The sequence below is a fragment of the Hakea prostrata genome, chromosome 6 (assembly GCF_041222555.1).
Source record: "Hakea prostrata isolate BN-2017 chromosome 6, UWA_Hpros_2, whole genome shotgun sequence".
In the NCBI taxonomy this organism is placed as follows: domain Eukaryota; kingdom Viridiplantae; phylum Streptophyta; class Magnoliopsida; order Proteales; family Proteaceae; genus Hakea; species Hakea prostrata.
In genome coordinates this window covers 26462942-26534706 of record NC_142605.1, presented here as the reverse complement: position 1 = coordinate 26534706, position 71765 = coordinate 26462942, and the positions used below count along the sequence as shown (strand labels likewise).

Genomic DNA, 71765 nt, shown 5'->3' with positions numbered 1-71765 from the left:
TTGGATATCAACCCCCTAGCAAAAGCACCCTTGTATGGCAAATTACATGGGGGCAGTTGCTAGTGGCGGTCAATCAAACCAAGCGTCCGCCTGGAACGACCCCCCTAACTTCTATAAAAGGTAACCCTCGTCCAAGTTACGAATATTTTATTCGTGGTTACTGTTTTTGGAGGTTAGACGGCTGCAATGAAGTGTCGAAAGTGGATCTGAAGTGCTGGCAGTGATCTGGAGATCAGTCCTTCCTTGTTTCTTGCTTTCTGAAGTGAGGTAATGGATTCACCCTTCATCCTTTATCTCTTTTGTCTTTCAATTTCGTGTTAACCCATCCCCTCATCATGGTGGTTACCCTTTTGATCAATTGTGACTCTCTTTCCAACCTACTTAAGGTGATTCATCGTAAAACAAAACCCTGCTTTCGTCAAAAGGATAATCCTGTCAAGGGGAGAGTTCTGGGTAATCCAATGATGGTGATTGTTAGGATTCCTTCAGCCTTTGGCTATAGGAGTGTTAGATTCGAGACTTAAGCCATGATCACTCGAAATCCGGATAGAAAACGGATGATCAGAAGCCTGAGTTTCAGATTGAAACTCTCTATTTTTTGGGCGGTCACTAGTGGTGGTCGCTCAACCTAAGCAACCAGCTGGTAAACAGTGACCAAATGACTTTTGGTTTCGATCCACTTTGATTCAATTAACTTATACATTATTGTAACCCTGTGTTTAGGTATTCTTTGTTTGAAAAAAAAGTCTTGTAATAGTTTACGGATTTCGTTTTACAGACAATTTACTTATATGCAGGTAAGAACATTCAAATCCTATCTTATGAATAGACTTAAACATGCTAGTCCAATGTCTGTTAGCATTAGTCTTTCATTATATATGCTGTTGTAGTCATGTTTTATATATTAATCTTGTTATATTATTGTTGTTTGCCTTGTTTACATATATACTTTGTTGGTTATGAATGAGATATACTGATGATGCATAGTATGAGGTTCTGATGGATGAGGTATTCCTTTGGGATATCTTAGCTTGGGATATCAGAAGGTTGTGGAATGGGACACATGCCTGCTGATGTCTCCAGCACTGTCATGACTATTGGATGACATTCTTAGGTAGAGTCTAGAATTGCATAGCTAGGTACCCCACATGCTACTACCCTTTCGGTAGGGGGATTGAAACCGAATGACCCATGATGACGGTGATGTGACGTTGGTCCGCTGTTAGTCATATAAATGGTAGGGTTGCATATGTTAGGGTTGGGCTCATGGACGTCCAAGGAACGGACCGGGAGTTGTGAGGAGTCATGAGAGCTTCCGCCCCAATAATATGTGGATGACCATAGGGTTATGGAGGGAGTCCAACAGCGGTAGTCAGTCCGTGAGGATTCTCATTCCTAGGTTGCGAAGGATACTGAACTGAGTTTGTTGGTGTGATAGGGGATGTATTTGGACTTCATGTAGACATGTTACCAGTATGACCTTGCATTGGATTAGAAACCCCGACATGCGCCAGTACTCATTACCAATGGTCGTGGTAAGAGAGTGTTGACTTAACCCCAACCATGGTTTGAGAGCCAGGTGTGGACCTTCCATTTTGCCCAGGATCCCTACAGAGGTAACCAGTCCTTGCCGGATCAGAGTGACTAGACTTACCCAAAGGAGGGCTGGTGTATATCTTAAAGCATGTCAGCTGTTAGAGACTTGCATAGTTAGAAATCATAGTATCATTCATACTTTGCACTCATTCATATCATTTATGCATTTCTGATTTGTTGGATAATTGGTGGGAATTGTAATTGTTCTTACTGAGTTCTTCAGAACTCACTCCTTTATTTTGTATATGTTTATTAGCCTGCACAAGTGGAGGAATTATGCCGGAAGATGGACTGGTTTCCTATGAAGGAACCATCCCGTATGAAGCGGATGTGTCACCGGCAGTGGGAAATGGAGATAGCTTGTGTGGGAGCTCCTACAAATGCATGGAGTGCACTTATCGCACCTATTGATGGTCAGAGACGAAAAGTGGTTAGACAGTTCGCTCAGCGAATGGAGAAGAACTGAAGGATGCCCTTTTTAGAGATTCATGAAAAACACTATTTAGCCTTAGAAAAGGAAACTGGAAAGAAGTTGATATAACTCTTTTCTTTGCTTCCGCTGAACTCGTATTCATTTTATTCATTTATTATTGTTATTGGAGTATTTGGACTCTTGTAATTCTTTAATTCATTTATTGAGCATTTATTGCTCTTGATTGTCTTTATTTGTATTTAATATTGTTGATAGACTAAAACCGTCGATCCTGTGACGGATCACTCCCACGGGTTGTCAAGCGGGTAACCGAGACCGGCGGGTGGGGTGTGACAGGTACATTGTTAGTTGCTTCTATACCTGCATTTGTCTTATTTGATACGGGTGCATCACATTCATTCATATCATCTGCATTCATTAAGAAGACGGACCTAACACCTGAGAATCTATCTAGTTGTTTAATGATTAGTACTCCTACTGGATATGTTGTGAAACTTGATAAAGTGTTAGGTAAATGTCCTGTTTTGATTGGTGAGAAGAACTTGGAAGCCAATTTAGTACTTCTCGATATGAAAGACTTTGATATCATTTTGGGAATCGATTGGTTGACAACCCATAAAGCTAAAATTTGTTGTTCTTCAAAGAGAATTCAGTTTCAGATTTGTGAAAGTTTAGTTTTTGAATTTCAAGGTGAAAGAGGATGAATTGGTAAGAAGACCTTGACTACATTGATGCAAGTCTATGCATTAGTGGAAGACGCTTCATCTGAAAGCAAGGTTAAGGAAGAGAAGAAGATAGAAGAAGTCAAGGTTGTCTATGAATTCGTTGATGTCTTTCCTGATGATCTGTCAGGGCTGCCCCCTGATAGGGATGTTGAATTTTCTATTGATCTAATCCCTGGAGCTGTTCCGGTAACTAAAGCTCCGTATAGAATGGCTCCTACCGAACTAAAAGAACTACAAAACCAGCTGAATGGGCTCTTAGATAGAAGTTTTATATAGCCTAGTGTATCACCTTGGGGAGCCCCGGTTTTGTTTGTTAAGAAGAAGGATGGTAGTATGCGTCTATGCATTGATTACCGTGAGTTGAACAAGTTGACCATCAAGAATAGATATCCGCTACCCAGGATTGATGACCTCTTCAATCAGTTGAAAGGTGCAGTCGTATTCTCAAAGATTGACTTGAGATATGCATATCACTAGTTAAAAGTTAAGTCAAGTGATATTTTCAAGACAGCTTTCAGAACAAGGTATGGACATTATGAGTTTAGAGTCATGCCTTTCGGTTTAACTAATGCTCCTGCTGTGTTCATGGACCTCATGAACCGAGTATTTCATGATGTGCTTGATAAGTTTGTGATAGTTTTCATCGATGACATCTTGATTTATTCGAAGAATGAAGAAGAGCATGTAAGGCATCTAAATTTCACTTTGCAAAGACTGCGAGAAAAGAAGCTTTATGCTAAGTTTAGCAAGTGTAATTATTGGCTCAAAATGGTAGTATTTCTCGACCATGTGGTTTCATCTGAAGGGATTCATGTTGATCCCGAAAAGGTACAAGCAGTTGCCGATTGGGAAAGACCGAAGATTGTTACGGAAATAAGAAGTTTTCTTGGATTGGCGGGATACTACAAAAGGTTTATTTTGAACTTTTCTAGGTTGGTTGCCCCTATGACTAAGCTAACTAGAAAAGAAGAGAAGTTTGTTTGGTCTGACGCTTGTGAGAAGAATTTTCAAGAGTTGAAAGATAGATTGACAAGTGCCCCGGTTTTGACTATACCTGATGACTTTGGCGGTTTGGCAGTCTATACCAATGCTTCAAAGATTGGTTTGGGTTGCGTGTTGATGCAATATGGTAAAGTCATAGCCTATGCTTCTCTAAAATTGAAGGATTATGAGCAGAATTACCTCACTCATGATTTGGACCTTGCCGCAGTTGTCTTTGCATTGAAGATTTGGAGACATTACCTCTATGGTGAGAAAATTGTTATTTTCACGAATCATAAAAGTTTGAAGTACTTCTTTACCCAAAAGGAGTTAAATATGAGACAAAGAAGATGGTTAGAATTGGTCTCTGATTATGACTGTGACATTCAGTATCACCCTGGTAAGGCGAATGTGGTTGTTGATGCTCTTAGTAGGAAAAGTAAAAGAAAAGAATTTGATTTGAATGCTTTTAGTCAACCATTGTTGTTTTCGATTTCGGATCTTGGGTTGGAAATTGTCCCTAAAGGTTCGGATCTTGTTCTTTCTGCTATATCGACAAGATCCACCATTAGAGACAGAATTGTTGCTCTACAAGCTTCTGATCAGGAATTGAAAGAGAAGATTAAGAAGATTTCTTCAAATCCTGATTCGGATCCTGACTTCAGTATATCTATGGATGGTGCCCTACTATTTAAAGGAAGACTTTTTGTGCCTTCGGATGTTGAAATCAAGAAGATTTTGAAGGAAGCGCACCAATCTATTTTCACAGTACACCCTGGAAGCACCAAGATGTACAAAGACTTAAGAGAACATTTTTGGTGGATTGGTTTGAAGGTTGATGTAGAAGATTTTGTGGCCAAGTGTGAGACTTGCCAGCGTATGAAAGCCGTTTATTAACCACCATCTAGATTACTTCAACCCCTTCCTATTCCTAGTTGGAAGTGGGAAGATATCTCTATGGACTTCGTGACTAGCTTGCCTCGGACAAGTAAATGCAATGACATTGTATCGATAATTGTTGATAGGTTGACCAAATCAGCCCATTTCATTCCTATGAAAATCACTCATACTTTGGATAAGCTAGCTAGGCTTTATGTGGACAATGTAGTTCGTCTGCACGGAGTTCCAATGAGTATTGTTTCTAATCGTGATCTCAGGTTCACCTCAAGGTTTTGGAACAATTTGCAACAGGCCTTGGGAACCCAATTGAATTTGAGTACTGCTCATCACCCACAATCTGAGCGAACAATTCAGATTTTAGAAGATATGCTTAGATCTTATGTTGTTGATATGGGTGGTAATTGGGATGAACACTTAGCTTTGGTTGAGTTTTCCTATAACAACAATTAACAAGCAACAATAGGCATGGCTCCATTCAAGGCTTTGTATGGTAACAATTGTAGAACACCCTTGTACTGGACTAAGATCGGTGAAAGAAAAGTCTTAGGTTCGAAAATGATTGAAGCTACAAGCGCGATGGTTGATATGATTAGAGAAAGGATTAATCTGCTCAGTCAAGACAGAAATCCTATGCTGATAAGAGAAGGACCGATTTAGAATTTCAAGTTGGGGAGAAAGTTTTCTTAAAGGTTTCACCTATGAAGGGTGTGATGAGATTCAATGTTAAGGGAAAGCTTAGCACTCGTTTCATCAGACCTTTCAAAATTCTTGAAAAGGTTGGACCTGTCGCATATCGTTTGGCCTTGCCTCCATCTCTTGCTGGAGTTCATAATGTGTTTTATGTTTCGATGCATCAAAAGTTCATAGAGAATCTGGAACACATATTACAGCAAGTGCCCGAAAGACTTAGTGTTGATCTTACCTACGATGAAGAGCCAGCCGAAATCCTAGATAAAAAGGACAAACAATTGCGGAATCGCCCCATCCCTTTGGTGAAGATTCGGTGGAAGAACCATACCCCTGAAGAAGCTTCTTGGGAGAAGGAAGAAGACATGAAGGAGAAGTTTCCTCATTTTTTTGGAAGTACAGGTACGCTTTCAATTTCAAGGACGAAATTTCTTTAAGGGTGGGAGGGAATGTGAAATCCAGCCCTATCCTAACCCTAACCTTGACCCGGAAACCCTGATGTTTGTAGGTCCAAAGACCCGAAGTAAAGGAAGAAGCCAACTATGGGCCATCTCAGTGGAAGGCATGGTGTTGGACCCAGAACCCATGGAAGTTGATGATGGTGTTCAATACTTGAAAGCTTGTTCAGAACTAGAAAGGAAACTACACCTTGTTGAAGATGAGTCGAGTTGATGGACTTGAAGTATAGTTAGACATGATTGGAAGGCATTTCTCTATACTAGGTAAGTCATATGTTGTGTTGGGAGAAGCTCATTAGGTTTGGACTTGAGTTGGGCCCTCAATTCCCTGTCTTGGCCTTGCTGACTGGCTTGGTCGACTGGGTGGTCGATTGGGCCAATCGACCAACAAGGTCGAATCTAGCAGAATCTGCTGTTTAGGTTTGTTGATGCTCTATTTAATAAGAATACGAGTTTCATAGCCTCCTTTGTTTCTAAAACCATCAGAGAACATGGGAAGACTCTCTCAAAGCCTCTCCTTGGAGTTTGTGAAGAACATTGCAAGACTTCAAGCTTCTCATCTCCGATTCTTCAATCAAAGGTTAGTAATCGCTCTTATGTTGAATTGATCTACTCCTACTGTATCTTATTCTTGTGATTGAGACTAAGAAGAAGATGTTGCATCCTTGCAACCATCTCTTCTACAATCTCTTTTCATTCTTAAGGTTTTATGACATTTACATTGATCTTTGCCGTGATCCTTGTGAAATCCTCATGAAACTATGATCACTCTCTAGATTTGATTTCTTAAGCATGATAGATATGTTTTGCATGATGTTTTCATGTGTAATCTCTTGCTTATCATCTACTAGAATGAGATCTGATCATCTCTAGTTTTCCTTTGGATTCATAGCATTTTTTCATCGAAAACTAGGGATTTTACCAAATTAGAAAGTCATGATTCCAAATTAGTAAGTAGTGTTTTTGATCATTGTTAGTAGCTAATCTATACTATTTTAGTGTTAGATTACTGTTCTAGAAGTTTCCTCCAAGTTTCGTAGAGTTTCGGATCTTGTAGATTGAGTTTCGGATCAAAAACCACAATTTTGCTTCGTACTATCTCAGGTGGTCAATTGCTTGGTCGACTAGACCAAGCTACCACCCAATCGACCAAGCAAGATAGTAGCTATGTTTTTTGCTCGATTTGATTCGTTTGATCTTCGATCTTTTAGGCCTCTTTCCTAATGATGTATCTATGATTGTTTAGGGTTTATTTGCTAAGTTTGAAACCACTCTCTTTGATCTTTGGATATTCATCGAAGCTATTTTAGGTAAGGACAATTACTTCCATAATTACATAGATTGCGTGAATCTTAGTTTCTATTTTGGGATTCTATTAGATTTACTACCATAAATGCATTTTCTTATTATTCTATTACTGATGCAAGTACTTTGACTACAGTAGTATCATGTTCATGTATTCTTTTGATTATGAATACTTATTCTTATCAGTTACAAATGTGACTGATCATGTTTATGTGTATCTTTCTATATGATGAGATATCGGTTGTGTATGTTGTGACTTATTTGAGAATGTAATTGACTAGGTATGATTTGGGATTGGGAAGTGTCCTTTCGACATTTCTGTCCTAGGACATCAGTGGGAATAGTATGGGATGTTTCCAATGGTGCCCTTTGACACTTTCCTGAATTATTGGTTGTCATACCTAGGGCTGGTCTAGCAATGTTTGGCTAGGAATACCCCTGTAATATCATACCCGATTCGGAAGGGTTTTGAGACCGAATGACCCGTGGTAGCAATGGGGATTCATGGGCGCTCAAGACAAGTAACCAACCCGTGAGAGGACATGAATCACATTGTGGGGGCCATTTGTTGGTAGGGTTGCAAATAGTAGACTTGGGCTCATGGACTCTCAAGACCGGTAACCAATCCGTGAAGGGACATGAGAGCTTCTTGTCTGTTATTTGTGAATGAACAGTAGGGTTGATGAGTCCGTAGTCAAGGACTATGCTGACTCTAGTGCGAAGGATACCGGAAAGGATCGCCAGGGGTGAGGAATGGACATATCTAGATTTGAGTTGATATGACTAAGTAGATGACTTGCATTTGGCTAGGTTTTACCTTGACATGCGCCAATACTTAGACCAATGGTGATGTGAGGGAGCGGTGACCTAAACCCCAGCCATGGAATGTCCCGAGGGATGCCAGACACACTACCAAACGATGTTGTGTGATTGAGACCTTCCTAAAGAAGTATGGTGCTATGACTTAAAGCATGTCTACCTATAGAGACCAGCATACATAGAGTTAGATTGATACATTCATTGTCTGTTTCATATCACATTGCATCATGCTATGTTCTGCAATCATGTTATTTATGTTATTGTGGATTAACTTGCCTTGCTGAGTTCTTTTGAACTCACTCCTTTTTGTGCAATATCTTCTGTTAGATTACTCTACAAGTACTGAGTATTATGAAGGCCAATATGAGGAAGCGCAAGCTGAAGAAGCGTACTACACGCAAAGTTCGGGCAACTATGAAGATCACGTTGATGATTCCTCGTGTGATCATGTTACATACCATGATTAGCTCTACCGTGGAGTGGGAATGTCTGTGCTTGGTTGATGAAGTCTATGTTTATGAAGACGTTCTTTATAAAGTAGAAGACTCTTTAGTTTAGTTTTATTATCATTCCTTACTTTCCTCTAAGAACAGTTGTATTTCCTCTTTGATTTATGAGCTACATTCCGTTGTAACTGTGGAGTGAGATTCCGCCTCACTCTACTCCTTTTTGATTATATATACATTTGGTATCATTTCCGCACTCTGATTACATTGTCATTCTTTCCTTATTTGGATCTCTCATTTATATACATTGATTATATTATCTTCATGATTATGTTATTGCATATGTGGGAGAATGATTTCCTAGATACCTGTTCTTCGGGGCTGTGGATCACACACTCAGATATGCCAGATAGGGTACCGGCCGGGTGGATGGGAAAATTTACCTTATCATAATACTTATGAAAGGTATAGATAATGTAAGAAAGACCTTCATATGGTATTTATTGACCTAGAAAAAGCTTAAGATAGAGTTTCTAGAGCATTAATTTGGCAAGTACTAGAGAGAAAAACTGTTGCAAGTAAATATGTAGACATAGTTAAGGATATATATGATAATTCGGTGACAAGTGTAAGAACAGTGAGAGGACAAAGTAATGAATTTCCAATTATAGTTGTGCTACATCAAAGATCAACTTTAAGCCCATCTATTTGTACTTGTAATGGATGAATTAACCAAAGACATTCAAGATGAGGTCCTTTAGTGTATGATTTTTTATGATGATATTATATTGATTGATAAGACTCAAGTGACGATTAATATCGAATTAGAATCATGGAGAGCAGCTTTGGAATCAAGAGTCTTTAAACCAAGTAGAATGAAGATAGAATATCTAGTTTGTAACTTTAGTAATGATCGAGCAGACGGAGGTGGTGATACTTGACGATAAGGAGATTCCTCAGAGTGATTGTTTTAGGTACCTAGATTCAATCATAAATAAAAGAGGTGATATACAAGATAATGTTTTCCAAGGAATTAAAAAGGGTGGATGAAGTGGAGGTGCGTCTAGCGTCTTGTGTGATCGGTATATTCCATTAAAACTTAAAGGAAAATTTTATAGGAGTACTGGCATAGGCCATACACCTTAATAAATATCCGTTTTACAATCTCAAAGTGTTGTTATAGAGTACGACTCAAGCAAACAAGGTCTTAAAATCAAAGAATTTCCTCTTCCGCTAGAAGTTATACTTTTTTATATTATTTCTTTGTAGGCTATGGACATTCATAATTAATATTATTTATAACAAAAACTGTTTTATTGGTTTAAAAAAAGAGAAAAGGGGAACACCTTTCCTAGAAAAACCACACCTACACTTTACACTTTAGGTGCGACTCCTAGTTCATGGCTGAAAGGGATTCCCTCATCGAAGAGCCACTTTGGATCGAATTTAAAATGTCTTTTATTTTTTAAGTAGAAATACTGTAAGACTCTCACAGGCTCGTCTTGCTTGCCTTGTGTGCAATCTACCTGCCTCTCTAATGTTCACACATTGGGAGTGAAGTATGGATTTCACAAGTGTACGTTGGATTTCACTGTATGTGATTGATCCTATCCAAGAAAGGTTTCGGGTATTATGAAACCTTATATGAAACCTTAGGGAGTACGTTGAGGAATCAAAAAGGACAGCAGATAAAGTGGACACCAGGAGGAAAGACGAATGGGGAAAATTGGAAGAAACGAAGAAGTAGGAAGGTGTTGACGCATCAGCAGATGCAGAACACTGGTTCAGTCAAACTGTTGAAGCGGTATCCGAGGCTAGCAACCTAAAAACTAAGTATGAGAAGTAACAAAGAAGAGGAGCATGTTCAAGCTGGCTTTGTTTATGGTCACATCATTACAAGAAAAAGTGTCAGTTGAGATAGAACTTTTGCCACGGGTAAGGAAAACCATGGTAAATTGTCACATTCCCCTAGCTGGTACCCTATTACCTGAATACCCGGAGGTGTGATCCACAACCTCAAAGATAAAGTCTCAAACAATCATCCAACCATTTCACACAATAGTCTAATCATGAGCAAAAATAAATCAATGTATTAATATAATTAAGTAATTAAATCAAAAGTACGAATCTCAAAAGGATCTCAAAACAAATATTAGAGTGCAAAAGTGATGTCAAATAATTAGAGTAACAGAGTGCGAAAGTAAAAATAAATCTAATGTATACAACTGGGAAGAATAGAGAAACCGACCAAGACTTTCTAAGTGTTACATTAGGTATGTGCCTTTAAGAAAAATGTAGTTTCTAAACTCAAAAATCTCTGTATCAAGTATGGGTAGACCACCATGTAGTTGAGACACAAACATTCTTCACCGTAAATGTCATAGTCGCCAAAACCTTCTACACCATATGGATCACCCACCGAGGTCTCATATTCTTGGTTCTCAGTATCATCTGTACCTACAACAAAGTCTAAAACAATATTTGTCCCCAAAGGGTGAGCTCAAAAGAACTCAACGAGTAGTTCACATACAAATAACAATTACAATCCAAATCAAGACATGATATGATGCAATATGATATGAGACAAAATACAAGAATGCAACTATACTCTAACGGATGCTGGTCTCTGATGGTAGACACACATTAAGATGGTACACCAGCCTCCTCTGGGAAGGCATCGTCACTCTGATCTCTCACAGGTTGATTGCCAGTCTTGAGATCCTGGGTAAGAGGTCAAGGCATCCCACTAGGACTATCATCATGGATGCGGTTTAGGTCACCGCTCTCTCACAACCATTGGTATGAGTATTGGCGCGTGTCAAAGTTATACCTAGCCCACTGCAAGTCAACTACTGAGTCACATCAACCTAGGTTTAGATACTTCCCCTCATGCCTCTCACAATTGGTTCGGTATACTTCCCTACTAGAGTCATCGTATCCTATTGCACCAACCAGCTCGGACATCATTGACTCTTAATGCAACAACCCCCATATTTCTAACCCGAGATCTGTATTGCAGGTCCGAGAACCTGAAAGTCTAGTCGGGTAAAGTTGTGGAGTGTCCAGATAGAAGTCCATGATCGATACCCTGAACCCATGGATCTGGATCCTCTGTCTGAAGAGCCTACCTTGCTTGGTAGTTGGTCTTCTGGAAGACAAGTGTTGTTCGGAGATGTCCACAATGAAGGTAAGATCTCCCCCATCTCTTCTTTATGGCTAGGTTGTACTTGGATATCAACCCCCTAGCAAAAGCACCCTTGTATGGCAAATTACATGGGGGCGGTTGCTAGTGGCAGTCGATCAAACCAAGCGACCGCCCGGTCTGTTTTCGGGGTTTTTCCCTATTTTTCCCCCTGACTTCTATAAAAGGTAACCCTCGTCCCACTCACGAATATTTTATTCGTGGTTACCGTTTTTGGAGGTTAGACGGCAGCGGGGAAGTGCCGAAAGCAGATCTAAAGTGCTGGCAGTGATCTGGAGATCAGTCCTTCCCTTTTTCTGGTGTTCTGAAGTGAGGTAATGGATTCACCCCTCATCCTTTATCTCCTTTGTCTTTCAATTTCGTGTTAACTCGTCCCCTCATCATGGTGGTTACCCTTTTTTGATCTTTTGTGACTCTCTTTCCAATCTTCTTGAGGTGATTCATCCGAAAACGAAACCCCGCTTTCATGAAAAGGAGAATCCAGTCAAGGGGAGAGTTCTGGGTAATCCAAGGATGGTGATTGTTAGGATTCCTTCACCCTTAGGCTGTAGGAGTGTTAGATTTGAGACTTAGGCTGTCACGCCCTCCCAGCCGGTACCCTATCTGGCATACCCGAGAGTGTGATCCACAGCCCGAAGATCAGGTATCGAGTGATCAACCTCCCACATAAACAATAACATAATCATGAACAACCTAACAGGTGCGGGATAATCTGTCCATTGGAATGATCTAACGAACGAATAATAGATATAATCGGTGTCACGATGTAAGTACTCCCACTTTACATCCAGGGGTGCTCGTAACTAGTGCTATCCCGTGGTACATTGGGTAACTAATTATTCTCCACTTTGTAGCGACATCCTTGTGGTGTAGATCTCATGTAGCCGCGCTTCCCTCATGGTCGGACTAGCATCGTCGGGATACCACCGTGTCTTCGAGTATTGTGGTAACCGCAATCACCTTCCTGGGTTGCCTCTTGCCTTGCGCTTCTTCATGGGCCGTCATAGTATTCCGTACTGCGGGATAGTCTACCTTGTCAATAGGAATGAGTTTCAAGCTCGGTGGCGTTAAAATCCATATACATAATGGCGGAATTCCGCAACATTGCAATATGATATGAGACAAACAATGAATGAATGATTCTAACTCTTGTATCTGGTCTCTGTTGGCGATGCTTTAAGTCATGCACCGTACTTCTTTAGGAAGTCCACTCACATCCTCAACCATTTAAGATATCTTGGATTCCCTCCAACCATTTAAGATATCTCGGGCACCGATTGGTATGGGTCCTTCATCCCTCGGACAAACCTTGGCGGGGTTAGTCAACACACTCTCTCACAACCATTTGGTATAGTCTGGCGCATGTCGGGGTATCCTGCCAAATGCAAGTCTTCTACTTGGTTACATCAAGTCGGATCCGGATACTTCCATTCCTCGTCCGACGATCCTTTCCGGTATCCTTCACACTAGAGTCCTCATAGTCCCACTACGGACTCACCAACCCTTTGATCATCCACATATGGTAACGGAAGCTCTCACGTCCTCTCACGGGTTGGTTACCGGTCTTGCGCCCGTGGCCCAAGTCTAACCATTGCAACCCTACCAATAAATGGCCCCCACATGTTTCTGTCCTCTCACGGGTTGGTTACCGGTCTTGAGCGCCCATGAATCCCCATTGCTACCACGGGTCGTTCGGTCTCATACCCCTCCGTTAGGGTCGACATACGGACATCCTAGCCAAACACTACTAGACAATCCTATATTGTCATCCACTTTAGGAAGGTGTCCGAGGGCATCTCCGGAACATCCCATAATATTCCCTAGTAGTCCGGCATGTCAGGACACCTCTCCTTTCCAAACCATCGTAGCATCACTGCATCAATTCATATCATCACATATATGGTAACTCCATATTGGAAAGAAATCAATATTTACAATCATTTGTATAACATTGGTAAGTAAATCATACATGAATCAATTCAATATGAATAAGTAATGCTACTGTAATCAAAGTTATGCAACAGTAGAATATCATTGTAAGAATCTAATTTAGAAACATATTAATGATATTCAAATATAGAAACTAGATTCATGCTATCTATGTAATTAAGGAAATAACCATCCTTACCTTTTATAACTCGCAAAGAATCCTAAGAAATCAAGTAAGATCTTGGAAACTTGAGAGAAGGTCCTAAACAAGTATATACAACATATTAGGAAAGATCCCTACGAAATATAGCGCATCCAAGCCAATTGGTTCTGTACTCATTGGTCGAGTGGATTGGTCGAGTGGTCCATCGACCAATCAGTACCAATGCGCGTGGCTTAGAAATCGAGTTTTGAGATATGAATCCAATTTGGTGGTTCAAAGGGTACTAATCAGGGGTAGACTACATCGTAGTATTCTAGCATATGGGGACCTCAAAACACTAATCAAATCAGGTATCAAGATCCAATTTGGACAAAAGTTACCATAAATAAATCAAACATGGATCTTGATGATTTTGAAATAGAAAACAAGGACAAGAACAATAGGAGGATGGATCATTGCTTTCGGTATGAACATGAAACATGCATAGGTCTTCATAGAATGGCTTAGAAGCATAAATCTAAATAAGGAAATAAAACCTACCATATTGTACTATCATGCATCATGAGAACACATAGTAGGTAGAGAGAACAACTAGAATTCTATGGATTATGGATCATAGAAAAAACACAATCCATTAACCACTAACATGATCAATGAAAGAAGATCCAAAGAGATCGAATTCGATTAGGAAATTACGAGATTAAATCATGGTTTGATCATGAATCCTTCAAAAGCTTGCAATGATCATGGTTAAGATCATTGTTCTAGCCTTAAATCCTTAGGATGATCATGAGAACATGTTCAGAGATGTTTGCAACAGAGGATGCAGCATCTCTTCTCTGTCTCAACTCAAAAAGGAAAGAAAAACAAAGATGTAGGAGAAGAAGAGAGAGTAGACATACCTTTTGATGCAAAAAGAAGAGTTCCGACGAAGATCCGCCAAGAAAACTCCAAGGATGCAAGAGAGATGACTTGCAGAGGTCTTTGGTTCGTTCCAGAGGGTTTGGAGGCAGCAAATACGAAGTGGACTCGAGGTTAGACTTAAATAGAGCAAGAATCAACCTAATTTCCAAAGACAGCACCCATTGGTCGAGTGGATTGGTCGACTGGCCCAGTCGACCAATCGGTCGACCAATGCGACAGAAGGGCCAAAACGGGGAATTGAAGGCCCAGATCAAATCCAAACCTAAAGGGGTTTTGCACACAAGTCAAGTGACTTACCTAGTAGGTAGAAATGCCTTCAAACCAAGATAGAGAGCACTCCAAGTCCATCAACTAATTAGATCTTCATCAGGATTCTGTTTCCATAAATAGAACCTCATCATCAACCTTCATGGATTCAAAGCCAGACACCAAGTCCTCTACTGGGATGGCCCAAAGCTGACTTCTTACTTTACTTCGGGTCATCGGACCCACAAATAACAAGGTTTCCGGGTCAAGGTTAGGGCTGGGTTTCACATAGGCCATGATCACTCAAAATCCGGATTGAAAACGAGTGATCGAAGCCCTGAGTTTCGAATTGAAACTCTCTGTTTTTGGGGCGGTCACTAGTGGCGGTCACTCAACCTAAGCGACCGGCACGAGCGACCGGCTGGTAAACAGTGACCAAATGACTTTTGGTTTTGATCCACTTTGATTCAATTAACTTATACATTATTGTAACCCTGTGTTTAGGTATTCTCTGTTTGAAGAAAAAGTCTTGTAATAGTTTACAGATCTCTTTTTACGGATAGTTTACTTATATGCAGGTAAGGACATTCAATCCTATCTTTATGAATAGACTTGAACACGCTAGTCTAGTGTCTGTTAGCATTAGCCTTTCATTATATATATTGTTGTAGTCATGTTTTATATACTGATCTTGTTGTACTACTGCTGTTTGTCTTGTTTACATGTATACTTTGTTGATTATGAATATGATACACTGATGATGCATAGTATGAGGTATTCCTTTGGGATATCATAGCTTGGGATATCAGAAGGCTATGGAATGAGACACATGCATGTTGATGTCTCCAGCACTGTCATGACTATTGGATGACATTCTTAGGTAGAGTCTAGAATTGCATGGTTAGGTACCCCACATGCTACTACCCTTTCGGTAGGGGGATTGAAACCGAATGACCCATGATGACAGTGATGTGACGTTGGTCCACTGTTAGTCATATAAATGGTAGGGTTGCATATTTTAGGGTTGGGCTCATGGACGTCCAAGGAACGGACCGGATGTCGTGAGGAGTCATGAGAGCATCTGCCCCAATAATATGTGGATAACCATAGGGTTAAGGAGTGGAGTCCAACAGCGATAGCCAGTCCGTGAGGATTCTCATTCCTAGGTTGCGAAAGATACTAAACCGAGTTGGTTGGTGCCATAGGGGATGTATCTGGACTTCATGTAGACATGTTACCAGTATGACCTTGCATTGGATTAGAAACCCCGACATGCGCCAGTACTCATTACCAATGGTTGTGGTAAGAGAGTGTTGACTTAACCCCAGCCATGGTTTGTGAGCCAGGTGCGGACTTTCCCTTTTTTCCCAGGATCCCTACAGAGGTAACCAGTCCTTGCCAGATCAGAGTGACTAGACTTACCCAGAGGAGAGCTGGTGTATATCTTAAAGCATGTCAACTGTTAGAGACCTGCATAGTTAGAAATCATAGTATCATTCATACTCTACACTCATTCATATCATTTATGCATCTATGCTTTGTTGGATAATTGATGGGATTTGTAATTGTTCTTACTGAGTTCTCTAGAACTCACTCTTTTATTTTGTATATGTTTATTAGCCTGCACAGATGAAGGAATTGTACCGGAAGATGGACTGGTTTCCTATGAAGGAACCATCCCGTATGAAGAGGATGTGGCACCGGCGGTGGGAAATGGAGATAGCCTGTGCGGGAGCTCCTGCAGTTGCATGGAATGCGCTTATCGCACCTATTGATGGTCAGAGACGAAAATTGGTTAGACAGTTCGCTCAGCGAATGGAGAAGAACTGGAGGACACCCTATCTTGAAATTCATGAAAAACACTATTTAACCTTAGAAAAGGAAACTGGAAATAAACTAATATAACTCTTTTGATTGCTTCCGCTGAACTCGTATTCATTCATTATTCTTTCTTTTATTATTTTTATTGGAGTATTTGGGCTCCTATAATTCTTTAATTAATTTATTGAACATTTATTGCTCTTGATTGTCTATATTTGTATTTATTATTGTTGATAGACTAAAACCATGGATCCTATGATGGATCACTCCCACAGGTTGTCGGGCGGGTAACCGAGACCGGCGGGGGGGTTGTGACACTTAACCCTATTGATTATCCACATATAATAGACGGGAAGCTCTCATGTCCTCTCATTGGTTGTCTACTGAGCGCCCATGAGCCCAAGCTATTATGATGCGACCCTACCAATGAATGGCCCCCACAATGTGGTTGTGTCCTCTCACAGGTTGGCTACCCGTTTTGAGCGCCCACACCCCACATTGTTGCCACGGGTCACTCTGCATCAATACCCACACTGATAGGGTATGATATGATGGAGTTTCTAACCAAACACAACTAGACTTCCTAGTTATGACATCCAATGATCATGAAAAGTGCCAAGGGGCATCATAGGATTGTGTCACATACCACCTCCACTAATGTCCCAAGATAAAAACACCCGAATGGGATTCCCCAGTTCACAATCACAACCTATATTCGCATTACAATATGATTCCAATCACGTTATCATGTCACAATTCATTCCAAATCCAAACAGCCACATATTTAACAGATATGCATAATATCATTGATCAACTATATTCTGAAATTATAGAGTCATAGTAATCATTCTTAAACCCTAAAACAACAATATGAAAACATACATTCAAGTTCTATAACAAACAAGAATGTAACTAGAGTTATGTGTAAGTGAACGTCCTCACCTTGTTGTTGATTTACAACCTTTGTAAAGTAGGTTAAAGACAAATATAGTGTCTTTTTGAAGCAATCGGGTTACGGGTCGGGCTATCTTGGAGAAGTTTTTGATAAATCACCTGTAAAAAATTGCATGACCAAGAAAACCTCAAAGTAACTTTAGGTTAGTAGTAGGAGGTAAACTAAAAATAACATATATTTTTGCACAATCCACCTTTATGCCCTTAGCTGAGATTTTATGCCCCAATACAATCCCCTCTTGCACTGTAAAATAACATTTTTCCCAATGTAAAACCAAACTACTATCTTCACATCTTTGTAATACCTTCTCTAAATTATACATGCAAATATCAAAATCATAACCAAAAACATAAAATCATCCACAAAAAATTCTATTCTAGTCTCTATTATGTCTTTGTTTGCATGTATTGCTGAAAAGTGGCAGGTGCATTGCATAGGCTGAATGGCATCCTCCTATAGGAAAAAGTGCCATATGAGCATGTAAATATGGTCTTCTCCTGAGCCCCAGGAGCTATGGGAACGTGAAAATATCCTGGATAACCATCTAGGAAGCAATAGTATTCATGATAGGCTAATTGTTCAAGCATCTGATCAATAAAAGGTAAGGGAAAATGGTCTTTATGGGCAGCGTCTTTCAACTTCCTATAGTTGATGCATACCCTCCAACCTGTGACTGCCCTAGTAGGGATGCATTCATGGTTATCATTCTTTACCACAATTATCTCATCTTTCTTAGGTACTACCTGTATTGGACTAACCCATGAACTGTTCGAAATTGGGTAAATAATACATGCATCCAAGAGTTTAATTACTTCCTTCTTGACAACTTCTTGCATTGCAATGTTCAATCTCCTTTGACGTTGTACAACAGACTTGTGCCCTTCTTCCATAAAATTTTATGTGTACAAATGGAAGAGCTTATTCTTTTTATATCAGCGATCCCCCATCCTATTGCCTTTTCATGCTCCTTGAGTACCTGCAGTAGTCGCTCCTCCAAATCACTTGTCAAAAATGAAGAAATTATTATAGGTAGAGATTTATCATATAAGAAAACATATTTTAGATGGTTTGGAGAGGTTTTAATTCCAAAGAGGGGGGCTCCTCAATAGAGTGTTTGGGCTTAGGTCCTTCCTTCGCTAACTCAGTCTAGCGAGGCACAAATTGCCTAGTAAAAGGCTTTACTGAATTTAACTCATGTAATATTGTTCACACCTCTTGTAACCCATACTCATCACAAGCAGTAGTTAAAGCTAATTCTAGAGGGTCATGGTCCAACAATGCTTGGGGTAGGGACTGGATAATCTCATTGATGACATCTACTCTAAAATAGTCCATATGTTTACTAGGGTGGTGTATAGCTTTAAAGACATTAAATGTGACATTTTCATCTTTCACCGTAAGTGTCAATTTTTCTTGTTGCACATCAATCAAAGCTCTTCCCATAGCTAAGAATGGTCATTCCAAAATAATGAAAACTTCAAAGTCCTCTTTTGTCTCAAGTACCACAGAATCAACAATAAAGATATATTTGTCAACTTTCACTAGCTCATCCTCTAAAATTCCGCATGGCTACTTGATGGATCGGTCTATCAGTAGCAAGGATATCCTAGTTGGTTTAACATCCATAATCCCCAAATTTTCATACAATGAATAAGACATCAAATTAATTGAAGCTCTTAAATCACACAAAGCGTTATAAATAAAAGATCACCAATCTGGCAAGTGATAATAAAATTCCCTGAATCTTTCCTTTTTTGTGGAAGCTTATGTTGAAGGATCGCTGAACACCCTCGTTCAACTTGATAGTTTCAAATCTCCTCTTCTTTGCAATGACCTCCTTCAAAAATTTCGCATGGCTCAGCATTTAGGAGATTGCATTTACTACAGGAATGTTAATTTTAATTTTCTAGGAGACATCTAAAAATTTGAGGAACTAGAAGTCCTCTTTCATTTTAATAAGGCTACTAGGAAAAGGAGTAGAAGAAATATTAGATGGGTCGGGGGGCAAGTTAGGGGTAGAAGCATCTAAATAAATAGGTCTAGAGTTGTCATGTTTCTCTGGCTGCCTTTTTCTCGCCTCCTCCGCTGTTACATTAAGAATGTTTATTTTTCTACCACTTCTGAATGTGATGGGTTGTGCTCTCTCCAGTGGTTTGGTTTAGTGTTGCTAGGTAGACCTCCATATGGGGGTTCAGAGATTTACTTGGAGAATTGGCTTATTTGCTTCTCAAGATTGTGTACGGATACATCTTGGTTTTGGAAGTGCACCTCTACACTCCTCATGAACTCAATGGAAGTCTTTGTCATTTCATTAGAAATATTTGCTATTTGCATTATAATCACTTCCAAATGATTGTTTGAGGGGTGCTACCTTCGGTTCTTGTCTTTGTTGCCCTTGATTTTTCCATATAAAATTTGGGTGGTTCCTCTACCCTGGATTGTAAGTATTTTTGTAGGGGTTGCCTTCAGGATTCCTGCCAAAATTATTTGAAACAAAATTAGCATTTTCTGAAGAATCATTAGAATATGTATCAAAATCATGGCTACCACTACTCAAATCACAAGAACCCCCTGAATTTTAGAAACAATTAGATTTTCAACTCTTCTTCCAAGCATTTCTAGTTTGGCATTGAATTTCGCTTCTATTGCAGCCATGGTATCAACCTTATACACCCCTTGCAACTCTACCCCTTGGCTGTCTATAAAATAGCCACTAGTAGGAGTTAGTTGCCATATCGTCCACCAATTCATCGACCTTATTTAATTCTTTGTTATGGATTAATGACCCTTTTGCAACCGCATCTATGATGGACTTGAATTGCCCTTTTAACCCATTGTAGAAATTCTGTATGATCATTCTATTGGGGAAGACTGATGTGGGTATCTTCACAAGTATTATTTGAAATGCTCCCATGTCTCATGTAAAGACTCTCCTCTCTGCACAAAAGTAATATTGTTATTACACAACTTAGCAGATTTAACAAGGGGAAAAAATTTATTTTAGAACTTTTGAACCAAAGAATCCCAAGTCGTAATGAATCTACAGGTAGGGACTATAGCCATGTTTTCACTTTGTCATGCAAAGAGAAAGGGAAGAGTCTTAGATGGATGGTGTCTTCGCTAACTCCATTGTACTTGATAGTGTCACAAATTTCTAGGAATGCCTCTAAGTATGCATTAGGGTCTTCACTAGCCAATCCATAAAATTGCACTACATTTTGAAGAATCTAAATAAAAGCGGGTTTCAATTCAAAATTGTTTACTTTGATTGCAGGGCTTCTAATGCTTGATAGTGGGGCTATGACAGGAGGGTTATTGTGATCTCTCAAAGTCCTCTAGGTGCTGCTCGTGCTAGGTTCTATAGCCCATTATTTGGTAGATTATCCTGGTGATTTACATCTTCCATCGCTTCATGTTCTCCAAGAACAACTTCAAGAATAATTTTTCAGGTTGCTGACTTTTTCTCCCTCTTCAGAAGGTTCTCTCAATCTCTAGATCAAAGTTGTTGTTGGGTTACCAGATCTTTGAGTTATGCATTAGTGAAACCTAAAAAATAAGGCCACACTATGAGTGAACACGGATTAGATAAGATAAGTTTAGAAGTGAACAGAAACTTTAGAGGTTATGGTTTAGATGATTATGTTTAATAGAAAAATATTCCAAACCTAAACAGAAACTAAAACACTCCATAGACAACTGAACTAAAAGCTCAAACAAATAGAAGAAAAAAAATTCAGAACTAAAGAGAAGCAAGATTAAGAAAGAAGAAAAAAAATTCAGACTAGACAAGAACAATGCATAAAACGACTGACTTATAAGACAACAATACCCTAAACGCAAGAGGTCACTAAAAGAATGAAGAATAAATAAATAAAAACTCAGAGCAAAAGAAAATCAGAATTATCATGAAAGAAAGAACTGAGCAAGATTTGAAACGAAATAGAAGGACATAAAAATCATAAATTCTAGAAAAAAAATCTAACCCAAATAGCAGCAACAAAAAGAAAGGGGGGAAAACACGCTACAGGAAAAACCAGAATTTTAACGAACCAAAAACTAGATTAACAGAGTGTAGTTTTAGTTAATAACAACTTTAATGCTCATCAATCTAAAGCAATGGCACCAAAAACTTGTCACGTTCATACTCACAAGTGCACAAGGCCGCTCAAGTAATATAGAAGTAAGAGGTATGTTATTCCCACATGGATTTGAAAGTGTCAAATTACCTACCAACTTCAAAAACACTTATAATTTATCTAGTGGTCAAAACTGAGAATTAGCTATTGATTATACTAACATAATCACAAAGAAGAATCCTAAGCAAATCAATTAAAAAAGACACTAGAATTTTGAATTCACTAAACATGTCATTAACTATCTGTCCATCCCCTTCATACAATCAATTAACTCTACTTTTGCCAACAAGATTACTAAATTAGATCACCCCAACTGTTATGCTTAGAGGTCCCTAACACACCAAATCGCTCCTACCTTTTATGCATAGAAAATCAATTCAATGCATTGCATGAAACATAAAATCCCTAAAGAATGTAGAACAAACCGTCTAACTTGTCACGCATTAGATGTAGTTTATTATTCTTCAACCTTAGGTCTAGCATACATTCTCCACCGTTACATGTATAAAAGCATACCACGGAATTCATGAATATTGATCAAGCATTCAGACATTAAGAACAAAATTGAAGAAAGCAAAGAGTAAAGGATTCTATTGCATGAAAGAAAGAATTTAATAAATTAATTTAGTCAGGATCTATCTACATTCTAGCAATAGAAGTTTAGAACATTATAAGAGAAGAAGAAGAAGAAGAAATTAAGGAAAACATCACTCTAGAAAAAGAAAAAATCCAGCCCGGGCAACAACTACTCTAATACTCCTCTGATGCTCCTCAAAACGTCTCTAGTAGCTCTTCCTTTATAAAATAATTCCTTATGGTCAGATTTTTCTCCCCTAGGGATTTCCTAGATTACATGGGATGTGATTCATTGACTCAATCTAACACAATTTGAAAACAGACTCTTGAGTTCTTAATCTGACTCAATCAAGAAATTTGCTTTTCTAGGTGGTGTATAAATTGCACTGACTTCTATAGCTCAAATGCACAATCCCACCACTAATTTTGAATATCAAGAAGTCATGAGGCTCTTGTCCAAAAATCAGCTCGATTGAACTACGAATTGTCATTCAATGAAAGACTTTATCAAAACTAGGCAGAGCACACTCAAAAACATGATTTTTCTCTCTTCCTTCTATAAATAGGATTTTTTTTCCTCATTTTCCTTCTTTGATCAACCTTCAGACTCTACCAATTGCTCCAAGAAAATTTTAGTTGTTGAAGGAGTCCAAGTATTGAGATGATTCATTACAAGCACAAATAATAAATTTGAATCATGATTTTCAAGATAAATATAAATTACCAAAGTTACTTAAATTCAGGGAAAGTGCATCAAATACTTATTTGCATGCGATATTAAGGTAAAATGATAAAAACTATTGCGAACACATGAAAATATATCCAGTTAATTATTTTGAAATAGTATACATGAAATGAATTTATCAATTGTCTATGTTATAACATTTGTTTCTATACAACAATGTGTTTTCTTTCACAGTGTACCTATAAAATATCCCAACTCTTGATTATTTTTCTTTAGCTTCAATAGAAGGGAAATATATCTAGATTTAAAGAGTGAAAAAAACTTAAATCTCGTGGGGTTTGATTCCTATACCTCAAAGAGGAGAGCTTCACACCATTACATGGTGGAAACTCACCTTTAAGACCATGGTGGACCCTCTCCATGTTAATGATATGAAGGCCAGATACACCATATGTAAATGTGTGATGCAATATTGTTCCCAACATGGATCCTCCTAGGTTACATTTAATCACTTGGATTGTCTTTTACTATGGTTGGGACAACACTGTATGCTGAGTGGTGGCAACAACCTGAAGGAAATTTTTGTCTAAAGAAAAAGATAAAGGATAGGATGGCGCTCCGTAGGGGTTGCAATTGTCTCATTTTCGCATGTATGATTTATGTACCATATATTTCATTGGCGCTGAATAAACAGCGTTTTATCCTAAGAAAGGGAAAAAAATAAATCATACTACTATTATAAAAGCATGAACTCAAAAGACATGGCTACATTTTGGTTTTCTTAAATACCTTTATGTATTCAATTAATTAAAACTTTAAGTCACTAATAAATGATGTCTGAAATTGTAAATTTCATTCACAAATATATTAATAGTTACAATTATTATTACTGAATAATTAGGTGACTACATTTTGGTTTCCTTAAATACCCTTATGTATTCAATTAATTAGAACTTCAAGTCACTAATAAATGATGTCTGAAATTGTAAATTTTATTTACAAATATATTAATAGTTACAATTATTATAAATGAATAATTAGTTGAAATTAATACTATCATATCTACCCCTCCCTATTGAAAATACAAACAATTTTAAATACAAATTAATTTTTTTTTTTTTTTTTTGGATGAGGTTCATCCGGGCCAGCTTACGCGCACCATGATTACTTCCTCAAGGGAGATTTTATATATATATAATTAATGCCGCCGAACAGGTGCGAACCCAAGACCTCCCCTAGGGAAGTTGAGCCTTGCATATTTTCAAATCTCTTGAAATCATTGTGAAGCGATAATATTAATATAATAAATAATGCTAAGATATCCAATATCTTAAAACTTCTTTATTTATTTTCTTTTAAATTATATTTTTTCCAACATTTTAGGTCTCTTGGAATTCTTTTTACCAAAAAAATAATAATAAAAAAATATTGAAATTCTTATTTTTCCTCTCATGGGAACGTTTTGAATTTCTTTGCAAATTCCTTTTTACGTTTTAAATTACCCTTATTAAATTTCTCTACAAAATCTTTTATTTTTTGAATTACGTTTTTACATATTCAGATATTCCTTCTCTTCTTGACGCTTTGACTATATTTAATTCTGTTGAATAATTTTCCTAAACTTCTAATAGGGCCAGTGCTCAACTGAACTCAATGTTAATATCTTTCCAGCTTTTGCATATTTTTTAGTGCTCTCAAACAAGTCCTAATATCCCAAACACGTTGCTTCATCATTTACTACTAAGACATTTGCACCTCTATTGCAAACTCTAATCCTACTTCCTACCTAGCCCATCCTCTTGTGTGTGCTGAAATTCCTAAGAATGAGTTGGAGGTTTATATTTTCATCTCTTATATGAATTTCTATCCATCATCATGACTTTTGACTATTTGCTAACTCTATGGCATTTTGATAATCAGATAAAATAGATTTTGTTGTTCACATTCTTAATTATGTTTTACTACTAGAAGCTCTAGCGAAATTGCTGCGTTGAAATACTAATGACAGCCATGATATGTTTTTTAAACATTTTCCTTATGCTTCTACATTTTCACTCTTGCATCAGTGGCTGACGCCGAGTAATCTAAAGTTTGCCATATGATATGCTCTTTTGGTATCGGCAATACGATATGCTTTAGATGAGAAGCTTATGCGGTTAGGGTAGAATCGAATGAATCCATATCAGATTGACCTCAATTTAACAATCCAAATGAAGCTTTTTCGTCATCTTTATCATATGATTTCAAACCAAACCAATTAGATCGGATCAATCTGGTTGGGTTTGCTTATGATCCTGCCGTGTCATACAGAAACCGATCCCTTATTGTTAACATCAATTAGTACGAATTTGGGTCGTTTCATCAAAGTTGGAGCCAATTGGTTAGACGATTGCTACTTCACTTATTAAAATAGTATTAACAACTATTTCATAATGGAATTGAAAGAACACAAACAACCACGTTCAATAGATTATTGAGATAATACAACATTTAACTCCCATATTAGCTCTCTTCTAACACTTTATGTCAATATCTCAATCTTTTTTCTAATAATTTTTATTTGTTTAAAAAGAAAAGTATAAGTAGAGCTAAAAATTAGTTAAGTCAAATCATGCATCATTAAAAATCTATACTCTGCTTCAATCTAATTACATTAAGAGCAAAACGTTCACGCGCATTTTACGGGTGCGTTTTTACTAGTAAATGAATAAATTCATACATGATTGGTTCATGTCTCCCAACGACAGCCGTGCGTATTGCTCTATTTATTGCCTATAAATATATCTCCACCATTGTCATATATCACTAAATAACCTTCTTCATCTTCTAGTCACATTTCCCTCTCCTGTTACCAAATCTTTCATTTGGCATGGCATTATCTTCTTCACCTTTAGTGTTCCAGGTTCGAAGACACGAACCAGAGCTGATCACACCAGCTAAACCTACACCCTATGAATTCAAATATCTCTCTGACATTGATGACCAAGAGGGCTTTCGTTTCCAAATCCCAGTGATATATTTCTACCGAAACGAGCCAAAAATGAGAAGAAAGGACCCAGTGACAGTCATAAGGAAGGCATTAGCAGAAGCTCTAGTGTTTTACTATCCATTTGCCGGTAGGCTTAGAGAAATACATGGCCGGAAGCTGGTTGTGGAGTGCACCGGAGAAGGTGTCTTGTTCATTGAGGCCGATGCTGATGTGACGCTTGAGCAGTTCGGCGATGCGTTGCTGCCACCGTTTCCTTGTTTTGAGGAGCTCTTATACGAGGTCCCTGGATCAAGCGATGTCCTTGACTCCCCTCTGTTATTGATTCAAGTTACTCGTTTAATGTGTGGTGGATTCGTCTTCGCTATTCGGTTAAACCATACCATGAGCGATGCTGATGGCTTGGCTCAGTTCCTGTCAACCGTCGGAGAGATGGCACGCGGAGCACAAGCTCCATCAGTGCCACCCGTGTGGAAGAGAGAAATCTTCAACGCAAGGAACCCTCACCCATCTGGTGTGACCTTCTTGCACCCTGAGTACAATGAAGTTTCGGATGCCAATGGCACACTCGCCATCTCTATTGACAACGCAAACATGGCCTACCGCTCCTTCTTCTTTGGACCATCTGAGATGGGGGCTTTGCGTATGCACCTTCCCTTCGCGTTTTGCTATAGTCAAGCGCAATTAATGCGCTTGACGGTTAAGCGCACCGTCCGATCTAATCGGACGGTGCGCTTTATCTTTTCATTAAAATAATCAAAAAATCTCTTAAAGCATGGGTTTTGGTATTCGGTTCGGTCTAATGCATGAATTCGGTTCAACTTGGGCGGTTCGATCAAACGTTTTATACCTGTGTCAAATACGTAGATACGAATTCAAAAACCACTCAAATATTCAAAATGTTTTGAAAAAACACAAAACGAAACCGCCCAACCCTCATTTCGTGATTTCGATTTCGAGGTCCGACGAATCTGGAGAAGAAGAAGAAGAAGAGGAGGAAGCAGGAGGTTGAACAATAATCTTGCTGCTTGGTTTTCCAGATTACCTGAATGGACGATCTGGGTTCTGCTTGTGGCCCTGACTGTGTACAATTTGGTTGCCGTCTTGGCCCCTGGCGGGCCATTGAAGCTCTTGGTTGAGCTTGCTTCGAGCAGGGAGGAAGAACTTCCGGCTCTGGTGTATGAAGCTCGCACTACCGTATAGTCGAACCATGGGAGCCGTGGATCGTCGACGGCTGCTGTCTAGGACTTATAGTCGCTAGGTCGTCGAAGTCAGGTTCTGTTGAAGTTGCACCGCCAACGAAAATCGTCTTGGAGTGGTCGATGCTGCAAATCTTCGGCCTCGACAGGCAGATGACGGGATTGTAGATGCAGAGTCATCCCTTTTGGTTAGCTCCGTTGAGAGAATGCCTACGATCAGTGCAGGTTTTGAGTCTGACTACTCCACAGAGAATGTTGGGTCACTACAAGCTCAACTGTATGACAATCAACATACTGAGATTGTTGTTGATGAGGAAATGTCACCCCTTGTTAACATGCGTTTGGGAAGTGAGCGCATTAATGGCGTAGGACCCAAGCAAAATTGCATCTCTGCCAGCGGCGACGGTTATTGACGAGGATCAAGCGTCTCTTGAGAAATCCTTGTTTCCCTTTTTCACGTACGCTCGTTCTTCTCGTCTCCAGGTTTTATTTTTAAAGAAAATCGCCATGGCTCTGTAAATCTAGTCTGTGGCCTGCCTCTTATTTTATTTTCCTTACTGTAGGGGGAAAAATAAAAGGTTTTGTGGTAATACAACAATTTAATTTGGATTCTCTGACTTGTTCCCTGTGGTGGAGGGGATCAGATCGTAGTCTCTAATTTGTCCATAGCAAGAAAGAAAAAATGATCAAGTTCATGAAGGATTTTTTTCCCCATTCAATGGATTCTTTCTCTGTGTGTGTGGAGTTTATTTCCCACTAAATTACGGGATTCAGTGGTATACAGGTGTGTGTGAATGTTATCTGTTCTTCATGTTGCTCACATACTACCAAGTGCACTAATGACTGTCAACTGAGGACAATGATATCAACTGCCAACTGTCCATGCTCTCCAGCTTAATAGGTTTAGCTTATTTGATGAGAACCTTGAAAATTTGAATTAGTTTGCTGCCTTTTGGTTTTTGGTTTTCAATCCAATGTAGGATGCATTTGAGCAGGATGACTTTGAAGGCTGAATTTTCATTATTGCTTTTTCCTAGTCTTCTTTTTCACAATACTAACCACATTTTTATGAAATTAGTGGTGGCATCCCACATTATTTCCCACAGTTCGAACCCGGTCCAATTTAGCAGGTGTGGCTCACTTCCATTTCGTCTTTTCAGTCTTTGCTACTGGTCAATTTATCATTCCTCTTATTTTCTTGTTTTACAATAATTGGACTTTATGTGCTGTCATGAGTATTGAGTGGGTCTGCACTCCATGAAGGCACGAAATCAAATAAGTTTTCACGGTTTCCATCTCTAGTTGTATTGATACCTAAGCCAAAAGCAAAGGTCATTAATAAATAGCTCTAGATAATGAAGATATTATCAACATAGTGTGGACTTAAGGATCTATATCATTGCATGTGATATAGTAGGGGTTAGTTTGTACCTTTCATGATATCGCAGATTCCTACCAGATGAAAGCATGCATCTCTGGGAAAGATTGTCCTTCCTTCTGTTGGATAAACTATTTTTAAATGTTCTCTTATGTTATAATGATAGAGAACTTGAATTATTGTTCTACAATTTGCCAATGCTGATTTTCTTTAGCAAAGAATTGGTTGATCCTGGTTTTTGCATCTGGAAAACTGGTTCAAGTGCAATGCTTTCAGTTTTTAGTCAATGTCTAATTTTTGTCTTGATTTCTAGTGATACTCCTTTTATTCTGATGTATTATTCATTTTTTGTAACAGCATGGGTTTGCAAGGAACATGAATTGGTCTATTGTTGATTTTTCAAATGCGGATGGAAATCCCATCGTAACTCTGGAACTAAGGGATGCTCCTTACAGCCATTCCATGTGGGATTTCAGTTTCCAAGCTTTATACATGGTCAGTATTTACATGAATTCAGTAGTTCTCTAATTTTCTTTATTTTTTGTTCTGCTTTGAAACCTAACTTAGAGTTTTTATCTTTATGGTTTGCAATTTCAATTCCTTTGCAGGTCAGGTTGAACCCAAAGAGCCTTTCAACAGAGCTGACAATAAAAAATACAGATTCTAAGCCCTTCTCGTTTAATACTGCGTTGCACACTTACTTCAGTGTAAGACTCCTAATTCCATTCGGAGGTGCTAATAGGGGGCCAGAGGGAGTTGCTAAATTCATGTTTTCTGTTAAGGCATGAATCGGGTTGAATGTGGATTAGTTTAATGCAGATCCAAATTTAGATTCTGATCTATTTCAAGCCATATAGTGTCTGGATCTAGATCCAATGTAACCCATACTAGCTAATGCACATCGATTGTAACTTAAACTGTCAAAAATATCAATTGGATATGGGTTGGATCTTGATAGTTTTGCTTCATTCCATTGTTTGGGGAAAATGTGAAAAAGACTACTAACCTATGTCTGGATCTGACTTTAGCACAGATATATAATATATATATATATATATATATATATATATATATATATATATATATATATATATATATATATATATATATATATATATATATATAATCTTCAGATCCAAGATAGATATACAGATATAAATCAGAATGGATCATTTAGTTGTAGCCTTTTTGTTTTGTCTTAGTCGCTGGATTGTTTGTTAAACAAATAAGTGATTCATGATGCATATGTAGAATTCTACAGGGATCCGTAACAGGGGCATCAATAAAATCTCTCAAGGGTTGCAAAACATTGAACAAGGATCCAGACCCTAAAATTCCTGTGGAGAGCATTGAGGATAGGTTTGTATTCTCTTTGTCGTAACTATACAGTTTTCTCTAATAAATGCATGCCCCGTTGTTTTGTAAAAGGTTGTTGGGTGAATCTACATTGATCACATTTTATACAATTCGGAAAACACTTATGGCTGAATTTACTTGGTACCTTGCAATAGAAACATCTCAATTATTAATCATAGTCCATTCATTCCTTAAAAAATAAATAAATAAATAAACTGAAGGGACTCAGTGTGCATGACAGGAAAGGGCAAACCCAGTGCAAAAGGCTTCCTCACAAGCAGTTTAATTTGGGTTTGGGCGGGGGTGGGTGTAAGGGTGGTGATGCAGCCTTACCCAAACAATTTTTGCTGAGATGCTGCTCCGATACCTTGACTTCAGGCCACAACTGTAGTCCACTGACCGTTGTGCCAAGGCCTGCCCCTTAGTGCATAGCAACTCATAGAAGTACCAATCAGCCTATCATCAGAAAGTAAATAAAGCCTTGAAAATTTTCCTGAAAAGTCAACATGTGAAAGGTGATTTTTGCAGCTGGAAATGGTTTTGGGAAGGTGCCTAAAAATTTGACATGCGATTAGCCATGGGGATCTCTTATCCATGCAGCAGTTAAAATGGTCTTTTTCATCTGTCTGTGCTGATCAATTACAGTTAAGCTTGGCTAGTTGAGCTGGGGAGCTAACCTTTTCCATTAGTCTGTGACTAAATGCGTACATACTTTCTATGTGGTAGTTGACATTTCCTTAACTGAAATCTTCCCTCTGTTGTACAACTTACATACTTTATAAAGGAAGTTACCATTTTGATGGATAAAGAACTCATTTTAGAGGCACCAACTTCTGTTTTAATATGAAGTATGAGCAGTATACATTTTATTACTTCCTAAATTCTGACTCTCTTTTTTCCCCACAATTCAGGGATGTGATCACTTTTCCAGGTTTTGTAGATTGTGTGTACCTCAACGCTCCTAGTCAGATAGAACTTAACAATGGATTGGGAGAAACAATTACCCTTAAGAATACCAAGTACATGAATACAACCCATAATGTTCTTGCATTTTCAACATTTAATGTTTTCCTGAAAGGAAAATGGGGGAACAATCATGTATCTTATTCTTTTTGTACACTTCTGTTTTCTGTGCAGTTGGTCAGATTGTGTTTTGTGGAACCCTCATTTAACGATGGAACACTGCTACAAGGATTTTGTGTGTGTTGAAAATGCGAAGGTACCGAATCATCTGATGATTTCTTTTGTTTCCTGAATTGCAGAGTACACTATTCTTATCATAAAATGTCTTTTGTGTTGTGCAGCTTGCCTTCTACACACTCAACTCATCACGGTCTGCTTATCAGGCTATAACATTCAATCCTCATTTCTTTGATGTTTATACAATACTAGCAGTCCAGGTGCGATGTAGCATTTTCTTGAAGGTATGACTTTCCTCACCTCTAAATTCAGATTATGATTTGTGTCTTAGTTACTGCATTGGAGCATCATGCCACCTGTTACTTAATTTTCTACGGAAAGAGCCAGTCAGAAGAGGACCCAAATCCAACAACTAAGAAACAAAGTGTGGAACAAGGACAAGATTCAGCTCATATTGATAATAATGCTGCACTATTAGGTTTGTATTTTGCAGACTGTCGTCTTCTTTCAGCCAGTAACTTCGATTTGGCTTCCTATTTTGCAGACCATCGTCGTCGAGTTCTGGTGATTTGTTGAGCTTCGATTTGGCTTCACACCCATTTCTGCAAAAAAGGTAACATTTTTATTCGATGCCTTCACTGCAATGGTATGAGACCTCTGGTTTCTTGAAGCATTTGCCTAGGTATGAGATCTCTAGTTTTCTGTTGCGGGGGTTTCGATTTGGCTTCACACCCATGAGTCATCTCTTTCAGGCAAACATACACATACAACGACATTGTGTTTTGGGGCTTTCTGGTTTCCAGTTTGTGAGTTACTCAAGATTCTCTCTTTTCTCAGTTTCCTCTATTACAGAATTTGGGTTTTCAGGATTACTTCCAGTCCAGACTTTGGTTTGTTTTTAGAACCCTAGTGCTATAATATAAATCATTGACCTAGAGGTCTGTCCTAAATTCCAGACAAATTTATTGGGTGCATTTAATTTGAGCTTTACCGTTCCTTAGATCCACCCATGAGATCACTCTAACCCCCAATTTGATCCTTAACTGCTTTATCTGATCATTCCCATTTTTGCATGGGTTCATTAAAATTCTCCTAGTATTCATTGCTTAATATGTGCAAGTGTACGATTGCCATTTATGTCATGAGCTGTTAATTTGTATGATTTGTGTACCTTTAAGTTATTTCTAAATCATACTTGCTGAAAGCTTTTATATCTCTTATTTAATTAGAGAGTGTTATGTGTTTGAGTACTTTGCTTCTTTAAATTATAAGCCTCATCTATCTACCAAAGTCTTTGTGATTGGATGCTACATTGTGATAAAAACTCCACATTTGAAATGTTGTTACTGATATAAAATTATTTTTGACACTCTTGGTCTGCTTTTGTATTTATTGGTAGGATCAAGCTTCCCTCTGGTTCCAAAAAGATTGTACCAACCGGGTGCAGAGCTATGATTGGGCAAGTTGCAGTTGGAGGCAACTGAGAAACCCATGCTCAAGGCTGGAAATGCATACATATTCTTGTTTTTCATATATCCTTGCAGCTACCTTCAGGATTTTTTTACTTTGAAGTTTTGTAGTAAGAGGATTCAGTTAGTTTTGATATTGCCTTGAGACCTCAAGTAATGTTAATGGTGCATCATCATTTAAGATTTATTCTAATGTTATATACTGGTATTTTCTTATAAACATTGTCCACTGAACGATTTTCCTTTTGAATTGCTTACTTTTTTGATTATGCGTTGTTTTTGCAGTTTGCTGCTGGGATGTGGCTGATTGAAATGCTTTGATCTATCTTGTGGATGACAAGTAGTTGATCTAATCCATGTTGTCAAGTGGTGAGTTGGTTCCTCTTCAATATTCCATCAAAACTAAGTGGTATTTTTCTGCTCCAGTGAATTTAAATGAAGGTCTACACGCATATGGCAGCTTATGTATAGTTCATGGTTGAACTGAACACAGTGGATTTATGGGTTTTTGGGCTTTTTTTGGATCGTTCGAGGCATTCTTTTGGGTTTGCTCATGATTGGTCTTGGATTGTGTGAAACTTTTCAGGTCTTCCATTTGTGATCGGATTGATAAGCTAGTTTTTTGTGCTTCCATTCATCATCTTTGGTGATAGTGCAATCTCCAAAGATGGACTTTCAAATCCTGCTCTTCAGACATGATTTGGAATGTCATCTATTTTGACGTTTCTTTTAGATTGTTAGCTTACCTCCATCCTCATGTTGATGATACCCCAAGGAACAGATTCATTGTTGTATTTGGGTCTTAACTCCTTATTTCGGTCTTCCTATTAAAGACCTTGTATTCTTTTTTCTGTTCTTTAATATAATTATTCATTCATCCAAAAAAAAATAGCTTTGGCTAGATATATTAGTTCATAACAGTGCAGAATAAGTCAGTAGTAAGTATCAAATCATTCATGATTTTCTAACTGTTACATGCATCAATAAATAAAGTATTTCTTGAATGTCTATTGTGGTCTCCATTTTTTCTTCTTTTTTTTTTTTTTGGGGGGGGGGGGGACTGATCACTCATTAAACATTTATTTGTTTTCACTTTCATTCACCTCACTTTGAAGACCTAATTTTTATTTTCCTTCCCCACATTCCTAACAACCACACGAGGATGCTTATTTAGTAGTATGTAGTTGTAACATCTGTTGGGAATTAATGACATAAAGTTGATGCCTCCCGCTTAACTATCAATGTTCTAATCATTTTTATGTGCAGATAACCTGAAAGAGAAAAGCTTTGTGCTAGTTATGTATACATCTTTGACTTCCATCTGTGTTGGTTCTTTTTCTTTCTACAGATGAGCATTGGGAGAAATGGAAGGACATTATTGACGTTACTGATAAGATAACATACAGCTTCCATGTGAGTGGAGTTTGGTGATGAATGCTAACATTACATCCTTATTTGATACCATCTCCATCTCATGCTTATTGATTGTCCTCTTTCTAACCCATGAGTCACCCATTTGCGTATTGCAGGATGATTCAAGGAGTCAAAAATCAACTAGAGGCCGATACAATGTGTGAGGAAACAATTTTGGCTTCTTTTTTTGATGCAGTGTGAGAACAATTTTGGCTTCTTGTTTTTGGGTTTGGGATTTCTCTTTTGGGGTTTTGGGTTGAGGAGTGCTCTAAGATGTAAATTGGGATGACAATTTTACTATCATTTTTCTTGTTGATCTGCTACACAAAAAGCTACCTGGAGTCTGTATTGTAAAACAACTTATTCTACTATGTACTATTATGCTTTGTCAGTGTCTTCTTCTGTGGTGATTTCCATACGATTAAGATTTATAAAATTGAACATTTGTCTGTTTTGGTCGTTTTCCCACCTCTATCATTTTATAATGTGGACAATGACCTATATATGTAATGGCTTTTGCACCAGCTGCTCTGGATCTACTTGAGAAATTCCCCTTGGCCAATCAAAACGGAGTAGTGATGTCTTTTAGTTTAGAATACACTTTGGAGGAAATTGACATACTTTGAAATTACGTTTCTTTTTAAACGGAATGATGAAACGGAGTCGTTCCGTTTAAACTGAAACCATTCCGTTTTGTCTATGAGTCTTATGAAACGGAGTAGTTTCGTTTAAACAGAAACCATTCCGTTTGGTATATGAATTTTATGAAACGGATCGGTGAAAAGAAAGTAGAAGTTGCAAACCTTGTTGCTCCAAAGCTTCCTGTCCTCATAAGATTCTAACTTTTCAAGTTCAGTCCTCTTGTGTTGGCATCCCATAGATAGCTGCAACATAAGAAAAGCTTATCAAAAAAAACAAAAAAATCATGTTTAAGCTATCAACTTTGCATGGCATGTAAGTGAATCGGGCAGTTTCTGGATAATAGAACTTCATTTTAAAAATTCACTTGCCCAATCACATTTAAAGAAAACAAATTCAATTATTCAAGAACCGAGTTCTCAACATTGTCAATTTACACTGCCTATGGATCTCAATGAAACTTATGATGCCCCCCATCAATGCTATGGAGCTTTGAATATCATTCAGTATTGGTTGGATTGCAATTTTGCTACTGTCATGCGCCATTAATGCGGTCCAACTGTTAGATTTGAAAATGTAATAGAAATGGGTTGCATTCCATGATTGGTCCAACTCTCGATTAGTTATTATATTTTCAATCTGCAAGAGCCCGAACCTACTAGCTTCACTGATCATGTATGGTGGTAGTTATGAACGCCCATGTTGTATGGTGGCAGTTAAAGCACCAATCTTGTGAATCAAACGTAAATATTAGAACATTATAAATTGACCCCAATTTGAAATACAGTTAAAATATAACTTTTATTTTAACCAAGTTAGTAAAGTCGTCGATGGCCGTACAACCAGGGAATTCAAGAATGCCATGTGTTATTGTTTCAACCGCATTTTGGAGAAAATGGAATTTGTGTTTAAAGTTGGTAATGCATGTGAGACCCAGACGGAAGACCGTCTGGATTTAGTAGTCTAGCAAGAATTTCCGTCTGCCCTACTGGTGTTTGAAATATAAAATCAGAAAACCAACTGGTTCCTTTTTAAACGGAACCACCCCGTTTCAGAAGACTCATTTACCAAACGGAGTGGTTCCTTTTTAAACGGAACCAACCCGTTTTAACATAGACGAAACGGAATGGTTCCGTTTTAAAAGGAACCACTCCGTTTCATAAGACTTACAGACGAAACGGAATGGTTCCTTTTTAAACGGAATCCCTAACACGCGGAATTTCCCTTTTAAAGCCACTCCGTTCCCGGAATGGTTCCTTTTTAAGCGGAACCACTCCGTTTCGGAAGACTCATTTACCAAACGGAGTGGTTCCTTTTTAAACGGAACCAACCCGCTTTAACATAGACGAAACGGAATGGTTCCGTTTTAAAAGGAACCACTCCGTTTCATAAGACTCACAGACGAAACGGAATGGTTCCTTTTTAAACGGAATCACTCCGTTTCAGAAGACTCATTTACCAAACGGAATGGTTCCTTTTTAAACGGAACCAACCCGTTTTAACATAGACGAAACGGAATGGGTCCCTTTTAAAAGGAACCACTCCGTTTCTTAAGACTCACAGACGAAACGGAATGGTTCCTTTTTAAACGGAATCACTCCGTTTCAGAAGACTCATTTACCAAACGGAATGGTTCCTTTTTAAACGGAACCAACCCGTTTTAACATAGACGAAACGGAATGGGTCCCTTTTAAAAGGAACCACTCCGTTTCATAAGACCCAGTGTTAAAACGGAATGGTTCCTTTTTAAACGGAATCACTCCGTTTCAGAAGACTCATTTACCAAACGGAATGGTTCCTTTTTAAACGGAACCAACCCGTTTTAACATAGACGAAACGGAATGGGTCCCTTTTAAAAGGAACCACTCCGTTTCATAAGACCCAGTGATAAAACGGAATGGTTCCTTTTTAAACGGAATCACTCCGTTTCAGAAGACTCATTTACCAAACGGAATGGTTCCTTTTTAAACGGAACCAACCCGTTTTAACATAAACGAAACGGAATGGGTCCCTTTTAAAAGGAACCACTCCGTTTCATAAGACCCAGTGTTAAAACGGAATGGTTCCTTTTTAAACGGAACCACTCCGTTTCAGAAGACTCATTTACCAAACGGAATGGTTCCTTTTTAAACGGAACCAACCCGTTTTAACATAGACGAAACGGAATGGGTCCCTTTTAAAAGGAACCACTCCGTTTCATAAGACCCAGTGTTAAAACGGAATGGTTCCTTTTTAAACGGAATCACTCCGTTTCAGAAGACTCATTTACGAAACGGAGTGGTTCCTTTTTAAACGGAACCAATCCGTTTTAACATAGATGAAACGGAATGAGTCCGTTTTAAAAGGAACCACCCCGTTTCATAAGACTCACAGACGAAACAGGCTGGTTCCTTTTTAAACAAAACCACTCCATTTCGGAAGACTAATTTACCAAACGAAGTGGTTCCTTTTTAAACGGAACCAATCCGTTTTAAAATAGACGAAACGAAATTATTCCGTTTTTATAAGGAACCACTCCGTTTTATTAGACCCATAGACGAAACGTAATCATGCCTTTTTATACGGAACGACTCCGTTTCGTCATCCTCTATAGATAATACGGAATGGTTTCTGTTTAAACGGAACTACTCCGTTTCATAAGACCAATAGACGAAACGGAATGGTTTCTATTTAAACTGAACGACTTCGTGTCATCATTCCGTTTAAAAAGGAACGTAATTTCAAAGTATGTCCATTTCCTCCAAAGTGTGTTCTAAACAAAAAGACATCACATTCGACGGCTTTACTCACTTTGTTCATTGGAGACAAGTTAAATTTAAACTGTATTTGAAACAAAATATTTAAAATGTTTAATGAATTGATTTAAGCTTTATAGGAAATGCGGATCACATAGAACATAGGAGGCATCTCTCAGTTGGCTAATCCAATTTTCATACTCTACAGATGATCTTCCTCTACATCACATTTCTCATGTACATTTGACCCCAAACATCTAAAATGATAAATTTGTAGGATTTCATAATTTTTTTACAATCCAAAGTGTATGAAAGTGTATGAAGGCAATGTAGGTCCATGGCAAACAACTGCAACCACATAATTTGTTAGATAGACAGTGGTGAGAACCATATCACTCATTCACTCTAATATTGAGATGGCACATTACACGCAAAAATTAAAGCATAAACAACTTATTACAAATGAGTTTTGTTTCTTTCCAACACACCATTTTGAACCCATACACCTCTAGGGCAAGGTACAATCACAAGTACCACATACAACCTGCCATTGTTATTATTCAAAATCTTATTTTTCATGGTAATTAGTTGAAGGAAGAAGTTTTTTTAGATCCACTAGATAAGAATGTAGATTACAAGATAAGCAGGTTTCAAACTAGTTTCACAACCAATAAGATTTGAAACCTGCTTTAGTCTTTCTAAGGTGACCAAAGAAATTAAGAATTAATCAGAATCTTCTTCATTATCCTCAAAATCAGAATCACCAGCAGGTTCTTCCTCGCTCTCCCGAATCACCGATCACATAGGTGGCTGATCAAGGTAAGTACCAGGCTGCAAAATTAGAAAGAACGGCAACATCATAATTTGGTGGATATACAATTCCTAACTTCCAAATGCTGTTAATTAATATCTTTACTTTTTCAAAGTCGTCAATGTGGATCACTGAGATGATTAAACCTCAAATTGCCTGAGCCAACTCTTCCTTGCTTCAATCTTCTTCTTGCCGAATGCAAGCTCAATGGCTTCTCCATCTTGCTCATCTGCCCATAAAAATTCCTTCTTGTTCTTCTGAAGATCTTTGAAATATTCCTTGCCTTCTTTTGATGTGCTAGTACCCAACCCCTGCCCAGATAACAAAATGTGATTATAATTGAGATGGGACATGAAGTCAAAATGATTATTAAAACAGGCCAATTGCATACCTTCCAGTAACACATTTGAATTATTCAGCCAAATGCATCCATCTTTTGTACTTCAAAGAGCACATAGACCTTTAGACTTGGTATAAGCTTTGGAACTAAATCCGTCAATCAAGTTGCAAAAGATAAATAAATAGACCTATACATATGCTGTGGAATTCTCTGCAGATTTCACATTCAAAAAATAGATAAATAAATAGACAATACAGTATGAAAACTAACCAACTTTTTCATCCGCCGCTCCAGTAGTGTGATCCAGCTGAACCTGCAACCAAAGAAATTTCAATTCTCAACATTCAATCAAATAACTTGACTTTGATCGGTACATGAGATGTGAACTCACGACATTCCTTCTTCTAGGGTAGAAGGATATTGAGATACAATGTACTCTATAATGTCAGTTGAGCTCTATTAACATCGGTATGCAATATGCACCACACATTTTGTAATCGGATAACCATATAAAGTGGGAGGGAGGCAGGAGACAACACCTATCACTATCATCAGTTTCTTTTTTTTCAATGAAAAAATTAAGAATGAAGATACTCATACCCAGAGTGTTTAGGTCCTTTAGTTCATCAAGCTTGCAAATTGAAGCTATTTCATTATCTGTATAAAAATAATGGATAAGACAACAAAAATAAGAAAATAATAAGCAAAATCAATGTATGCACAAAAATAAACACAACGGAAGGCTCCTTTTCCAGACTAAGTTCTAGAATTCAAATTAAATGGTATAACTTGTCAAAGGATGTATTTCCTTAGTAAGGAACAAGAGGAAAAGCAAAAGGGGGAGGAGATATAGCAAGGCAGGACTAGTTTGAATCAATGAAAAATACCATTTAGGATCAGGGCCCGTAAGCTTATAAGTGACCTGACTTCATCCATTGCTTTCAACTTATTCCTCCCAGCATTTAAGACCTATCTAATTGAAGGAATTAATTAGATCTCATAGCCATGCTTCATGCCAAAATAAGGGATACAGAAATGGCTTTGAATGAAGATCCCTTAGGTTTTCTAATTCATTATCTTTTGTAAAAAGTTACTTTCCTCTCCAGCCAGACATCAAATGAATTCATACTTCCCGTCTGATTCAAAAAGATACTTTTTGCTTTTCTCCAGCTAAGAACCTCATGAAATAGAAAGAGATGCAATGGAAAAAGAAACAAAGATAGTACCCAACCAAAAATAAAGTGATCGAGGCTTGTGTTTGGCAAGAATTCATAGACCAGGAGCTTTTCTTTTCTGTGCAAACTAAAGCCGAGGAGGCGTACAAGATTCTTGTGCTGCAACCTGGCCAATAGCACCACCTCGTTCTTAAATTCTACTTCACCTTGTCCAGAATTCATAGAAAGCCTCTTCACAGCAATTTCTTGTCCGTTCAAAAGCTTACCCTGTATACCATATTCTATTAAAGGATATTGCAAAAGTTTGATGTTGTATGGAGTGATTACCACCCCCACCTTTGAGAATTCAATACACAATCTTCAATGATGTAAATTAAGGATTTTTTTTAGTTGCATCATAGTTTTGCATCATTACCTTGAAGACAGGACCGAATCCACCTTGTCCAAGCTTATTCAAATCAGAGAAGTTGGATGTGGCAGCTCTTATTGTAAGAAAGCTGAATTGTAAGGACTGCACCATGCTAATCTGACTAAAATCTTAAAACACACACCCAACCCCAATAAAAGGGGGGAAATCATCACTAAAAGTGCTTTGATGAAAACATGCTGACAACTTTGTTAGTAAGCATAGGTGGTCAAAGCTTTATCTTTTCTTTGAAACAGACTACTTCTCTAGGGAGTGGAATATGTTTCTTCGAAGAGATAAATAAGTCAATTTCTCCAAAAAAAAGTGCTCTGATGAAAACATGTTGACAATTTTGTGCTGAGCATAGGTAGCCAAAAGATAGGGATTTATTTAGTGAAAACAATCCATTACTAACATTTCTTGCATGCCAAATTTTTGGAGACATGGACAGCTGAATAAAATGTAAAAGGTAGAAAAGGATTTGAACTACAGTTACCTACCATTAGTATCACTCCTTGGCTTTCTCCGCTTACGTAAACATATATAGATGACAAAAAGAAGTATAATTCCAGCTATTGTTGCCAGGACAACAGTTACAATAATGATAACTGTTGATGAATTTGTCCCATTCCCTGCAAAACCAAGATGTTTATTTTCATCTATGATCTATGCCATTGAGTATACATTCAGGAATGTTTACTATATATTCCAAATACGTCCTTTACTTTTTACCCATTGAATATTTGAAGAGGAGATCATCATGTTTAGAAAATACAATCTAGTAATTGGAACTATAGCAAAGGATATCCATGCATACACCAAGTAAACTATGTTGAAGCTATGAGTAAACACAGCAGAATAGTCTTTCAGAGATAGAGAACTAGGCATGTAGAGCTTGGCACACATTCACACCATCTCAGATGACCATTTCAAAGAGTTCTGTTAATCTCATTGAACACAGAGGGAGCCGAGGATGAGGTAAGACACTGCTGTGAATATCACTTGCTGCCACCAACTACTTCTTGTGCACTCAAGCTAACTACCAATAGAAAACAAATGTTGGGTGCATCTTTTTTTTTCTTAATTACTTGCAACATGAAGATTACAGCCGTCTTAATAGAAAGATTAAAATATATATATATATATATATATGAAGCCAAGTTCTCTCTAGTCTATGCATCCTGAGTAAAAATGACTTGGAAATTGAAACACTTATAACAACCATACCTGGTGGTGGTGAACCTGGTTGTGGTGGTGGCGCTGGTGGCCCTAGTGGTGGCGGCACTGGTGGGTTTGTAGGATAAAAAAAATTATAGATCTCAAATCTCAGATTACAGCTTGGCATAAGAACTCTCGCGCCTGCATTTCCATCAACTCCAGTTGTTGTGATAACTCCCTTAGCTTCTTTTAAGCACTTTGAGCAGTCTTCTTGAGTTACATCAGGGGTACACTGCACTAGCCCATTTATAGTGTAGTTGTTATAATCTCGAGCACCGTCTACATACATGCGGGTGGAATTCGGTGCCCGATTCACAAGGTCATCAACTAATTGTGTCACAGTCTGCCTAAACTGACTTGAATCGGTTGAGTTATCGACATTCCACAGATAATAAGCGGGAGAAAACTGCATGGTTGAGAGGATGGACGACTGGTTTGAGTACCGTAACATGCATAAATCATATCAAATGATACTCGTTGTTTGATTGGGACAATTTAATGTCATGTTTCCATGAGCATCACTAACGCAAGCCTTACATTCTTGGGAGGTAATATCACCTCTGCACATATAGAGACCAAAGACTACATTGGAATTCTGGCCGAAGGATGTATTGTAAAATCGACTACCGTTGGTAGCACTTACGAATAGTTCAGTGAGTAGAAGATCAAGGTTGGCTCTGTATGTGCTACCATTGATTTGAAGAATGAGTCCAAAGATGTGGAATAAATCATATTGAGGAGAGAGAGAATTAGAAAGCACACCGAAGAGGGGTGAGCTGAACAAAATGACAAGTGGATAACTAAACCATTGGAAAATTCTACAACTACACGAGGGAAACACCTCCTAGAAGATCCCTCCTTCAGCGGAGGATTGAACTGATACAGAACAAGGAAGTTGGTTACTTGGTTCTATGTTTTACATAGAACACAGCCAACCTTGAACCCAACAAGGCTGATATATTCATGATTGGATTTAAGGATGACAACTATATTTGAGGATGACAAGACCATTCACCATATCAGGATTGAGACATCACCCTTCTAAATGTAAACTAGGCGCATAATCTTAATAGTTTCCATCGTGGTCAAGTCACCCAACAAAAAGAAAGGATTATAAGAAAATTGGGACACTGTTGGGAGCATAACCCATCATGTTTGGCAAGTTACTAGTAAAACACCATTTAATTACAAAGGTGTTATCAGCGAAACTTCCATGGTTAATATTGGCCTCCCATGAATCAGATAAACACCACAAATAGTTTTATCTGGGATTATGGAGGCAAGACTAATGCATTTCTCTAAGAAGCATTAGCATCAAGAAGAATACAAAGAATGGGCAACAGTGTCAGCAAAATGATGAAAATCCATGATAATAATAACTCTATTGTGGGGGTGGGACGAAAGGAATAAGTTGCAATAGATCCCCAACAAGAAAAACAAACTAGTATTGGGTCATCAAAGTTAGATCCAACCTTCTAAGATCCGCTCTATGGTTAGCATGCATGGGAGCAAGAGAGATGAAATGTGTAAGGAACCAACCTATTCCAAGCCTTTTTTGGATAATCAAGGTCGTAGGAGAACTACAAACTCTAGGAAGGTAATTACTCACACCCAAAAAAATTCTCTGTACCCAAACAAGCCTAGATGATCACCAGTCTGTGAGATGATTACTGCAGGAAATGACTAGGGGGAAAGTGGACTACAAAGCATCAGGAAGCGCAAAGCCTTACCAATCCACCTGTACTCTTCTCTGCTATAATAAACAATAACAGAAGGGTAGAGAAAATACTAAAGGTAATAAAGTCTGAGGTTAAAACAGGCAGCATCTCATCCTCATATAGGAAATTACCATTTAAAAACACAAAGAATCTTACCAAAATTATATTTAATAAAATTTTAGCCTAATAACTGCTGAATTCTTTATGCCTATGAAAAGAAAATATATGAAGGGCATTTTCTTCTGAGCAAATAAGTGACTAATAACAAGCACAAGGGAGTGAACCATGACATTCTTTGCTTTAAATTTCAATATAGCAAATATAAGGGGAAAACAACTCAGGGGTTATTATATGAATTTGCATCAGAAACTCGAGATTACATCATCCAAATGTCTTGAAGGAGAATCCGAGAAACTCTTCATCTGCTTGATCTCATAGAACTAATTGAAATAAGCAAATGTATAATACAAGCATTCACAACAATGAAACTAAAACAAAATTCAGTATAGGCATTTGCATCAGAAACTCGAGACTACATCATCCAAATGTCTGAAGGGGAATCCGAGTAACTCATCATCTGCTTGATTTCAGAAACAGAGTGAAAATAAATAAATAAATAAATATATATATATATATATATATATATGTGTGTGTGTGTGTGTGATCTCCAAAACATAATATCTTTTATGAAAAACAGATTGTGTATTATATACAATGGGAATACATTAATACAAAGATATCGCAAATGGAGTGAGCAGATAAGAAAGGAAAAGTACACATAGCCAACCTGAAGGTCATCGAAAATCCCAAAATCAAACAGCATAACTATTCTTGGGGGTATGCCAGCACAGATTCAAACCCCTCATTCACCAAGAATCATAACTCAGAAAATGCATCTAGACATCGCACTGCAAGAAAGTACCTCCAAAGATTAAAGATAAATAAAAAGAGAGAATATTTTAAAGATGAACAACAAAATCTAAAATTCATCATAAGATCTTCATGGATCCATTTCAACAAATGATTGAAATGTTAACAAAGATGGGTAGACACAAGTTAGATCTAAAATTTAATGAACAGATAAAACATGGAAAAACTAAAAGAATACCAATCAACCTTATCAATACAATTACAGGGTAGCAAGACCGGGCAGGTACAAAGAAAGGAAATAATAAACAAATGACTAATATGTGAGCAGAAAAAGTTCAACCATAGGAGCTCTCATGATGGGTCTGGAATTAGCAGGCAAATCAGAGAAAAGATGAAAGAGAATTTCTGAGACAAAAAAAACAAAGGAAAGAAAAGATCAAGATGTATCCATTTGAAATAAACGTATTTTTTTGTTCGATAAGCATAGCAGGGATGAAATACATATGGGGGAGAATTACCCGAGCAATTAGAAATAGACAGTTATATTCTGAGGACTATATTTGAAGCCATTACAGAAAAGGATTGGGAAGGATGTAGAGTAATCGCTCACCTGTATTTTGTCAATATATTCCTTGCGAAATCGGAGCAAATGGCCGTGATAACTATCAACAAAGAGGAAGTCCCGAATTCCATACGGAGATTATGAGAAGCACAGGCCAGAGAGACTGCGGCAAGACAAGACTGAGTGACGATGGCATCGAGCTCGAAACTAAAGATCTGATAATTCTCGCACCCAGAACAGTCGGAAATCTGAAGTATCAGTACAGGGACCGAAACACCCAGAAGAAGGTAAGCAGACCAAGCTAATAGAAAGCCTGGAAGACTGGTGGAAACCAAAGAAACAGAGGAAGGTTTCCAACCTTCGGAGAGTTCGATCAAGATCGGAATCCTTTTCTTCTGCGCCAATGCCACCCGCCAAGCCCAACAGCCTTCTTGACCACACCTTGAAGACCCACTAGCACGGATTTCGTCCGATTGTTTCCAGTTACAATCACTTTAGTGTGACGAGGAAGCACAGAAAGTTCCTCAACAATCGTTTTCTTCAGAGCTTTCTCTGAAATCTGGGCCCTAAACGAAATTAGGGCGTTTTCTTCTTCAAACTGCTACTGCTGCTTCTTCTTCAACTACTTATTCTTCTTCACCAAGATGCTCAGTTTCGATCGAAATCAGGTGTAACAACAAAAACGCTGGAACGATTTGGATTCTTGTTCAACTTGCTGCTTCTTTTGCTTCTTCTCCAAGATGATATCACGAAATGAGGTTTGGTTGAACAGTTTGGGTTTTGTATTTTTCAAAATATTTTAAAAATTGTATATTTTGATTTCAAATTTTGAAATCGTATATACTGTTTGGATTGTATATAAAACGTATCCCTCTGAAATCGTATATACTGTTTTAGATTGTATATAAAACGTATCCCTCTCAATTGATTCGAACCGCCAACTTGAACCGTTGGGTTATGTTAGACCGAACCGAATACCAAAACCCATGCTTTAACAGCTTTTAAGATTATTTTAATAAAAAGATAAAGCGCACCGTCCGATCTAATCGGACGGTGCGCTTAACCGTCAAGCGCATTTATTACGCTTGACTATAGCCCAAACCCCCCTCTTTTTGGGGGGGGGAGGTTTTTAAAAAACAGAAGTTTTTTAAAAAGGGGGGAGGGTTTGGATTTGAGTTTGCACACCACAGAAACTTTCTCTTTGGCGCCCTCCTTCTCTCCTATTAATCTGGTTTTTATCTTAATCTTATGAGGTTTTACTGCCTATATCTTCACACCTAACCCATTCGAAACTCTCAGCTCCTTTCATTCCTTTCTATTTTTCTTTCTGCTCTTCTCAAATGGCTGGGAATTGGTTGTTTTTTCATTTTTCTTTCGTTGTTTTTGCTTTGATAAACTTTTCTACTGCCTCTGATAGAGTGGCTTTTTATGGAATAAAAAGTGGAAATGTCTCTGTGAAGTTCACAAACTGGGGTGCCTCCATTGTCTCAGTAAACCTCCCTGATAGAGAAGGTTTGCTCAACATGAAATTCTTGTCACAAAAATATTACAAAAATATTTCAAATTCTTATTGTTCTTTAATCTTTGTTTCTTTCTGTTGGTGCAGGAAAATTGGCTGATGTTGCTCTTGGTTATGATAAGATTGCATCCTATACAGTGAGAGAAATCCTCTCATCACTATTTCTTTTCTTTTCATTTATTTTTAACTAGCTCTAATTAATACAGATTTTATGTTAATGGTTTTTGGATTTTGCACTCTAATTATGATAACTATTTATGCTTGATTATTGGTTTATGGTTGATATTAACAATCATAAAATTGATATATCATTTTCATTTACTTAGTTTTCTCATAAATTTTCAAAGATTTCTGATTTTTTTTTTCTTCCTTTGGTTATCAAGATTTCTTAATTCTCTAAATGATTCTCCACTACAGAATGACACAACATACTTTGGAGCCACAGTAGGAAGGGTTGCTAACAGGATTGGAGGGGCCAAGTTCACCCTAGATGGAAAAACATATAAATTGGTAGCTAATGAAGGAAATAACACACTCCATGGTAATATTTTATTTAAAGAACATTTAAATATATACATACTTCTTTAATTTTACTCTTTTTTTTTTAAATTATTAATTTATTCAATATAAATAAATTTTTAGGTGGACATAGAGGTTTTGGTGATGTGATTTGGACAGTATTGTATCACAAGCCAGAAGGTCACAATCCTTATATCATATTCACCTATCGTAGTTTTGATGGTGAACAAGGTTAGTAGTACTCTCTATTTCATCATCTATTAATGTAAAATCATGGTTTAAGAGCTCAATATTAAGACATCTCAATTTCCTGGAAAAAAAAGGAAGGAAAAAAAATCCCGATGATATGAACGGTAGTGCTTGAACCCTAAAAGTTCTTTGCTTACATTTAATAATATTTATTGTAGGTTTTCCTGGTGATGTGGAGGTATATGTAAAGTTTATGATCTATGGGGAGAACAAGTTGTATGTAAACATGAAAGCTGAAGCCATCAATAAGGCAACCCCGATAAATCTGGCTCAGCATGTCTACTGGAATCTTGGTGGGCACAACAGTGGTGATATCCTATCTGATATCGTTCAGATCTTTGGATCTCATATAACCCCAGTAGATAAGAAGTTGATCCCTACTGGTCAGATTGTATCAGTGGAAGGAACACCATATGATTTCAGAACACCTGCTACTGTTGGAAGCAGGATCAATCAGCTTGCAAATGGGTACGACATGAACTATGCCATAGATGCAAAAGAGGGCAGACGCTTGAACAGGCAATCACTGAAGAAGGCAGCCATTGTTTACAATGCCAAATCTGGAAGAGTATTACAGCTATGGAGTAATCAGCCTGGGCTGCAGTTTTATACTGGCAATATGATCAGTGATGTGGAAGGGAAAGATGGAGCAGTTTACCACAAGCATGCAGCAATGTGTTTGGAAACTCAAGGGTTTCCTGATTCAGTAAATGAGCCTAATGATTTCCCTTCACAGATTGTGTATCCAGGGAAGACTTACACACATTCCATGGTTTTTGAGTTCTCAACTAGAGAATAAGAAAGTAATGGGAATCGATAAATGGGGGAAGAAGAAACTGGGTCATTTGATTTGATGCAAACTCTTGAATGTGGAAAGATTAAGTAGGCGTTTGAAGAAAGATTCTTCCTTGTTTGAGTTGTTCTTATAACTTTGAAGTTGCAATCAAGCTTCTCTCTTTTTTTTTTTCTTCTTTTCTTTTTCCGCTACATATCAATGTCAGGAAAGATCTGAATTGATGGATTAACTTGGTTCTTTTTTTGTAGAAGAAGCCAGGTATAATGTTTTCAAAGATAAGGTTTATCTAGAACTCCTGGATCCATATCTTAAGTGAAAACATAATTCAAGAATTACATCCGGGAGAACCAAAAACTTTATCTGGATTTATCAAACAAGGAATAATATTTACAGCTAGAAGGTTTGCTTCACCGCAACTGGCTTACATAGGATACTTTAGAATCTTGTAAATAAGAAACATAATCAGAAAGAAAACAAAATTGGGCAGATAAGATTATATCTTGAGACATGATGGAACTTTTTTGCTGAAGCTCAGCAAAGAGTATATTAGAAGAAAGAGAAACCATGAAGAACTGATCACTTATTCTTTGAATGCTGAAGTCCACCATAAAATTTCAGGTCCTTATCAAAGTTTGATTTCTCACATGAAAGAATCCAACCAAATTGCTTCCCTTGTTGAGATTTTTCCTTAATTCTTATTGTTACACTTTATCTTTCTGGTTCCTTTTATTTTTTTTTTCTTCTTTTGGGTGCAAAAACTGGTGAGATAATGAGACTTACAGAGATATAACCTTACACGTTGACCATATAATCCATGGTATCACTATCACCTACACAAACCCAGAATATAAAAAAAGAAAAAGCCACGTCTAGATCACCTGCTCATCCCATTCAGATTTTCCCTTTCGAATCCAAATTAATGTCAACCCAGTTTGTCAAACAAAATTTTCAACTACACTTTCTCTTCACCAAATTCTACTGTAGCTTTTCCTGAACAGATTAGAAGTTCCAAGCACAAAGCTGGGACGATAGGAATGGCATCAATCCATTCTCCACACTTGAAAAGAGTCTAGACCCCAGAAGTACTGACGCGCATTTTTTTTCTAACCAAAATTTATCTTCTTCAACTATATACATTCAAATCTATGAGAATATATTCCATTATGGGCAAGGAACCAGATGTTTTTGTGAAAGATGAGATGTCTCAGTAGTGAAAAGGGTGGGTTATGGATGAGGAGAGAGAATCAGAACTGATATAATGGGTTTACCAGAATCTTATCTCCATCGAGCTGTTATTATAAATGAGAGTCCAAACAACAAAGACACAGCATTCACAAACCATGGAATCATAGAAGATTTAATCATGAGTAGGAAGAGAGGTCTTACATGAAGAGAAAAGTTGAGTTTAGTAGCCAAGGATGACTTGCCTATGTCCTCCCAAAGGGTCATGCTCCAGATAGATGACTTATGTATCATATACCCTTTTTGTGGCTCATAGCAAGTCTCCTTGGCTAATTAAAACATCTTTTATCTTTCATGTTAGACCTGTTTTTCCTCATCTCGGCATTATGGCACTGTTTAGTCTCCAAAATAATGGTCAAGGCTGCATAAATTTTATCTCACCAGATCTTGTAATAGCGGGAGTTTCGTGCATTGTGTTTGTGGTACTCTTTTTGCCATCTCCAAAGAGATGTGGAAGGTATATATATGATTTTCACTATGTCTTTCAACAAATTTTTTCAATAGCATCTTAGTTGTTTTTCTCTTCTATATTCAAATTCTAATTTTCTTTGGAACACAACTTTGACAAGTTCTGAATGGCAAAGAAAGGGCAATTTTATTGGAGCCTCCGGAGCTTCATGGTCATGGCAGCTATAAGGGTAAGGATTATCAAACTGGTCCTAAATTTCTTTTCAGTTTACTCATCACTAATCACGGAGTGCATTGAAATTTGGATCGAAGAACGGAAAGCACGGCTTTCAATTATACAAATGCATCTAATTCATCCATTGGATATTGCACCTTCCATGTGTTTGAGCTCTCCAACCCAAACTGTGTCATCCACTTGGCTATGCAAAAAAATTTCTTTACTAAAGGGAGTCATCTGATCCGTCTCAATTGGCTAACCATTCTAGTTTAATATAATTTGATCAAGCTTAAGCAAACGTGGTCTATAGTTATCCCAGTAGTTTTTTCTAATGCAAAATGTTGGAGAACAAGTGATTTCATCACTTCATATCCTTATCAAATTGCAATATACTGGGGTGCAATAGACCGACAAAGCTTTGTAAATAAATGGCTGTAGGTTACATTGCAATATAGAGTGGTCTCAGGTGTACTACAATAAGAGGCACCAAAGGATAGGGTGGTCACCTAGTTTGTTGGGTTAGTGATTAACATATTCAAGTTCACAGAACAAACATAAACCCACTTAACAGGGATCAAAGCTGGTGGAAGAACAAGGCTTTTGGTGTTTTTCTTACTTTGATGATAGATCGAATGTATTAAAATGAAATGAAAAATAATGTACATAACTAAACAAACTGATACATCGATCCCTTGACCTTGAAAGAAAGAGACCCAGTTACACACTAATAAAACTGAAACCTTAGTTGATTTGCTGCATCCTTTCCCATCTCAATCAAGCATCAATTATCGTTCAAAACTTTGCTGCCGAATGAGCAAAAAAAATCAGCCAGAGCATCTTTGGTGTCTTTTTGACTGGTAAAACTTTAGCTTTCTTTTTAATAACAAACACACAAGCAGTGAACTTTTTGAGAAAACAAATGATAATAAAGCTGTTCTAACGTCTTACCATTAGGGACATAATGTCTATTTACATCTTTGATTTCTTTTATCCAAACTTCAAATAGCCTCTCATCCAAGTTAGTAAAATTACGATTCATTACATTTTTTTTTTTAAAGATGAGCAATATATATTGATACTTTTAAAAAAATAAAAATAAAAACAAAAAATACAACCCTTGAATTGTTTAATCCACCTATAGCATTGCCATGGGCATAAACATGACCCAACCTAAAAGAAATGCCAAAAAATGACTCCAATCAGTGGCTTATTAAAACCTATATCTAGGTCTTAAGGTTGGTATATTTCGACAGAAGGCATCTTCTTTATTGCATATTTTGCGAACTTGTCAACCATAATACTGAGCTCTCAAGAGTACTGCGGAATATAAAAAAAATAATAATAAAAAAGAATAAATTCGGTGGCGACGACTTCTGCATGAACAGAGTTCTAGAAGGACAATTTTTCTAGACAGCCTTACCCCAACAATACTCGATCTCTGGAGATCAACATGAAATATTCTCTTATTAAATTTACTTTTTTCATATTCTTTCATTTTTTGTTTAAGATAATTTACCGATTAACAACCTACATTTTTATGGAAGTAATAGGCAAGCAAGATCTGCACCAGCATTAATTACAGATAAAATAATTGAATCCCAAAATGATATTGTTAACCATCAGCTATTGGCCGAATAAGTTAATAAAAGGACTATTTATCCCCACACGAAAATGATAAGGTTTCTCTCTCTCACGCACATTGGAGTAAAGCTTCATTTATAACACTATAATAACATATACAAATTTTAGCTAGCTAGATTCCTATTGGTCCAGACATAGAAGCAGAATGAAGACCCCGATGTGTAGGTAGATTTTGTTATTTACGAACTAATTTCAGTTTCTCTAACATGTATCGTACAACATTTGTTTTTTTTATGATGTAAATGGTTGGATAGGTAACAATTTATAATTGCTTATTTGCTTTCCTATTAATAGCGCTGAAGATGTCTGTTAATGCGTTCATACCAAGAAATTACAATCGGATTTTGTGGTTTTGGTCCATGGAACTCTTATTGGAGCTTTAATTCTTTGGGATCAAATAAGAAGTTACTTGAGTACTATCAAAGGATTAGCTATGGTAAAAAAATTCAAGGGAAACTCAAGTTTCGACAGAGTGAAAATGGGAAACTTAGGTGGAAACTTGAGAAATTTCGAAGAAATCGAAGACTTTTCCGTACAAGTTTCAACAGGTTTTAGAGATTATTTTGAAGTGGGATCCTGTATTTAAGCTAATTAGAGTATAAAGAATACATTTGTTGTATTTTGCTAAAAAAAAATTAATGTAAATATGCCATTCAATGTACATAACATCAATGTAACGTTGTCCAAAAAGTACATTATAAACTTAACTACTTAAGCACATAACATTCAATATATAATTTCTAACTTCAAAATAGTTGACAATAAAAGGAAAATACAACTTAGTGTTAAGAGGAATGCCAAGAGTGGATTCATCTTGTGAGCTGAGTAGTACTATGACTGTACATCCTCTCTTCCAACCAACTAACATAGACATCCCATGACATTTTATGCCTATGGTTGCCAAGTTAATCGACAACTGTAACTTTATGAGTCTGGTCATCAATATGCTTAAGATAACCAATCTGAGGGAATACGCACTTTGGATAGGGAAGTCCTGATGAAGGGGGTATTTGTCGTGGTATTTGGGGAAACATGAAATAAACAAAAAAATTGAAAATTTGGGAAAGCTACAAAATTTACAGAAAAAGTCTCAAATTTCCCTTGATTTCCATGAAATTTCCTAGGTTTCTACGAAATTTCCTAAGTTTCCCACAAAATTTGAGAATTTTTTTCCCTCATAAACCAACTGGTCCAACTAGGTTGAACCAAGTTTCGATAGGTTTCGAGGTTTCGACAAGTTTCGACAAAATTTCGACAGTTTCGATCGAAATTGAGTATTTTTTTCAGTCCTCATGAGTTTCGTTTCGCATTTTCTAAAATGGAAAATTTCGGTGGAAATTTCGCAAGTTTCGATGGAATTTTATTCTATGGGTATATTAATATTTTCCATGATATATAAAAGCTCTTCCGTACCAAAGAAAGAACTTACTTGTGCAAATGAGACAATAATAATTGATAAAAGATTAATCACAAAGTCTACATCACCATTTCAATGACATAGAAGATAATAAGATGTCAAGAAGTGTTGTCAACCAGTTTTAACAACAAACAGTAAGTCAGTCTTATCTCAACTTAATTGGGTGAAATATCTAGATATTTACAGTTCTATTTGGGTTCATTCACATTTGAAAGCCTCAGGCAATGCATGTCTTTTCTCATTATTTTTCCTAAAAACTTTTAGTTCCTTCAATCTGAATGAAAATCATGCCACCATGCATTGCGGATCATCCAAATCAACTTTAATATAACTACTATCCTCTATTTTTTTTCCCAGTTTTTTCTTTTCTCTCTTGATATTGTACATGTTCAATGTATCTTATCTATCTTATCTATCTATATATATATATAAAAGATGTTTGTTACCTATGTACTTATCGATGCAGATGCACCTAGTCACGCAATGAAGCTTTACTCCTAGTACTGTTTCATACCCAGAACACCAAAACAAAGGGACCAATAGGTTCCTAGGGTGGACCATGTCCACAGGGAGGCAGATGAAGATCTCTTCGAGAACTTGACTGATGATCATCCCAATTCACCAACTCCCCACTAACATGGAACCTCCTTTTTTTTTTTTTGGTAGAACATGGAACCTCCTTCTAATGTAAGGAAGGGCGGCCCAAGCAGCTTTGAAGGGACAGGAAGGGCTCAGACACCAAGAACCATTAACCATCATTTGAAGTAACTAATTCCATGGCATCAATTGTTCGAGTCACCACGAGTGTCAAGGAGGGTGCAAGTGGTCCAAACCAAAGACGAGTAGAACCATTGTCATCGAGGCTTAAGGTTATCACTCCTCTCAAGCCTAGTCGATACTTATTTATTTCATATTCAAGAATTATTTAGATAGAGAATTATTGGGAGTAATTCAATCAATTAATTTATTCATTTGGTCAAAAGAGTGGTAAAAAATGGGTAAAATAAATTTAGGGGAATTCAAATTTGAGAATTATTCGTTTGCTAAAAGAAAAATCGGATAAAAATTTTGGATGTTTAAGTTGAGTAAAATTGCATGTAAAACTAAGATATACACACCCATCAGACAGATTACTTACCCAAAAAACAAAAAACTGTGGTTTTGGATCTCGTAGTTTTAAAAAAATGGCGAAGGAATTGAGAATTCAACCTCTCAAAAATTGCCGAGGAATGTGCAAAAATCTTCTGTAGAAGAAAGAATGGAAGAATCAAATAAAAGTTGGACTTCTACTATTTGTAATGTCAAACAAATGAATGGCAGCTCAAGCCACGAAGAGATCAGTACTTAGGAATGTGCAGAATGACTATATGGTGAATATTTGTTAAAGAAAAAAAAAGAATAAAGATTACGCCTACATTGGTTGTTTGCAGGGAAAAATTGATGGTTTTTACCTATTTTTTTGGTTATTAACCTGACCGATTATTAGCATACAATTGAGTTCAGCTAAAATTAATCGTGAATTTTATCATATGAGTAAAAGTTGAGAATTTTTTACTGAATCATTGGGAAAAACCTAGATTCTAGAGAATAAATTGTATTATTCGAATTTGAAGAATAATTCTTGAATTATTCACAGAATTAAATAACTATAACCTAGTCTAAAAGCTTTGTAATTTCATAAATCTGAAGAACATATTCCAGTCCAAATGAAATTTTTTCTTTGTAATTTCTTCTTCTTAATATCTCAAAATATGTATGTCCTGTCTATTTCTCTTTAAAAGGTAGAGGAGCATTGTTTATTTTGTTACTGCACAACATAACCTCCTATTTAGAAACCCTAAAAACTCAAAGTTTCTTCCCCATTCACTCATTTTTCGTTAACCCCCCCCCCCCCCCTCCCACTTTTTCCCCTATCTATCCATTCGTGATTTCAACATCAAGAAACAGTTAAACACAATGAAAATGCATAGAAATAGAAAACATTGTTTTTTACGGAACAAAATGTTGCCATACTATCCTTTAATTTGCATTGATTGATCTTCACTCCACAATTATGAATGTAACATTAGGGTTTCGTTACCACCAAAGAGTTGATTCTGTTAGTAGTGATCAACTCGTCTTAACTAAGAGGTTAAGGCTTGACGTTCTCTAATGTTATATATAATAACTCCCCACCTCTAATATATATAAAATCGTTACTTCTTATTATAAAAAAAGTTACACACTAGGGTTTGGTTGCCTACTCAAATACCCATGCAAGCTTTTGAATATTTTTACATCCAACTACCCTAAAAAGAAGTGACTCACTGACAGATGGGTCTCCTCCCTGGCTCCCTCTGACTTAGTTTTTCTTCGAGTTCAGCTCACTTGGTCAGCAAACTGGAAGACCCATGAGCTACCGATGTCAATAAACCGTTTGATCTTGGTCTTCCAGCTGTTTTGAGCCGTTCCACCTGAATTTATTAATAGTCTACATTAATATTCAAAACATTGTTTAGTTTCAACATCCAACGATAATGAACTGTCCATGGTCACAAAACCCTTCTCAACCAACAAAATTTCATTAACGTTCATGGAACTTCATGGCACATTGGATTCATGATATTATTTTCAAACCAAATGAGACCACCTAGAGCTTCGTGGAGATTTCATTCAGAATTTGTCTGGTATTGCAGCATATTGTTAATAAATTAGTTGCTTCTGATCTGAACTCGTGATGCACAACACGATTGAAGAACCAATCAAGTATCATAACTTGAACTCTAATGAAGCTTCAATCTGTATATTTAAGTAGCTCTCCCTTGTTTGGATTCTACAAGTGTTTCTGTGAGAAGCTATGCAGTTCTTCAGTTCGGCATAAGAGATCATCATTAAATTATGTGGTCTGTTGGTTTTTTAGCTGTGTCTCTATTTGTTCTATGTATTGCATGCTGGGTTTACAGATGGAGTAACCCTAAGTGCAATGGAAAACTTCCACCAGGTTCAATGGGCTTCCCACTTATTGGGGAGAGCTTTCAGTACTTCAACCCTACTGCATCAATTGACATTCAACCATTCATTAAAAAGAGAATGGATAGGTAAAAAGACTATTTCTCAGCTATTACATTTGTTCTATATGTTTGAAAATATCAAAAACCTAAAGATTACGAGTATAAATGTTCTATATGTCACCATGCATGCAGATATGGTTCACTTTTCAAAACTAGTTTGGTTGGTCGACCTGTTGTAATGTCAACTGATCCTGCAATCAACCAATTCATCTTCCAACAAGAAGGAAAGTTATTCCAGATTTGGTATATGGATAGTTTCACTGATATATTTGGAGAAGAAAGTCTGATTTCTGTCCATGGTTTTGTCCATAAGTACCTCAGGAGCTTGATTCTTACCGTATTTGGTCCTGAAAACCTGAAAGAAAAGCTGCTTCCTGAAGTGGAACAGATGACACTCAAACATCTCAAGTTGTGGTCCGGACAAGATAGTACAGAGTTGAAATATGCTCTTTCAACTGTAAGTTTTATTTATTCTAAAAAGTTTGAATGCCTTGGAGTTTTTGATTAGTATTGACTACTGGTGCAATACCATTGATGTTGCAGATGATATTTGAATTAGCTGCAAAGAAGCTGATTAGCTACGAAGAAGATATCTCCTCGAAAAAGCTATTAGACTGCTTTTTAATTTTCCTAAGAGGCTTAATTTCCTTTCCTTTGAATGTTCCTGGTACAACCTACTACAAATGTCTACAGGTATCAAATGATATGCATTCACTGCCTCTTCTTCTGTTCTCATCAAAATTGATTTTGCTGTTTCAGTAAGATTTGATTTCACTAGGTTCATACAGGGACAGAAGAAGATTATGAAAGTGCTTAAAGAGATGTTAGATGAAAGGGTTGCATCACCAGAGAAGCAACATGGTGATTTCTTGGACATTGTCATCAGAGAGTTAAAGAATGAAGGGTCTATCCTCAATGAAAGGATTGCTCTACATTTACTGTTCTCTCTACTCTTTGCTAGTTATGAGACAACATCTGAGGTTTTAGCATTTGGCATGAAGATGCTTAAAGAAAACCCTCATGTCCTAGAAGAATTAACGGTATGAAATTTTTGGCAATTATTTTTAGAGGCACTGGGGAACACAAATTTTATATAATTGCACTCACCTGGCCCGTATTTGATGGATTCATGATAACAAAAATAGGTTTTCTATAGAAGTGGTGGTGATTTCGTGACCTAAGTATAACCCATATGGGAATGTTATATAGCAACTGGGCAATAATCAATAAGAATGTCAACTTCTATATTATATTAAGCGCCATGGTCAACAGTGGTGGGGCAATCGGCGTTGAATAGTGGTGAAGTGTGTGCCTTAGTATCTATAAATAGTCCAATACCTCAAAAAACTACTTATTTACAATGATTCTTTTCCCCATTAATTGTCTTTGCTATTAAAAAAATTTCCAATGAAGGGGGGGGGGGGAAGTGCTAGTATTTCAACATCGAAAGAGGGCCAAGGGTCTCTTTAGGGAAATTTCAAAAAACTGATTTCATATATGAAGAGCGAGCGAGAGGGACATCTATAAAGAATTCAGGTTTTTATTCTTTTATTTTTTTAAATTTTTTTTAGGGAGAGGGGGATATGAAGTATATAGGGTCACATATATACTATAACCCTACTAGGGTCTATGAACCTTGCAAGGATTCTTGATGGTGAAGATGTACATTATTTTTCTTTGTATCTTATGCCTGATTACATGATTGAGATCTTTCTAAATTATAAATGATTGTACTACAGAAAGAACACGAGGCAATTATAAGAAACCGAAGCAATAAAGAAAGTGGAATCACATGGAAAGAATATAAATCAATGACATTTACATTCTTGGTGAGTTCATTCTAGTTGAAACATCCACTTAGTTTATCCATTTTTATTTGTATGGCTCTATTATATTGATCCCCCTCTCTCTCTTTGATGAGCAGGTCATCAATGAAATGGTTAGGCTTGCAAATATTGTCCCTGGGATCTTTAGAAAAGTAATGGCAGATGTGGAGATAAATGGCAAGTTTAAAATCTATAAGAATAACATATCTCTATTGGTTTCTTATTCTTCTTTCACTTCTAGTTCACTTTTCTTATCCAAATCAAAATTTATGTAGGATATATGATTCCAAAAGGCTGGGCAGTTGTTGTCTGTCCCACGGCTGTTCATCTGAACCCAAACAAGTATGATGATCCCCTTGCCTTCAATCCTTGGAGATGGGAGGTAGTTCATCATTTCAATTAGTTTCAAGCAACTGAGTTGATATCACTAGAACTAGGTCTTGGATTCAGTTTGATTTGTCTTCTTCCATTTCATGTCAACACAGCATATGGAAGCAACTGCTAGGCCGTCCAATTTCATAGCTTTTGGTGGAGGTCCCAGATTTTGTGCAGGAGCTGAATTCGCCAAGGTGCAAATGGCCATCTTTCTTCATCACTTAGTTACTGGACATAGGTAACAATCTTAGCCAACCTTCTCTTACATGAAAATTTCTTATTGGAAACCCTCGAAGTGCGAAAGAATCTAATCATTCTAAATTTTGACTGTAAGGTGGGAGATAATCAAAGGAGGGAATCCTATTAGATGCCCAGGTTTAGTTTTTCCAAATGGTTTCCACTGCAAAGTATCAGAAAAGCAGAAGACAAACAGCAGCTCTTAAGGCTGAGGCCTCGCTCAGGTGTCTGCTCATGTGAACTATTAAATTGTCTAATCACTGTAGAGTTTGTGTTGAACTATTAAATTGTCTAATCACATTCCTAGAATTTCTGAGTTTCCTGTAATGTTTGGTTCCTAGAAGATGCTCTTTCTACGTAAATAACGCCTGTTCAGAAGGTCATTGCCTTCTCTTCTGTTCCATTGTTGCAATTTTTTTCCCTGTAACTTCGTCCGATCATGAAATGGGAAGCAACCCTTCTTCAATTAACCAATGTAAACAATTGGGTTATGTCTCTATTGTCTACCCTAAAACTCTAGGGTTTTGTATTTTAAATGGTCTAAAACCAAGCTGCCCTAAAGCTGAATTTTCAAGTAAAACATTTTACGTTGTATGATTTTCCCAGGTGGTCCATGAAAGTCTCCGAACTTGGCTAGAAGGCAAAAGTATTCTAAACAACAAAAGAAATTTTTTCCTCACCGAATCCGAGAATCTATTATACAAAAAGTGGTTGACTTACACTTAGATAATGTAATACATATGCAAGATCTGTTTCTAGCATTACTAGTTATGGATAGAATCATTGCAAAACGAGAATCTATCTGAGCTAATACTTTATTTTGATTGGCTTATTCAGTAATCTGTAATCCCATACATAAATAGCTGTGCTAAGAAGGATCAATATTAAATATCAACTACTAGGGTAATTTAATAAATGGATTGAAAAACCTATTTTCCTCTCAAGTTTTAAGCTCAACTTCTTTTAGTAAAGAAGTAGATTTGTATATTCTATTCCAAAAAAGAAAAAGAACTAAAGATCTGTATATGCTTCAACTCTGATAACAAGAGAGCAACAGAATTTAGATTCCCTTGGATCCAGCTACTGGAGGAGTCGGAGTCCAAGTTTGGTTCTAATGGCTAAGCTTGAGTCACCCTGAGTTTTTTTTGTCAAAAACTAAGAAATTGGCATTAAATAAAACTGCAAAACTGCTTAAGCCAGGATACCTGAACGATAACAAGGAGGAATTAATCATGAACATTGGTGGAATATGCCACCAAAACCTAGATAAAGCCAATTGCAAACACCTAGCTCCCTTGGCCAAGAAATCGGCCAAAAACATTGAAAGGCCTAGGAACATGGCTAAAAAGAACAAAATTAAAGTTCAAACCAAGCCTAAGACTTTCTAGGAATAAGCTATTACAAGTTGAATGAAGAGAAGAAAGTGAACCCCATAAGGCTAAAATTGCTGGCATGCTGATTTAAAATATTCAAAGACTTTCCTCAAATCAACCTGTCTCTGACAGCTTCAAACTCCTTAGCTATGGATAGATACCATAGTTCTCTTTACACTGGGCTGCCACAAAAACTCCATTTGTGTCCCATAAAATGCATCCCCTGCCACCTTTGTTTGTCCTGCCATCCCACGAGCCATCCATGAACATTTGAAAACAATTCACATCCTCCCAAATCGTCTCTGAAATGTCAAAATACTAACCAAAATTCTCCTCTTAGTGACTAAGCCTGAAAAATGGTTATAAAGATCTGCACAAAGATAGGAGAAAATTAGCCATCATGAGTAACATAGAGGCATCTTTACCCCAATATAAGGTGGCATTTCTTGTTTTCCAAATGCACTCCACCAAAGCACTCCAAATTTGATTCACCTAGTACATATTACCATGAGTTTTAAATTACACTGAATGAAATCAATCCAATCATGAAAATGTTTCCCATGATATTCATCTGTATCAACACGCAAGGGAGAAAGTTTCCAACAATCCTTGGCCTGAGAACAATGCAACAAAGCATGACTCACATTTTCAACACCTCCACCACAAGTCAAACACAACAGGGCTAAAGTAGCTCTTCTTGCAAAGAGAGAGCTCCCAAGACCCATGGCCTCATGAGAAGTTCTCCAAAGGAAGTGTTTGATTTTTTGTAGGGTATAAATTTTTCATATTTCCTTCCATAACACAAATGAAGAAGAGGTTGTTTTACTAGTGCATCAGCCATGACAAGACACTGATAGGAAGTTGACCTAACAATGAACTTTCCAATTTTAGTTTTATCCCAAATCCATGAATCTTGAGTGTCTAGAAAAAGAATAGGGATGGTGAGAATGACATCAAATCAATATATAGAGCTTAGGCTCAAGATTTTGGCCCTGAAGCCAGATTTGAGCAAAAATGATTATAGTCCTAAATTAGGCTCACAAGTAGGCCTCTAGGATTGTCCCGCCAACCCGTCCTAAGTCATCCCTGATTTTGGCTCTGTTTCCAAACAACACGAAATCAACTTGCAAAGATATTGAAAAAGAAAACATTGCCAAAAGGTTACTTCGTTTTACAGTTAATGTATCCGTCTTTGTATTTTGTTTTATAGTTAATGTATCCACCTTTGTACTTTCTTCTAGTTTTTTATATCAAATTTCTTAAGGCTGGGGTCAAGATTAAGAACAAGGCCAATTAAGAATTGGATAAAGTCAATCAAGGACAGGGATAGTGACAACTTGTCCTAGCACGATCTAAATAGGGTTAATTAAAATAGGACCATACTTGATTTAACTTGGTAATCGGGTTAAAGACATGAATTTTAGTTTTGTGTAAGATTAAAATGAAAATAAACTCTTCTAAAAGCATTCAAGGCTGAGATTAGACTTTAAAAGATCCATAACACAAGTGAAGAACCCAACAAAAACACATACAAAATGATAGAAGAAGAGAGCCCAATGTATTGGTGGATTTTATTTATGAAGCAAGCCATGCATATACCTTAGGTAGCAGTCAAATTTATATTCACCAAAACTTAAGAAGTCACTGAAGTGAATTACATCCATACTACATAAAAAATAAAAAATAAAAGGTAATTAAAATTATTGAACTCATTTGGCTAGAACAAAATAGTTGACTTTGAGATTTTTTTTTATTAATAGTTGTCACAAAAGCATCAAAGTGAGATCAAAAGGACCATCATTAGAACAGTTTTAGTAGGATGGTCCATTGGTCCCATCTCTGCATGGTTGCTGGAGTAAGACATCCATTATTAAAAAAAATAGTGTATGGTGGGGAAAGAACAAATTTGTTTCTTTAATTCAGAAAACAATTCAAACAGAAGGAAGAGGGTCTAGTTATATAGTATATATTAGTCTGACTTCTACACAAGATGTGAATTTTATTAGATTATGATTGCGTAATCTATAGTATAAATACTTATATAATTAATCAAGGTACTATTATTGGATTATCCTCAGAGTTCAAATACATTCATGGGAATTGTGTTAGAGAATTAACTGGGAGACCATAGCAGTAGGATGTTACGCTTAGTGCATGTAAGTTAGTTTAAAGACCTTGGTTACTATAAAAGAAATACATATATATACTTTTTAATCCTTACTCAATCTCTTGATGTATTTATATATATTTTTTAACCAATAAAAACAATTATCTATTTGGTTGGATAGTTTTTATCCACGTAGAGAAAGACCATTCAATTCATCATTTTAGGGTTTACAAAACCTTCTTTATATTTTAATATCTTCCAAGATATCCTTCTGATATCTATTTCTATGGATCTTATGGTTAATGAAATCTCATCCACCATTGGTGGAAGAAACTCAATCTTTTTTTAAATAATATACGAATAAATACAGTTGAAAGAGAATTATACGATGGGTGGGTTGTAGATGGAAAAAAAAAAAAAAAAAATCTCAACCCCAAGACGAATAGTAAAAAGCAAAAACACTCTAAGATATCAAATTGACAGAGACACCCTAAAATTCTCTTAAATTTGCAAATGATATACTAAATTAGCAAAATTCCGTTAAATTATGGTTATATAACCTCATAATTATCCTTTATATCTTGTGATTTTACAGTATTACCCTTGATCCCTTGCATTTAAATTTTCCTTAATTTATTGTATTTAATAATTTATTTACTTCAGAAAGGTTGTTTCAAAAAAATCTATCTTGCTGGGTTTTAATTTAAAAAATAAGTACTTACTACCTATTTTAATACTATTGTTCTCTCCTAAAAAAATTTTTGACTTTAACAATCCAAAATATCATTTTAAAGTTTTTTTTCTAAATATTTTACTCTTAAAATTTTGTAACCACTACTCAAGTTTTTTAAAAATACTTTTATCAAATTTACTCTAACAATTTTAGTCATCGTGCTTTTATTTAAATATTTTTTTAAATTTTATTCCTATAATTTTGTTACCAATCCTCATGTTATTTATTTTATTGATAATTTACTCCCTAAAAAAATAGATATAATGAATGGCATTTCATTATCAAAATTCAAAACAATTTAAAAAGATATTGTTGTAGATTTTAGAATTTTCTTAATAATTTACTCTTTGAAAATAATACAAATTTTGTTCTGATTTTAATTAATTATTCTCATCAAAATTAAGATATAATAGATAAAAGAAGATATTGTGAGTTTTTAATTATTTATTTGGACAAATTCTTTCACTATGCCAATTCAAGAAACAAGAGTAATGAAATAAAAATTGGAAGAATCTTTGGAATTTATCAAACTACAATAAATTTCCAAAGAATCATTAGGTAGAACTACAATAAATTCAATATATTAACGAAAATTTAAGAATGATGATATTATCTAATCATGACTTAACGGAATTTGTTAATAGAATGTATCATTGTGCAAATTTAAGAGACATTTTGGGTGTCTTTACCAATTTGATATATTCTTTGGATGTTTATTATTTTTACTATTGATTTTAGGGTGGGTTCAACTCCTCTTCAAGAAGATTATCTCTAAGGAAGTGCCCAGTGAACTCTGAGAAGGCACTACATGGAAAAAACAAATTCAAAGGCTGGGATTAAATTATTCTTTCTTACCCTAAGTGAAACCGCAACATTCAAGTTGAACCCAAACCTGATCTGGGTTTCGTCTTCCTCCTTTCTCCTTTCTCTTGTCGTTTGCTCACCTCATCTTCCTCATTAATTTCATCTATCAATCTGCTAATTAATCTTGTAAATTAGAGCTTCTATAATAGATCCCATTCAATAGTAGAGTGAATATTTCTGAAAAATGATTTTTTATACTTGGTCATCCCTTTTCCTTTGCAAGCTAACATTCTAACTTATAGTTGTTATGTTGTTCTATCTTCTTTCTCCCAATACTTGAAGGAAGTTTATCTTATATTCTTCTCAATCTCATTCATCTCTTTTTTATTTCTAAATATTAAGAGGTAATGAAGAAGATGAAGGCCTGCAATGAGCAAGAACTCATCTTTTCTGTGGAAATCTCATCTGTTGCTGTCATTGCAATGAATAGAAAGGAAGCAGGTTCAAAGAAAATGAAGTATTGGAATCAATCGGGTTTCATAGGAGGCAGTTGGGTTCAAATGGGTCTTAATTACGAGTTTGAATAGGATAAAAGTTGGGCACTCCCTCGGAGATATTCTCGCTGGAGAGGAGCCGAACCCTTTTGAGGTGTCCTTGAAATTTTTTCAAAAATAAATTATGATTTTTTTTTATCTCTGGCTTATACTTGTTCTTTGTTTGCTTTTATTCCTCCACAAAAGTTCTATCAGGCATTCTCATGAAAACAAATTGAACTATTACCTCTCTTTCTCCTTAATTCGATATTTCAAGATACTCAAATTTTCCACTTTTTTTACCCTTTAATCAATTATGTTGATATTATATCATTATCTCCTATTTTTGTTTTTCTCTTTCTTTTCTTATGAAAATCTATTAAATTTGACTAGATATATTTGTAAAAAAAAAAAAAATGTATTCTTCCTCTATCTTTTATCATAACCCAATGATTAAAGACAATTAGATTTTATTTTTTTTTTTTCCTCCCTCTTATATAAGAATATAAAAGACAAAGAAAAACATAAAAAAGAATAATTTTCATTTGCACCCCTTGAAGTTCAACCTAATTAGATCTTTAATCATAAAGATAACATTTTGCATTTGTATGCATGTTTTGTGGTATCAAAAAAACCAATTAAGGAGCAAGGACACACCAGCATTTTAAGACCAAAATGCCCTTAGACTTCTTTAGTTTTCCTTTCTTCAACTGTTAGAATATTCAATTATAAGATTACTCTTATGTCAAATTGTTGGTACCTCATACCTTTAGTGATCAAGATCTTTGTAAGTTGAAGAAAGAAAATCGAAAAAATTTTAGTGAGGCGTTAACGGCATTTTGATCCATTTTGTAGGTCAATAGAGTAAAGCCCAATCCTTGTACTTCTTAGCTCTCAGCCCAAGCCCATGGTAACCTTGGCTCAAACCGTGGGCCCAACTCATGGTAACAAATCTCAGCCTAGGCCCAATCCTACTTAGTTAGCCCACCCAAGGCCCATCGTGCTAGACTGGGCTAGTTCTAATTAAAACTGTTTGTCCCTGATTGGCCTTGATTAACACTGTTTCATCCTAGTTTCAGCACACAAGGTGAGACTGGGTTTCTGGGCACTGGACTTGGTGTGGGCCATAGTGGGCTTGGGTTGAGTTCAACACCCATAGTAATGGGCTGAGGAACGGGAGAAGCCCATTTTGCTAAGATTCATTACTTTGTCTGTCTTCTTAATATGATGAGAATATGGAGATGGAGAACTTTCCTTTTTTCTGGTGGAAGAACATGGAGACAATTAACTAGAATTCATTTTTATTAAGGAATTAAAACTACGTACCCTCCTCCACTAGCATTTATTTACTATTGCAAACCCACTCTTTGATCAGATTAATCTTACTTAATTACTAATTTTCTTAATTAAAACGGATTTAAAGAAGACTTTTAATTAGAACTCCATCATCATGAGTAGGGAGGATGGAAGACGTGCTTTTTGACTTACTTACTTCATGTACCTGCCAACTTGCTTTAACTTAGGTTTTTACACACTGACTTAGCGCGCTTTCCATTGGTGTGGCGTTATCTTCCATATATTTATATCAGAGAGAGCTAGCTAGCTAGAAGAGTTGAAATCTCACAATATCTGGTGGGTTATTCATAGAAAATGAAGGAAATCACATACATACATTTCAATTGAAGGACGGCAGTACTGGCTCTTATTTTCAACTTCTGGGGAAGGTACTGTTAAAATGAATGAACTGGAATTTTGTATACAGGAAAATGAAGTCAAGTTTTAATCAATGGGAGGAGGCATTCATAATCTAGCAGTAAATAAAGTAACACATGAAAAATAGTTTACTGAAGATACACTTACGTACGTTACGTACAAGAAGAAGATTTACGTAGTTTATTGAAGGTTAAATCTATGTGATAGTATGGGCAAAGAAAATGATAAGATACTTGACTGCTACCAACCTCAAGAGTTTAGAGTATTAGACTTATCAAGAGTTTGAATTTTTATGGGATTAGAGGGAAATTAAGCGTTTCCGTATATTTAAATTGTATCTAAAGATTATCTGAAGATGTAATTCAAGTGTACATTAAATGACTTAGATGAACTTCATATCCAAAATATAGCATAGGTGTGACTATATATGCAATTAAACCAACGCCTCATAGTATTAGGTAAAGAGTTCAAATCTCCTTTGCATATATCAATGTTGAAGCTTCACCACGTATTTGAATAAATACAAAAGATAGCTCTTGCAGATGTAGTTGAAGTACATGTAAACAAGTCCAAAGAAATCTCAGTTCCAAAAACTATACATATATTTATATTTATTTTATTACATAAATTAATGCAGTTATCAAGTTGGCATGAGATTAATAAACGTATATGATGACTAGTGCTCAATCAAAATAAAACAATAATAAATCTCTTCTTATTAATTTCTTGTTTGTTTGACCTTAATCAATGAGAACTCCATAAGTGAAAGCAAGACTTTTCTAAATAATTGTTTCATGGCCTAGTTGCCTTATTTTTGCAGTTGATAACGCGTTATCTTTTCATATCAAAGAAAGATCTATACTTGAAATCCGATGATTATTTAAGTATCTACCAACATTTTTATTTTTTTATTTTTCCTTCTTTGCACGATGAAGGTATTGAACGTGGGAGTTTATTATTACATGAAAACTGTATCGAACGTATATAAAACTCTATGGTTTTGGGTTCTAAATGATTATTTTGTGAACGTTTTATACCTAGATTATCTATGACTTAGTTTGGTTTAAAAGCATAAGACCATTTCACTTTTAGATGGTAAAGCATATGGTATAATATAACCTGGCCAATGCTTTGAAAATATGTTTGATGTATATGACTCGATTTGGTTTAAATGCATAAAACATTTTAATTTATGAAGAGACAAAAGTAGTTTTTCTTGATATAATGAATGTACATAATCTGGTCTATCATGAGCAAAATGATACGTTTTAAGTCATTTTATATTTTTTTTCTAAAACATATAATGTAAAAATTTTGTCTTCCTTGTCTTTAGAAGGTGTCCATCGATTAAATTTTGTTCACACTAGTTATAAGTGCACAACAACTTAAACGGGCATTTGTAAATTTTGAAGACGAAATGAGTTAATCTATTATTTCTTTGTCTACATTTATGCTCATATGATACTTCTTTTCTTCTCATTTTTTTTGGGGCATCTTCTTATAATTGTCTTTTGTTGTTTTGTCATTTCAGTGTTCTTTCAGGATGCTCATCTTGAATTGATGGAGATTCTTAAGGCAGATTTGGCTATTGTGTAATTCTTAATTGGTTTTCTTGCCCTAAGGGTACAAAAGTATTGTCAAAAATAAATGATAGACATTATTATATCATTATCAAAAGTAAAATTATAAATTATTCGGACACTTGAGAGATGTTAATATAAGACTCCTGTCATTAATTTTCCAAAGACATCATTAATTGTTGTATCAATATTAGAAAGTGTTGTGGGGAAGATCAGCTTTCTAGACCAACCCCGGTCCTTCGGTGATTCTGGTTCTCCTTAGCTCCCTGATGACAAAACAAAGGTGAGAGTGAGCCGCCTCTGAGGACGGGAAGCCACCTCCAATGATTAAGTCAGTTTTAATGAAGAAGCGGAGAACCGATACTAACTGAATGAATGCTAGGAGTAAAGGAAGGAATGTTTCTCAAGGAGTTCGTGAGGAGAGTAATGGCTAGAGAAGTGCCTGGTTATACCTGAGATCCTCTTCTTTATTTATAACGAACCTGTAAGGCTGTAACCTTGTTGCCAACAATAGCCGACTGACTCTTCATCACATGATTCAACGGTGGAGATGGCTTCAGAAGTTTGGAGACATCACCTCCTAACGATTGCAGGCCCAGGGCTGCAACGAACACTTTTATAATCGGGGGGTCAACTCAAGTATCGGCTTGATTACGACCTTAGTTCATGGTTGAGGAGACAAAAAGTGGTGTCGCAGTCTTTACAGCAGTCTTTGGGCGAATGTTGGACTCCCAAACTGTCCATTGTCACTGCACGAGCTTTGAGACATTAATTGCTGAAATTAATGCAATGAGGCATCACAAACGAGGATATATCAAGGATCCCCTAAAGGCCGTTGGCCCCTCTGAAAAGTCATGGAGTGTCTGGACTTGTCAGCGAGTTTCTCCAGCATCACCCTTCGTTCGACTGAGAAGTCTCCTGTCCCAGCTGGTGAGCAATATCTCCTTGGGCTGTTGGACCGCCTGGCCGGTTCTGCTCGAACCATTTTTATTTGATGGTTTGCTCTGGACTACCCATAACAGAAAGTGATATAAATTGTGCTTATTATTAAGTGATGATGAAATGATTAATAAGCCAATAATAGAGGTAAAAGGGAATAATTCATAGCAATAATTAATTTAGCTTTTAACATGTTAATATGACAATGATTATTTTTATGTGTTAGTCGCACCATCTTAACAGTCCATAAAGATCTTCTATATTTATAATCTTTGACTTTCTTTTAGTTGGATTAGTTTTATTTTGTTGTAGTTTTTCTTCTTCTTCACGCGTGGATCAGAATCATTGAATGTAATCATGAGAGAGTGGTCTACATCAAGAAAGAAAACTTTCTTTTAGCTATTGGATGTCATTTCTATTAATTTTATTGTAGATTTGTCTTCTTCAAATCCACTTATATCTTTTAGAATCATCAAATATAACCACACAAGTATAGTTTATGCCAAGACTCCACCATATGAAAAAGATAGGTTACATTATTAGATAGAAGAATATCTTTGGTAATAATATTAGGTGATAAAGAATGCTAAACGATAGTGAGTTGTGGTATACATATGCATGCTGCTAGAGATAATTGATTTGAGTTTTATTAGCTTTTCATAGGTAGGATACAGAATTCATGTTTAATTGCCCGTAGATAGTGAGTTGTGGTATACAAATTATTTTCCAAGCATTTTAATGATAGTTTGTGAGGAGTTAGAAAATTTTCTTTTAGTTGGACACTAATTTTATTTTATTGTAGTTTTCTCTTCTTTTTCACTCGTGGATCCACATATTTTTTTAGGATCATTAAGTATAACCACACAACTTATGCCAAGAATCCACCGTATAAAAAATATAGGTTACATTTTTGGATAGAAATATTATGTGATAAAGAACGTTACGCGATATTAAGTGGAATACGCATGCTGCTAGAGATAATTAGCTAGTTTTGTTCTTATCAACTGCCCATATGTATAGTAGAAAGTCCATGTTTGATTGTGCTAGATGCACACGCATGCCAAAGTACGTGATTAGATAGTATTCGTTTACTTTCTTATTATTACAAGAAAATCTACTATCAATATTCTCAGCTCATAGATTAGAAGTACCTCAAAGCTTAATATTCCATGTTGAAAAATAATGCACTATAACTTTTTTTTTCTTTTTCCAGGGCTTCGTGAGCATAATCCCATAAGCAAAAGAGGATCATGCTGCGAGAAAAAGAGCAGAGAATTCATAATATTAAGAATTCAAGTCTCATACGCTATCCGTCAGGGCTGACACACGCTGGTCTTCTCTATGTTGCATTTTTTCCTAATGATTTTCTTCTAAGAGAAGCATTAAAAAAAAAATTCTTAAACGTTTCAATAATGGTTTTGTGAGTACTTAGAAAATTTTCTTTTAGCTAGACATTATTTTTATTTTATTGTAGTTTTCTCTTCTTCTTCACTCAAGCATCCACAATATATTCTTTAGAATCATCTAAGTATAACCAGAAAGGAAATATAGTTTATGGCAAGAATCCACCACATGAAAAAGATAGGTTACATTCCTGGATAGAAGAATAAGTTTGATAATAATATTATGTGATAAAGAACTCTAAACGACAATGAGTGTGGCATATGAACACTGCTAGAGATAATTAGCTTGTTTTTTATCAGCTGGCCATTGGTAGGGTAGAAAATTCATGTTTGATTGAGTCTAAATGCATATACATGCCAATTTACATGATTGATTAGTATCCATTTACCTTTGTATTGCAAAAAAAAAAAAGAAGTGCTAGTAGTATTCTCAGCTCGTTGATTGAAGCACCATAGAGTTAGATATTACATTTAGAAATAATAATCTATATATTTAAGAAAAAAGATGAATACACAACAAAGAGAGAATTGATAGTATTCAGAATTACAAGAGAGGAAGATGATAGAATTGATAGTATTAAGAATTCCAACTCTCAGACGCTATCTGATAGGGCTGACACACGTCGGTCGTCTCTGTGTTGCTTTTTTTGAAGGGTTTTCGTCTGAGAGAAGCATCAAAATTTTTTGCTAACATTTTATGATAGTTTTGTGTGCATTTAGAATTTGACACCTTTAATTTCCCCTTAGCATTTTTCCTACAGTTCTTTAAATAGGAATGTAAAAGTATTTTTGAAATGACATCATTTATGTCATCATAATATTTTCTAAATAATATAAAAATGATATCATTAACCATATGATAAAGACAACGTTTATCATATTAAAAAGACTAAACAAAAGCGAGATTATCAATTATCAAGTTTTATGCTGACAAGTATTATAAATGGACTATAATTTCAATTATTTTTTGGACTTCCTGAGCCATAATCCCATAAACAAAATATGATCATACTGTGGAGAGAAAAAGAATAGAGAATTCATAATATAAAGATTTCCATGTCTCACACGCTATTCATCGGGCTGACACACGTTGGTCGTTTGTGTGTTGCTTTTTTTGTAAGGGTTTTCGTCTAAGAGAAGCATCAAATTTTTACCCTAGGATTTTATGATAGTTTTGTGCGTACTTAGAATTTGAGACATTTTAACTTTTCCTTCTCATTTTTTTTGTAGTTCTTTAAATACGAACGTAAAAGTGTTTTTAAAAATTTTTGAAATGACATCATTAAAATTTTTCTGAATATTTTATAAAAAAATATAAAAATGTTATCATTAACCATATATATCACAAGGAATGTTTATCATATTAAAAACACTAAAACAAAGCAAGATTATCAATTATTTGACACCTTATATGTAGGATATTAATCCAAAACCCTGTTCATCAAGCTTAATTACTAGGACATGATTAAGCGTTGGCAAATATAGGTATCAATAGCATGAAGCAACATATAATACACCTATTTTAACATTGAACCTGTAAATTTAAGAAAATTATAGCTTTTGGCTACAAAAATTGGACAAGAGATGACTGTCTGGTATATAACACTGTAACAATGAGAATATTCATTAGACTAATCACTAATCTAGAATTCAATGCACCTCTCTTAGCACCATATATACCCTTCTTTTTTTTTTCTTTTTTTTTTTGTGTTATAATACACTGTCATTCCTCACATTGCGAAAGAGAGAGAGCTAAGAATGTTCGTATATGCAATACTCCAGAGAAAACTCTCTTTAACTGTACACGTTAAATGGCTGAAGCTGACTCTACACAACAATGAATTTCTTTTTCCTATGTTAATAGAGAGTGTAATGCAATAGTTGACTCTTTTGCTAGTAAGACTATGTCCTTGGCGTGCATGACTCTTTAGCCTAATGATGTTCCATGGTTTCAGGATTGCTATAATATTGATACAATGCCATGAGTCACGCATTAGTATATAGACCCTTTCTACCAAAAGAAAATAGAGGGCTGAAGCATGCGTTTGCAACTAAACATGGCTAAAGTGTAATCAACACGGTAGAAAATTCACGTCTAACTAGGTTTAGATTCAGACACATTACAACGTATTTCTCTCTCTCCACCATTTAATATCACTTGAGAAAAACGATTTATTTACCTTTTCTCTCAAGTTTCCTGTTCATTAATCCCATAAGTTGATAACATGACAATCAAGCAGCAAAGACAAAAGAGGCCAGGAGAGAATTCCAAGTTTCACACGCATTTGCCGTATCTAAGGGTTTCCATGATGAGTTGACTTGACCATAAGGATCTCTATCTCACATCTAGCTTTAGGACCTACTTGCCCAAACTGATGAGGTTTTGTTGACCAGGAAAATGGGAAAGTAATGAAGGATGGTTCTAGGAACAAAGTATGTGAATTAGAGAACACTATTCAAGTCTAATACAAGTCAAACAAGTAACTCTCACCCCAAATGGCAAGTGATTAACTAACAGAAACCTAAGAAAAAGACTTCAGTTACAGGACCACCATCTTCTTGTTTATAAACCTTTTCGTTCGATATTTTCAATGCTGACAATGACTAAATCTGAAGAACCCAGAATATTGCTACAGGAACATGAGAGAAAAACTTCTAGATCTTCAAAGAGTTTTTTTTTTT

At 36.4% G+C, this 71765-nt stretch overlaps 4 protein-coding genes, 3 non-coding genes and 1 pseudogene across 19 annotated transcripts; 4 read left to right on the top strand and 4 right to left on the bottom strand.

Moving 5' to 3' along the window:
• The first annotated feature begins 25856 nt into the window (after positions 1–25856).
• LOC149012971 (benzyl alcohol O-benzoyltransferase pseudogene) lies at positions 25857–27585 on the top strand (annotated as a pseudogene).
• LOC149012970 (putative glucose-6-phosphate 1-epimerase) lies at positions 26907–32793 on the top strand. Of its 5 annotated transcripts, none has more exons than XM_089158732.1 (10): positions 26907–27630; positions 28251–28302; positions 28908–29045; positions 29159–29257; positions 29812–29909; positions 30818–30925; positions 31044–31125; positions 31211–31330; positions 31591–31659; positions 32446–32793. In XM_089158732.1, the coding sequence occupies exons 3-9, from the start codon at positions 28926–28928 to the stop codon at positions 31612–31614; spliced, it is 651 nt and encodes a 216-aa protein (XP_089014858.1). In that variant the 5' UTR covers positions 26907–27630; positions 28251–28302; positions 28908–28925; the 3' UTR covers positions 31615–31659; positions 32446–32793. The 5 variants fall into 5 exon arrangements, with proteins under 5 accessions (XP_089014858.1, XP_089014857.1, XP_089014854.1 ...); XM_089158731.1 differs by having other exon boundaries at positions 31799–32793; XM_089158728.1 differs by having other exon boundaries at positions 31591–32793.
• A 5306-nt stretch (positions 32794–38099) lies between these two features.
• On the bottom strand, positions 38100–45218 carry LOC149012966 (cysteine-rich receptor-like protein kinase 10). 9 transcript variants are annotated; one of them, XM_089159323.1, is made up of 9 exons: positions 41262–41828; positions 40535–40666; positions 40044–40165; positions 39685–39895; positions 39054–39110; positions 38724–38766; positions 38505–38599; positions 38219–38424; positions 38100–38133 (listed from the first exon to the last, which is right to left on the bottom strand). In XM_089159323.1, exons 1-6 carry the CDS (start codon positions 41701–41703, stop codon positions 38732–38734), a joined length of 999 nt encoding a protein of 332 aa, XP_089015449.1. In that variant the 5' UTR covers positions 41704–41828; the 3' UTR covers positions 38100–38133; positions 38219–38424; positions 38505–38599; positions 38724–38731. The 9 variants fall into 9 exon arrangements, 7 of the variants coding, with proteins under 7 accessions (XP_089015449.1, XP_089015448.1, XP_089015447.1 ...); XM_089159322.1 differs by having other exon boundaries at positions 38505–38606; positions 38725–38766; XM_089159321.1 differs by having other exon boundaries at positions 38505–38766.
• Positions 42402–42524, bottom strand: LOC149012969 (small nucleolar RNA snoR83). Its single transcript, XR_016174249.1, has one exon. It is a non-coding gene; the product is annotated as a small nucleolar RNA snoR83 (small nucleolar RNA).
• On the bottom strand, positions 43329–43398 carry LOC149012968 (small nucleolar RNA snoR60). The gene has a single exon (XR_016174228.1). It is a non-coding gene; the product is annotated as a small nucleolar RNA snoR60 (small nucleolar RNA).
• On the bottom strand, positions 43485–43553 carry LOC149012967 (small nucleolar RNA snoR60). The gene has a single exon (XR_016174227.1). It is a non-coding gene; the product is annotated as a small nucleolar RNA snoR60 (small nucleolar RNA).
• A 524-nt stretch (positions 45219–45742) lies between the features above and the next one.
• On the top strand, positions 45743–47778 carry LOC149012965 (uncharacterized). Its single transcript, XM_089157689.1, has 5 exons — positions 45743–45914; positions 46009–46058; positions 46339–46462; positions 46564–46671; positions 46848–47778. Exons 1-5 carry the CDS (start codon positions 45743–45745, stop codon positions 47486–47488), a joined length of 1095 nt encoding a protein of 364 aa, XP_089013815.1. The 3' UTR covers positions 47489–47778.
• Positions 47779–55165: 7387 nt separating this feature from the next.
• Positions 55166–58167, top strand: LOC149012964 (cytochrome P450 87A3-like). Its single transcript, XM_089159522.1, has 9 exons — positions 55166–55487; positions 55593–55917; positions 56004–56153; positions 56249–56500; positions 57200–57289; positions 57385–57463; positions 57562–57668; positions 57772–57899; positions 57996–58167. Exons 1-9 carry the CDS (start codon positions 55288–55290, stop codon positions 58102–58104), a joined length of 1440 nt encoding a protein of 479 aa, XP_089015648.1. The 5' UTR covers positions 55166–55287; the 3' UTR covers positions 58105–58167.
• The last annotated feature ends 13598 nt before the right edge of the window (positions 58168–71765 follow it).

Excerpts from the sequence above, each read along its gene's own strand:
- LOC149012970 (XM_089158730.1), top strand. The coding sequence starts at position 28,926 with ATGAATTGGTCTATTGTTGATTTTTCAAATGCGGATGGAAATCCCATC. Across the intron at positions 29,046-29,158 it reads GTTTCCAAGCTTTATACATG|GTCAGGTTGAACCCAAAGAG; the intron begins GTCAGTATTTAC and ends ATTCCTTTGCAG. Across the intron at positions 29,910-30,817 it reads GTGGAGAGCATTGAGGATAG|GGATGTGATCACTTTTCCAG; the intron begins GTTTGTATTCTC and ends CCCACAATTCAG.
- LOC149012966 (XM_089159319.1), bottom strand. The coding sequence starts at position 41,703 with ATGTTACGGTACTCAAACCAGTCGTCCATCCTCTCAACCATGCAGTTT. Across the intron at positions 40,166-40,534 it reads GCCAAGGAGTGATACTAATG|ATTTTAGTCAGATTAGCATG; the intron begins GTAGGTAACTGT and ends GTGTGTTTTAAG. Across the intron at positions 39,896-40,043 it reads GATTCGGTCCTGTCTTCAAG|GGTAAGCTTTTGAACGGACA; the intron begins GTAATGATGCAA and ends TATGGTATACAG.
- LOC149012965 (XM_089157689.1), top strand. The coding sequence starts at position 45,743 with ATGGCTGGGAATTGGTTGTTTTTTCATTTTTCTTTCGTTGTTTTTGCT. Across the intron at positions 45,915-46,008 it reads AAACCTCCCTGATAGAGAAG|GAAAATTGGCTGATGTTGCT; the intron begins GTTTGCTCAACA and ends CTGTTGGTGCAG. Across the intron at positions 46,059-46,338 it reads ATAAGATTGCATCCTATACA|AATGACACAACATACTTTGG; the intron begins GTGAGAGAAATC and ends TCTCCACTACAG.
- LOC149012964 (XM_089159522.1), top strand. The coding sequence starts at position 55,288 with ATGTGGTCTGTTGGTTTTTTAGCTGTGTCTCTATTTGTTCTATGTATT. Across the intron at positions 56,501-57,199 it reads ATGTCCTAGAAGAATTAACG|AAAGAACACGAGGCAATTAT; the intron begins GTATGAAATTTT and ends ATTGTACTACAG. Across the intron at positions 57,464-57,561 it reads GGCAGATGTGGAGATAAATG|GATATATGATTCCAAAAGGC; the intron begins GCAAGTTTAAAA and ends AAATTTATGTAG.